Raw genomic sequence first — 60,948 nt, 5'->3', positions numbered from 1 at the left:
ACTCAACTGTAAAAAGACAAACTAATGTCATTTGCAGCAACATGGATGGAACTGGAGACTCTCATACTAAGTAAGCCAGAAAGAAAAAGACAAGTACCATAAGAAATCACTTATTTGTGGAATCTAAACTATGGTACAGGTGATCCTATCTACAAAACAGAAATGGATCACAGCCAAGGAGAACAGACTTGTGGTTGCCAGGGTGAAGGGGAGAGGGAGTGGGATGGACGGGGAGTTTGGGGTTTTCGGATACAAACTTTTACATTTGGAATGGATGGGTGATGGGGCCCTACTGTACAGCACAGGGAACTGTGTGTGATTGGGTCACTTTGCTGTACAACAGAAATTGAAGAAACATTGTAAATTAGCAATACTTTAATTACAAAAAAAAAGAATTTAACATACAAATCAATTTGAAGAGAACTAAAACTTCATAATATTGAGTCATAATTCATGAACATGTTAAACATTAATCCATTTATTTATGTCTTCTTAATATATCTTAGTTCATCTTAATAATATTTTTCAATTTTCAGTGTAAGGAAGTGTTTTTTTTTAGCTCAATAACATTTCTTATACATTTTGTCAGATTTACTTCTAGGTATTTTATATTTTTATGCTATCATAAGTGGTATTATTTCAATTTCAATTTCTACTTGTTTGTTGTTTGTATATAGAAATTTCACTGAGTTTTTAATCCAATATATGTTAACCTTTATCCAATAGCTTTCCTGGCTCCAACGGCTTGTCTGTAAATTCCCTTTTTTTTTGCTTTTTAGGGCTGCACTTGTGGCATATAGACGTTCCCAGGCTAGGGCTAGGGCTATAGCTTCTGGCCTACACCACAGCCACAGCAATGTAGGATTCAAGCCATGTCTGTGACTTACACCATGGCTCACTACAACCCCAGAGCTTTAACCCACTGAGCAAGGCCAGGGATTGAACCCACAATCTCATGGTTCTTAGTCGGATTCATGTCCACCATGTCACAATGGGAACTCCTGTAAATTTTTTTGTATTTTCTCTGTATGTAATCATGTTATACAATTTCTTTCTTTCCAATTCTTATGTCCTTTATTCCTTTTTCTTTCCTTATTACATCAGCTGGTATTTCCAGTATGATATTAAATAGAGAGCACTCTTGTTTCATGCCCAATTTTAGCAGAAAAGTTTTCAATAATTCATCTTTAAATGTGATGTTTGTAATAGATTTTTGTAGGTACTCTATCAGATTTAGAAAAATTTCTTCTATTTGTAGTTTGCTTCTGCTTGTTTTATTCCAGGTCAATCACTTCAAGTCATCATTCTATGAGGTAAGAGAGAATTAACATCTAGAGCTCAGCTCTGTACTTCTGGAGAGCACCAGATCCATCTGTGCATTTGCCTTTTGACGATAGGGATATTTTCCTTTTGCTACACCTGAATCAGCTGTCCCTCCCCAGTTCCCCAGATTTCTGAGTTTCTGACCACTATTGGCTCTGTAGGTTTGCAGATTTCCTGCTGTTAAAACTCAAAACAGATTACACTTTTGCCATTCTATCCTCAGTAGGCATTTATCCTGAAAAGTGGTATCCTGCCTTCTCATGTGAAGTAATAATCTTTGATGTGATATTTCAGTTATTCTGAAACCTGATTTGGAATAGAGAAAAGATTAGAAATGTTTAATATTTCCAGCAAATTTTTGTCATATCTGCTGTAATCAAAAAATGAAGTGCCTAAATATTATTGTCAACATAAACAAAAACCCACAGAAGGGGAGAAAATATTTGCAAACTAAGAAACCAACAAGGGATTAATCTCCAAAATATGCAAATATCTCATGCAGCTTTATATTAAAAAAAAAAACCTAATCAAAAAATGGTCAGAAGATCTAAATAGACATTTCCCCAAAGAAGATATACAGATGGCCAAAAAGCACATGAAAAGATATTCAAAAGCACTAACACTAACAGAAAAATGAAAATCAAAACTACAATGAGTTATCACCTCACATCAATCAGAACAGCCATCATCAAAAAGTCTACAAAAAATAAATGCTGGAGAAGGTATGGAGAAAAGGGAAACCACTGTTGGTGAGAATGTAAATTAGTACAGCCACTATGGAAAACAGTGTAGAGATTCATTAAAAGACTAAAAGTAGAATTACCATATGATCCAGCAATCCCACTCCTGGGCAGGTATCTGGAGAAAACCATAATTTGAAAAGATACACACACTCGAGTTCATTGCAGCAGTATTTATAATAGTTAAGACTTGGAAACAACTTAAATGTCCATCAGCAGAGGAATGGATAAATAAGATGTGGTACATATGTAATGGAATATTACTCAGGCATAAAAAGAATGAAATAATGCCATTTGCAGCAACATGGATGGACCTAAAGATTATCATACTAAGTGAAGGCAGACAAAGACTAATATCATATAACATCTCTTATATATGGAATCTAAAAAAATGATACAAATGAACCTATGTACAAAACAGAAACAGACTCACAGACTCACTTGGAAAATGAACTTATGGTTACCAAAGGGGAAAGGTGGGGGGAGGGATAAATTAAGAGTTTGGGATTAACATATACACACTACTATACATAAAATAGATAACCAACAAGGACCTACTGCATAGCACAGGGAACTCTACTCAATGTTCTATGTATACATATTCATTTCTTTTCTGATTCTTTCTCCTTATAGGTTATTATAGAATATATATGTTTATAACTGAATCACTCTGCTGTACATTGGAAACTAACACAACATTGTAAATCAAGTATACTCCAATATAAAATAAAAATTAAATTATAAAAAAATTTAAGGAGTTTCCGTCGTGGCGCAGTGGTTAATGAATCCGACTAGGAACCATGGGGTTGTGGGTTCAGTCCCTGCTCTTGCTCAGTGGGTTAACGATCTGGCGTTGCTGTGAGCTGTGGTGTAGGTTGCAGACGAGGCTCGGATCCCCGCGTTGCTGTGGCTCTGGTGTAGACCAGTGGCTAGAGCTCTGATTCGACCCCTAGCCTGGGAACCTCCATATGCCGTGGGTGCAGCCCAAAGAAATAGAAAAACAAACAAACAAACAAACAAAAAATACTATTAAATGTGATTAAGACTATTAAAAAAAAGAATAAAAATATTATGGTTGGTGGGCTATTCAACCAGATGGAAGGAAAAGACATGTATCACAAGTTTCAGGCATTTATGACACCAGCACATTAGGAAAACACTGTTAAAATAAGGCAGCTCTCTATGCAATGATATGGAAAATTTCATCAACACATGTTATGAAGTGGCAAAAAATAAGGTACAGAATGGTGGATATAGTGTCTGCCTTTTGGGTAAAAACAGAGGGGGGAGGGAGGAATGAAAATAAAAAACTATATTTGTATTTATTATATATGCATAAAGAAATTTTGGAAGGCTATCTATAGAGGAGGGGTGGAGTGGGAGGAGAAACTGGGCAGAGGCAAGGTTAAGAGGGAGACCTTGAATGCTTTTTATTTTATAACTTTTGATTTTTGAACTTTCTGAATATAATGCAAAATTAAATTTAAAAAGAGACAGAGTAGAAAATGAAGATGCTCTTGAAGACCCTGAAGTATAAAAGCTGGTGAACCCTCACATAGGACTTCATATCCCCCCTTCTGTCTCCGTCATTCAAATACAGTTCATCTCCTCTGTGCTGATTGGGAAGGAGAACAGCAGTCAAGAGATCTTTTAAATATATCAGTAAGTAAAGGGACATTTTGGAAGTAGAATTAATAGTACTTGGTGGCTGAATATACATGTGGATTGATTATGACTGAATTTCTGTTTGGGTCAGTTGTGACTTAAGATCAGTAAGGGGTGCAGCCCTGAAGGGATGGAGAGTAAAATTTCATTTGGGACATGGTGATGTTGAGGTGTCCATGAGACTTGAGCCTAGAATGAGAATCAAGGCTGGAGCAAAAAAAAATAAGGTCACAATTGGAGCCAAGGAAATACATGTAATCTCCTGAGGGAGTGTATATAATGAACAAGGAGCAATGAAGGAATTTAGGGAGCCCCAACATTGAAGAGTTAGGTAGAAGAGGAGAGGCCAGAAGCCAACAATAACCAGGAAAAAGCCAAATCTCAGGTGCTAAGGGAAGAGAGAAGTTTAAGAAGGTGGGAGGTAGGGGATTGGTGGCTGATGATGATGAATGATGCAGAGATAAAGTGGAATAAAGGCTCAAAGAGGCTGTTTGGCTTAGCGGTTGGCAGAAGTTGTACTTATTTAAATAGCTTACTATTGGAAACCATACAAAATATGAAAAGGCAATTTATAGAATGGGAGAAAATATCTGCAAACAATGCAATGGATATGGGCTTAACCTCCAAAATATACAAACAGTTCATACAATTCAACAAAAAGCACACAAACAACCCAAGTTAAAAATGGGCAGAAGAAATGGACATTTCTCCAAAGAAGACATACAAATGGCTAGTAGGCAAATGAAAAGATGCTTGACATCTCTAGTTATTAAAGAAATGCAAATCAAAACTACATTGAAGTACCATCTCACACTGGTCAGAATGGCCATCATTAATAAGCCTACAAATAACAAATGCTGGAGAGGGTGTGGAGAAAAAGGAACCCTCCTACAGTGTTGATAGGAATGTAAGTTGGTACAACCACTATGGAAAACAGTATGGAGGCTCCTCAGAAAACTAAAAATAGAACTACCATATGATCCAGCAATCTCACTCCTGGGCATATATCTGGAGAAAACTATAATTCAAAATATATGTGCACCCCTAGGTTCATTGCAGCACTATTCACAACAGCCAAGACATGGAAACAACCTAAATGTCCATCAACAGATAATGGACTAAGATGTGGTACATATACGCAATGGAATACTAATCATCCATAAAAAATGAACAAAATACTGCCATTTGCAGCAAAATGGATGCAACTAGAGATTATTATACTAAGTGAAGTAAGTCAGAACGAGAAAGACAAATACCATATGATATCACTCATATGTAGAATCTAAAATATGGCATAAATGAACCAATGTACAAAACAGAAACAGACTCACAGACATAGAGAACAGACTTGTGGTTGCCAAGGGGGAGAAGGAAGGGAGTGGGATGGACAGGGAATTTGAGGTTAATAGACATAAATTATTACATTTAGAATGGGTAGACAAAAAGGATCTACTGTATATCACAAGGAACTATATCCAATCTCCTGGCATATGCCATGATGGAAAAGAATATATAAAAAGAATGTGTATATAGATGACTGAGTCATTTTGCTGTACAGTAGAAATTGGCACAACATTTTAAATCAACTATAATTTTTAAAAATTAAAAAAATACCTTATTATTTTGGGAACTCTTACTAAAAAGCTGAGAGATAAGGGTAAATAGTTCTCCCTTACCCCTGGGTGAGCCAGAGTGATGCTCTTACCCTTGATCCTTGAAAGGGTGATGCAAAGTGTTGGGGCAACTGATTAGTGGAGCTGATGTGTGATAGGAGGATTCAATGACAGTGGAGACTTGAATGGCCTGTTCTGGTGGCTGGGCTCTAAGCTGCCTGATTTCTCAGTTCCTTCCTGTTTTCTAAGCATACTTCTACAGTTTTCTCTTCAATCTTGGGAGACACTCAGCATTCTTCTCCATAAATCCACTTTCCCTTCCTCTAGCCAGAGTTTGTTCAGTTCTTTATAACCAAGAACTCTGAGACATACAGAATCTCAGCAGTAGTAATGTCAGAATGTTGGGTACAGAAACCAGCTGACAGTGGAGAATGAGAATTCTTAAAAAGTATGAGGAGTAAAGGGAAGGATAAATATACTTGAGACAAAAACAAAATGGACGAGTTAGTTGTTGCAAAAGGGAGGTCTGAGCACATTTGTAGGCTGAAGAGCAGAAGCCAGTGGAAGAAGTTCCTTCTTTATCTTGACATCTAAGATCGCCTGCAATATAATTCCCACCTGGCTTTCTAGGCTCAATTTCCAATACTCTGTATGACTGAGACAATTGAGACACTATTCTCTACAAAGTGCTCCATGGCCTATCTTTGTTTTGTTTTGTGTGTTTGTTTGTTTATCTTTACTCAGCATACCTCCTTGGCCTGGAATCTTTCCATAGATCATCCTATTGATTCTATTGGGCCTCTAAGGATCACAAATCATCCCAAGGCCTTTTTTTGATTCCTTGAATGAGTGTGATTTCCTGACTTTAAAACTCTCAAAGCACCTTGTATCTCTCTTATCACCTGCAATCAGGTTGTGCCCCTGAACAATAGTTATTTTGGACTGGTCCCATTGCTCCTTTTTGGGCTTGCTGCCCTTGCAGCACTCATATGGTATTTAGCAGGGGCTCAGCAAAATGCCTCAGCTGAATGGACAGGAAGTGAACAGAAAAATTCTTAATAGAGGTTGAGGTTTAATGGCCACAGAATTCTCAGGAAATTACTCTTACAGCCAGGAATCAACTCTCCGTGGATAATGTTGGCCCTGTTCATCTAGTGTTAGACTGGGGAGAGGACAAAATGGCAAAACATGTGGAGTCCAAGTCTGAGGGAGACCTCCACTCATCTGTGTGGTTCTCTCTCCCATCCAGGATATGATGAATCTTCTGTGCAAAAAAAGTGAAGGAACTGCTGCTACAACCAGTGTGGATCCCTCAGTGCTGACAAGTCCAATGTAAAAGAGTACACAAGTTGGAATCCCATCTATATGAAGTTAAAACAGGCAGAAGTGAGCATGGTGGAGAAGCAAAGAGTCAGGTGGCTGGGTGGGGCACCAGGGACTTCTGGATGTGGTGTTATACTTCTTGGACTGATGTCACATTGGTGTGTCCACTTTGTGATAATTCACTGAACCACATACTTATGATTTGCATACTTCAGGAACATCACCCTCTATTTCAAAATTTTATTTAAAAATATCTGCTGTGTATTTCTTAACCATCCAGTTAAGCTGTTCTAGCAGCAGAACATTGAAAGGCAACAGGAAGTTGGGCATACACAGCATTAAAGCAAACTCTCTTCTCTAAATTCAGTTCTTGGCTGCCTTGATCTGTAAGGGAGGTGTTTTTTTTTTTTTTTTTTATGCTTATGCACAATGGAAATTTATTTCTCACAGTTACAGGGCCTAGAAGTCTGAGATTAGACTGCTGGCATGGTCACGTTCTAGTGAAGTCTCTTTTTCTGGCTGCGGACTGTTGTCCTCTTGCTGTGTCTTCGTACAGTGGAAAGACGGCTAGACACATCTCTGCGGTCTCTATTTTTTTTTTTTTTTGCCTTTTTACCATTTCCTGGGCTGCTCCCGTGGCATATGGAGGTTCCCAGCCTAGGGGTCGAATCAGAGCTGTAGCCACCAGCCTACGCCAGAGCCACAGCAACTCGGGATCCGAGCCACGTCTGCAACCTACACCATAGCTCACGGCAACGCCGGATCGTTAACCCACTGAGCAAGGTCAGGGACCGGACCCGCAACCTCATGGTTCCTAGTCGGATTCGTTAACCACTGTGCCACGAAGGGAACTCCCTCTGGGGTCTCTTTTTTAAGAGGACTTATCATGCAGGGGGATGTTCCTGGAGGAGAGATTGAATTTTATAATACAAAACTGTTTGAAAAAAATTCCCATAGTTACATGCTGTATTAGGAAAAATAAAGCCAGCTAACAGGAAGGAAATGAAACTGTTCTCAGCAGCACAGAACAATGTCTTAGGTTGCTTCCTTTTTGTAATGTAGGGTAGGGTAAATAAAATGAGCATCCTGATGGATTTTATTTTAAGCAGGTTTAACTTTAACTATGATAATCATGAGATACTTAAGAAATTAATGGAATGCTTATTTGATCTTTCTCCAGATGTTAAGGCTCTGAGCTGGAGGCCTCCATCACAGAGGCCCAAGGAGTTATTCTTTTGTTCTTTGCCTTTCTACTTCAACAGTTAGTGATTATTTCTTCTTTGGATTTGCAAACTCCTAGGGGGTACTATCGCCAATTTTGGAAATTACCTACTGATGGTAAAAAGGAAGCACAGGGAGTGAATGATTCTAACACAAAAACCCTCACTTGTTGGATAAGTACTACCCTATCCATCTTCCTTTTTCATCTCCCCAGTCTCTTCATGATCTAAACCATACAGCACCCATGTTTGTCTCTAAGGCACATGGGATTTGACTTTGTAGTTGCCTTTTCTCCCCCAAAAGGCTATACACTTTCAAGTGGCAGAGATTCTGCTCTTAGGATAGAAGATAGATTTCCTTCTGCAGTATGTTTGTTCTTGAATAGGCAGAGGCTGGTTGCTTGCTCCATCCTTGGACTGTGAGCTGCTTTGGGGAGGGGCTCCAGGTTCCTCATGTTGTGTTTGGTATATAGTAGGGGCCCAGTAAATGTTGGCTGAATGAAGTAAAGAAGGGACGGTGGATCAGGTCTTCCAGTTTCAAGATTCTTCAGATGACCTACCTCTTGAGTTCTGTAGAAAACTGTAATTGCTGCCTGAAAAAGCAGTCTACAGTCTATATTTGGAGTTTAAATGACATTCCTTCTGTTCTCCCTGGTCACCACACTCCTCTCAATTGGTGTAGGGCAAAATAAAGAATGCGAGTTGGCAATTGAGCTTATTTCCCAGGAGCTGGTCTCCCTGCTACAGGGAAACTCTCTATTTATAATTGTGCCTTGGCATTGATGGTACCTCTAAAACAAACAGTCCATGCTCCCCTCCAAAACTGTTATTCAATAAGTCTCTAGAGCTGGAGCCTGAGGGAATCACTAGACAACTTCATCATCCATGCCTATATGGTTTTTAAGAAATAAAAATTGCAATCTGTCCTTTGGAAAGAGACTAAATTGTGGGCAGGATGGAAGATGAGACAGAAGCAAACAGGAGTTTGAGAAGTGGAGAACTCTGAGGGTTGTTTCATTAAAGAGTGAGGAAAAAATGTTATTAAGAATAAGAGTTTCCATCTTGTAACCTTGTAGAGTATATGCCACTAGAGAGTAGGGATGGAGGTACAATCTGTCTTACTCATGCAGCACCTAATAGCTCCTTCCAGTAGTGAAGGCTGACAGATATTGTATATAAGTGCAGACCAGTTTCTTTATACTCACTGCTCTTTTCCTCAGTTGTAGAATAACTTGTTAGTAATCTTTACTTTTTCCTTGCAGTGCAAAGTGCTATAACTATAAGAGGTGAAGCAATGGGTAAGCTAATCATTACATCTTTTCTAATCCCCTCTTATGTGGATCATCAAACACAGTGTAATGTGAAAAAACAACAAAATTCACAACTAAAGGCCGAGAAATCTTCAATCAAATGGACCTGAAACCTTAAAAAAGATATCCTACTCCAGAAGACAAAGAGAAGCCCACATCAAGAGGTAGGAGAGGTGATTACATGATATAAACAACCCCATACCTCCCAGGTGGGAAGCCCCACAGACTGAAAACTAAGTGGTTCACAGAGACTCACCTACAGGAGTGAGAGAGCCCCACATCAAACTCCCACATGTGGGGATCTGGCACGGGGAGAAAGAGCCCCTGGAGCATCTGGCATTGAAGGCCAGTGGGGCTTGTATGCAGAAGCTCCACGGGACTGGGGGAAATGGAGACCACATTCTTAAAAGGCACACACAGACTTTCATGTGCACTGGGCCCCAGGGCAAAGCAAAGGCTCCATAGGAATCTGGGTCAAACCTGACTGCAGTTCTTGGAAGACATCCTGGGAAAACAGGGGTGAATGTGGCTTGTTGTGAGGGAAGGACATTGAAAGCAAAGCTCTCCGGAATATTCAGCAGCAGTGCCTTTCTCTGGAGGTGGCCATTTTGGGAAAATCTGGCCCCAACCATCAGTGCTGAGAAGCCCCAGGACAAACAACAATCCAGGTGGGATCACAGCCCCACCCCTCAGTAAACAGGCTACCTAAAGACCCCTCAGGCACACAGCTGCCTCTAATCCCATCCAGAGACAAAGCCCCACCCACTAGAGGGATTAGAATCAGCTCCACCTACCAGTGGAGAGGCATCAGCCCCTCCCACAAGGAAGTCTACAGCAAGCCCCCCCCCCCCCCCCGCCCCGTACCAAACTCAGCCACAAGGGGGGCAGCCACCAAAAGTAGGCTACAACTCTATTATCTGTAAAAAGGTCACCACACCAAAAACCTATAAAAATGAAAACTGAGAACTATAACTCAGATGAGGGAGAACCCCCCCCCCCAGAAAATCAGCTAAGTGATCAGGAGATTCTCAGCCTCCAGGAAAAAGACTTTAGACTGTTGATGCTGAAGATGATGCAAGACATTGGAAATAAACTGGAGGCAAAGATGGATACCTTACAGGAAACACTGAGCAAAGAGATAGAAGATATCAAACTTAAGCAAGAAGAGATGCAAAATACAATAGCTGAAATAAAAAAATTCACTAGAAGCAGCTAACAGCTGAATACAGGAGGCAGAAGAATGAATAAGTGAGGTAGAGAATAGATTGGTAGAAATTACGAATGCAGAACAGAAAAGAGAAAAAAGATTGAAAACAAATGAAAAGAGTCTCAGAGAACTCTGGGACAATGTTAAGTGCAGCAACATCCATATTATAGGGGTGCCAGAAGGAGAAGAGAGAGAGAAGGGGACAGAAAAAGTATTTGAAGAGATAATAGCTGAAAACTTCCCTAACATGGGAAAGGAACCACTCACTCAAATCCAGGAAGTGCAACAAGTACCATATAAAATAAACCTGAGGAGGAACACACTGAGACACATATTAATCAAACTGACCAACATTAAAGACAAAGAGAAAATACTGAAAGCAGCTAGGGAAAAGAAACAAATAACATAAAAGGGAAACCCAATAAGGTTATCAGCAGATTTTTCAGCAGAAACTCTGCAGGCCAGAAGGGAGTGGCATGATATACTTATCATGATGAAAGAAAAAACCCTCCAGCCAAGATTACTTTAGCCAGCAAGGTTCTCATTTGGATTTGAAGGAGAAATCAAAAGCTTCACAGAGAAGCAAAAGCAGAGAATTCAGCAACACTAAAACAGCCTTACAACAAATACTAAAGGAACTTCCCTAGGCAGAAAAGAAAAGGCCACAACTAGAAACATAACTATCACAAATGACAAGGCTCACCAGTATAGGTATATATACAGTAAAGATACGAAATCATCCATGCACGATTATGCCACCAAAATCAGAAATCATGAGAAGAGGTGGGTACAAATGCAGGACATTAGAGATGCATTTGCAATTAAGAAACAAACAATTTAAAACAATCTCGTATATATATATATATATATATAGACTCTTATGCCAAAACTTCAGAATAACTGCAAACCAAAAATCTACACTTGATACACACACAAATAAGAAAAATCAACTCAAATACAACACTAAAGAGTCATCAAACCACAAGAGGAGAGAACAAGAGAAGGGAAGGAAAGAGCAACAAAACCAAATCCAAAGCAATGAATAAAATGGCAATAAGAACATACATATCAATAATTATCTTAAATGTGAATGGACTATATGCCCCAACCAAAAGACATAGACTGGCTGAATGGATACAAAAATAAGACCCACATATATGCTGTCTTCAAGAGACCACTTCAATTCTAGGGACACATACAAATTGAAAGTGAGAGGATGGAAGAAAATAGTCCATGCAAACGGGGATCAAAAGAAAGCTGGAGTAGCAATACTCATTTCAGACAAAATAGACTTTTAAATGAAGAATATTTTAAGGGACAAAGAAGGTCATTACATAATGATCAAATGATCAATCCAAGAAGAAGATACAACAATTTTAAATATCTATGCACCCAACATAGGTTCACCACAATATATAAGGCAACTGCTAACAACCTTAAAAGGACAAATGAACAATAACACAATAGTAGTGGGGGATGTTAACACCCCACTTACAGCAATGGACAGAACCTCCAGACAGAAAATCAATAAGGAAACACAGGCCCTGAATGAAGCATTAGATCAGATGGACTTAATAGATATTTATAGGACATTCCATGTAAAAGCAAAGCAATACACATTCTTCTCAAGTGCACATGGAACATCCTCTAAGATTGATCACATCCTGGGCTACAAATCCAACCTTGGTAACTTTGAGAAAATTGAAATCATATCAAGCATCTTTTCTGACCACAACACTACACGACTGAAATTCCACAACAAGAAAAAAACTGCCAAAAACACAAACACGTGGAGACTCAACAACATGCTACTAAACGACCAATGGATCACTGAAGAAATCAAAGAAGAAATTAAAAAATACCTAGAAGCAAATGACAACAAAAATATGACACTCCAAAACCTATGGGATGCAGCCAAAGCTGTTCTAAGAGGGAAGTTTATAGCAATACAAGCCCACCTCAGAAAACAAGAAAAAGCTCAACTAAACAAGCTAACTTTACATCTAAAGCAGCTCAAGAGAGAACAGACAAGACCTAAAGTTAGTAGAAGGAAAGAAAACATAAAGATCAAAGCAGAAATCAATGAAACAGAAACAAAGAAAACCATAAAAAAGACCGATGAAACGAAAAGTGGATTCTTTGAAAAGATCAACAATATTGATAAACCCCTAGCCAGACTTATCAAGAAAAAAAGAGAGAGGATTCAAATCAATAAAATTAGAAATGAAAAAGGAGAAGTAACAATGGACATCACAGAAATACAAAGGATCATAAGAGACTACTATATGCAACTATATGCCAATAAAATGGAAAACCTAGAAGAAATGGACAAATTCTTAGAAAAGTACAATCTTCCAAGGCTAAACCAAGATGAAATAGAAAAGATGAATGGACCAGTCACAAGAACTGATATTGAAACTGTGATTAAAAAAAAAAAAAACACAAACTTCCAACAAACAAGAGTCCAAGACCAGATGGCTTCACAGGCGAATTCTATCAAACATTTAGAGAAGAGCTAACACTTCTTCTTCTGAAACTACTTCAAAAAACTGCAGAGGAAGGGATACTCCCAAACTCATTCTATGAGGCTACCATCACCCTGGTGCCAAAACCAGACAAAGATACCACAAAAAAAGAAAACTACAGGCCAACTTCACTGATGAACATCGATGCAAAAATCCTCAACAAAATCCTAGCAAACCACATCCAACAATACATTAAAAGGATTGTACATCATGATCAAGTGGGATTTATCCCAGGGATGCAAGGGTTCTTCAATATCTGCAAATCCATCAGTGTGATACACCACATTAACAAACTGAAGAATAAAAACCATATGATCCTCTCAATAGACACAGAAAAAGCCTTTGACAAAATCCAACACCCATTTCTGATAAAAACCCTTCAGAAAGTGGGCATAACGGGAACCTGCCTCAACATGATAAAGGGCATATATGACAAACCCACAGCAAACATCATTCTCAATGGTGAAAAGCTGAAAGAATTCCCACTGAGATCAGAAAAAGACAAGGATGTCTGCTCTCACCACTACTCTTCAACATAGTTTTGGAAGTCCTAGACACAGCAATCAGAGAAGTAAAAGAAATAAAAGGAATCCAAACTGGAAAGGAAGAAGTAAAACTATCCCTATTTGCAGATGACATGATACTATACCTAGAGAATCCTAAAGACTCCACCAGAAAACTGCTGGAGCTCATCCACGAATTTGGCAAAGTCACAGAATACAAAATTAATACAGAGAAATTGATGGCATTTCTATATGTGAACAATAAAAGATCAGAAAGAAATATTAGGGAAGCAATCCCATGTGCCATTGCTTACCATCCAAAAGAATAAAATACCTAGGAGTAAACCTACCTAAAGAGACAAAAGACCTGTACTCTGAAAACTACAAGCCACTGATGAAAGAAATCAAACATGACACAAATAGATGGAAAGACATACATGCTCTTGGATTGGAAGAGTCAATATTATCAAAATGACTATACCACCTAAGGCAATCTACAGAGTCAGTGCAATCCCTATCAAATTACCAAGGACATTTTTCACAGAACTCGAACAAAATATTTTAAAGTTTGTTAGGAAGCACAAAAGGCCCAGAATAGCCAAAGACATCCTGGAAAAGAAAAATGGAGCTGGAGGAATCAGGCTCCCAGACTTCAGACTATACTACAAAGCAACACTCATCAAAACTGTATGGTACTGGCACAAAGACAGAACTATAGATCAGTGGAACAGGACAGAAAGCCCAGAATTAAACCTATGCACCTACAGCCAACTCATCTACGACAAAGGAGGCAAGAATATACAATGGAGAAAGGACAGCTTGTTCAATAAGTGGTGCTGGGAAAACTGGACAGCCACATGCAAAAGAATGAAATTAGAACATTCCCTAACACCATACACAAAAATAAACTCCAAATGGATTAAAGACCTAGATACAAGACCAGACACTATCAAACTCTTAAAGGAAAACATAGCCCAAACACTCTCTGACATAAACAACAGCAACACCTTCTCAGATCCACCTCTTAGAGTACTGACAGTAAAAACAAAAATAAACAAATGGGACCTAATCAAACTTCAAAGTTTCTGCACAGCAAAGGAAACCCTAAACAAAACAAAAAGGCAACCCACAGAATGGGAGAAAATCTTTGCAAATGAATCGACTGACAAGGGATTAATCTCCAAAATTTATACACACCTTCTGTAGCTCCATACCAAAAAAAACAAATAACCCCATCCAAAAATGGGCTTAAGATCTAAATAGACAGTTCTCCAAAGAAGACATACAGATGGCCAAAAAACACAAAAGATGTTCAACATCACTCATTATTAGAGAAATGCAAATCAAAGCCACGATGAGGTACTTACCTTACACAAGCCAGAATGGCCAGCATCAAAAAGTCTACAAATAGTAAGTGCTGGAGAGGATGTGGAGGAAAAGGAACCCTAGTATACTGTTGGTGGGATTGTAAGTTGGTGCAACCACTGTGGAAAACAGTATGGAGATTCCTCAGAAAACTAAACATAGAACTATTGTTTGATCCAGCAGTCCCAATCCTGGGCATCTATCCAGAGAAAACCATGACTTGCAAAGACACATGGACTCCGATGTTCACTACAGCACTATTTTCAATAGCCAGGACATGGAAACAACCTAAATGTCCATCAACAGAGGAGTGCATCAAGAAGAGGTGGTACATATACACAATGGAATATTACTCAGCCTTTAAAAGGAACGAAATACCAGCATTGTTAGCAACATGGATGGACCTAGAAATTATCATGCTAAGTGAAGTCATCTATACAACGAGACACCAACATCAAATGCTTTCACTTACATGTGGAATCTGAAAAAAGGCCAGACTGAACTGCTTTGCAGAACAGATGCTGACTCGCAGACATTGAAAAACTTTTGGTCTCCAGAGGAGACAGTTTGGGGGGTTGGGGATGTGCTTGGGTTGTGGGATGGAAATCCTATGAAATTGGATTGTGATAAATTCATTGAATAATAAAAAAATTAAAAAACAAAAACCAAAAAAACCAAAGAACAGTGTAATGTGACATCTTTGTAACATGCATTTGGCATGTACTTAGTTAGTCTCAGGTTAACATGAAGTTCACATTTCGAAGCCTGAAGTTGATGAGAAGAAATACGATTCAAAATCATAAGCTGCTCAATGATTTGTGGTTCTGGGAAAAATGTTAAGTCTGTAGTTTCATACAACATGTTCTTTTTTCCAGATCAGCAATTTTTGTATACTCCAGGTGCATGGTATAGCTGGTATTACCTCATTTATTTAATACATTTTCTCACCTAAGTGAACACGCAGATAGATAGTCACACACATGAGTTTAGAAGTATAAACATAAGTTTCAACAGTGGTTCTTTCTGGAGGGTAGATTTGGGGATTTTCTGTTGCCTTATTTTTGCTTTTAAGTATTTTCTGAATTTGCTGTAATAAGAAAATAATTTGATTATTTAAAAACAAGAGGGAAGTTGTGCTTAGAACATATACATTTAAGAACTTAGAAATATTCAGAGAATTTGATGGTCATTCCAACAGCCACATCTCCTTTGTGCTAGACTTGCCCCCTCCTCAGCCCATTTCCATGTGGTTAGTGTAGTCTAAGATGCAACTTAGGGCACTTCCTCGCTTTGAGTTAATTTTCTCCAAAGGTATTACCATGTCACTGTTCAGACTTATTAGCCTATGTAAGTCATCTCTCAGTTCCAAGTGACAGAAGCCTCACAAAATAGCTTAAGGAAAAATGAGGAATTTGTTTGTTCGTGTAACTGATAAAATTCAGGGTTGGCTCTAGGCAGAGCTAGATCTAGGAATTGCAAATGGCATTATGTCTTATCTTTCCTGGTTCTGCTTTTTTCACATAGGTTTTATTTGCAGGCAGGCTTGGTCCACCTGTAAGGAAACATAGCTTTTGGCATTTACAGGCCCACCTGATCCTTAGAACTCTTGATCTTGAAGAGAGAGGACTTGAATTGTTCTGGGTTGGGTCATGTGCTCTTCCATGCCACCCTAGAATGGAATGAGGAGACTACAGAAAGAGAAGGAGTGTTCTTCAAAGGAGGAGGTTTTAAGCAAACCATGATTGGGCTCCAGCACCATCATTTCTTTAGGGGTGCATAACTGAGCAGCTTCTTTGTCAGGTCTATGTGGGCCAGCAGCATGCAGCCCTGTAGTGCTTCAGGCCCAGTACATGCAGGGCATCCTCCTGGGTGTATTTGGCCTGCAGCAGCCTCAGGTAAGCTTCCCATTTGTTGCCAATGAACTTGTTACAGGTGAATCAGTGCACAGGTAAGATCATGGCAGCCTGGCAGCTGGCTTGTCCTGAAGGCTGTACCACCACCAGCCAATCCTCCACAATTCTCCAAACTTTCTTTCCCAGCTGTGCCTGAACCACTTTCAGACTCAGTCTGTTGTTCTTATTTTGTACATGTCACAGCACTGGCCGCAAAGAGCTTTCCATTATTCTTTACTTATGCCAACTCATCCTTTAAGATCTAGTTCACAATACTTCTATGGGAAGTCTTTCCTGATCTACCCTATCTGGGCTGAGTACTAATTTATAGGATCCCGTAAGTGTGTCATAGATACTCCTGACATTACACTACACTGCTTGCCTAAGTATTTGTCTCTCTTTCACTAAACTAGCTCCTTGAGTTCAGTGATTGCACAATGCATGGCAAATAGTAATTGCCCCACAAATGCTTATTGAATGAATGAAAGATAATCTCAGTATGGATAAGATCTTGCCTAGCTTCCTTCCTCCATTTAAAAAGTTTCTACACAAATACCTGGAAGCTAAATAATATGCTACTAAACAAACAATGGATCACTGAAGAAATTAAAGAGGAAATCAATAGATACTACAGACAAAAACAACAAAGATACAATGATCCAAAACCTATGGGACTAGCAAAAGCAGTTCTGAGATGGAAGTTTATAGCAATAGAATCTTATCCTAGGAAACGAGAAAAATCTCAAACAACCTAACTTTACACCTAAAGAAACTAGAGAAGGAAGAACAAAGCCAAAAGTTAAAAGAAGGAAAGAAACCATAAAGATCAGAGAAGAAATAAATGAAATAGAGACAAAGAAAACAGCAGAGAAGATCAATGACACCAAAAGTTGGTTCTTCGAAAGGTCAACTAAGTTGACAAAACTTTAGCCAGCCACATCAGGGGGAAAAAAAAAAAAAAGGAGAGAACTCAAATCAATAAATTTAAACACGAAAAGGAAGTTAGAGCTGATACCACAGAAATACAAAGAATTATAAGAGACTACAACCAGCAACTATATGCCAATAAAATAGACAATCTAGAAGAAATGGACAAATTCGTACAAGGGTACAACCTTCCAAGACTAAACCAGGAAGAAATAGAAAATATGAATAGACGAATCACAAGTACTGAAATTGAAACTGTGATTTTAAAATTTCCAGAAAAAACAGGGAGTTCCCGTCGTGGCGCAGTGGTTAACGAATCTGACTAGGAACCATGAGGTTGCGGGTTTGGTCTCTGCCCTTGCTCAGTGGGTTAACAATCCGGCGTTGCCATGAGCTGTGGTGTAGGTTGCAGACGCAGCTCGGATCCTGCGTTGCTGTGGCTCTAGCGTAGGCCGGTGGCTACAGCTCTGATTAGACCCCTAGCCTGGGAACCTCCATATGCCGTGGAAGCGGCCCAAAGAAATAACAAAAATAAATAAATAAATAAATAAAATAAAATTTCCAGAAAAACAAAAGTCCAGGACCAGATGGGTTCGCAGGCAAATTCAATCAAACATTCAGAGAAGAGTTAACACCTATCCTTCTGAAACTCTTCCAAAAAATTTGCAGAGGAAGGAACACTCCCAGGCTCATTCTATGAGGCCACAATTACCCTGATACCAAAACCAGACAAAGATAACACAAAAAAAGAAATTACAAGCCAATATCACTGAAGAGGATAGATGCAAAAATCCACAACAAATATTAGCAAACCAAATCCAGCAATAAATTAAAAGGATCATATACCATGATCAAGTGAGATTTATCACAAGGATGCAAGGATCCCTCAATATCCTTGAAGCAATCAGTGTGATATACCACATCGACAAACTAAAGAATAACAACCACATGATAATCTCAACAGATGCAGAAAAGCTTTTGACAAAATTCAACATCCATTTCTTTTTTTTTTTTTCTCTTTTTTTTTACGGCTGCACCTAAGGAAGTTCCTAGGCTAGGGGTTGAATCAGAGCTGAAGCTGTCAGCCTACAGCACAGCCACATGGGATCTGAGCTACAACTGCAACCTACACCACAGCTCATGGCAACACTGTATCCTTAACCCACCGAGCGAGGCCAGGGATCAAACCTGCGTTCTCATGGATACTAGTTGGGCTTGTAACCTGCTGAGCCACAACGGGAACTACAAAAGATCCATTTTTGTTAAAAACTCTCTAGAAAGTAGCAGAGAGGGAACCTACCTCAACATAATAAAAGCCATGTATGACAAACCCACAGCTAACATCATTCTCAACTGTGAAAAGCTGAAAGCATTTCCACTAAGATCAGGAACAAGACAAGGATATCCACTCTCCCGCTGTTATTCAACATAGTTTTGGAAGTCCTAGCCACAGCAATCAGAGGAGAAAAAAAAAAAGTAAAAGGAATCAAAATTGGAAAAGAAGTAAAACTATCATTGTTTGCAGATGACATGGAAAATCCCAAAGACACTACCAGAAAACCGTTAGAGCTCACCAGTGAATTCAGATAAGTTGCAAAATACAAAAGTAATACACAGAAATCTGTTGCATTTCTAGATACTAACAATGAAAGATCTGAAAGAGAAATTAGGGAAACAACCCCATCTACCACCTCATCAAAAAGTAAAAAATATCTAGGAATAAATCAGTCTAAAGAGACGAAAGACCTGTACACTGAAAACGATAAGATGCTGATGAAAGAAATCAAAGATGACACAAACAGATGGAAAGGTATACCATGCTCTTGGATTAGAAGAATTGATATTGTCAAAATCTACAATACTGCCCAAAGCAATCTACAGATTCAGCACAAACCCTATTAAGTTACTAATGACAATCTTCACAAAACTAGAACAAAATATTTTAAAATTTCTATGGACACACAAAAGACCCCAAATAGCCAAAGCAATATTGAAAAAGAAAAATGGAACTCGAGGAATCAGGCTCCCTGATCTCAGTCTATACCACAAAGCTACAGTAATCAAAATAGTATGATACTGGCACAAAAACAGAAATATAGCTCGGTGGAACAGGATAGAAAGCCCAGAAATAAAATCACATATCTATGGTCAACTAATCTATGACAAAGGAGGCAAGACTATACAATGGAAAAAAGTGTCTATTAAATGAGTGGTGCTGGGAAAACTGGACAGCTAATTGAAAAAGAATGAAATTAGAAAACTCTCTAACACCATATACAAAAATAAGCTTAAAATGGATTAAGAACCTAAATGTAAGGCCAGATATTATAAAACCCCTAGAGGAAAATATAGGCAGAACACTCTTTGACCTAAATCACAGCAATATCTTGTTTGATCCACCTCCTAGAATAATGAAAATAAAAATAAAAATAAAAAATCCTCTATCAAAAAAAAGTTCCTACAAAAAAATCTTAGATTTTTGTATAGGAATAAGATACAAGCTATTTCAAATAAAACCTCACACAACACATGGAACTTGCCAAATATGTTTTAAGGAAGCAGACAGGAGATGTGAAAAACATTAAAAACTAAATTATGCTAAGTAAGTATCATTGGCCTTTGAACATAATGTTACATTCCCACTTGGTATCAGTGTATCTGATTAGCTTGGTAAAGGGTTTTTAAACTGGAGACCACAGACCTCTAAGGAACTTGAAAGAACTGAGGATATGAACTTGGATGGGAAAAAAAAATAATTTTTTTTATTAGATTATAACTGAAACTTAGTATTTCCTTTGATTATAAAAAATGCATAAAATAATCCAGAGTTGTTTTAGGCAGTACAGTGACTTTGTGAATGACAGAGATCAGGTCTTTTCGTATCAGTTACAGCTGTTGCAAAGATCTCAATATACTGTCCATCTATTTCAATGTCAAAACTGTTACTAAACTCTCTGCTAGATCCAGTTATTAAATGAATGCATATATTACTTTATCACACACTTATATATTTTGAAAACTTATACTTCAACGGAATTGGTTTCTTTGTAATCTTATGCATTTTTTTCTGCACTTAAAGACATTATTCTGAGAAAGGATCCATGGCACAAATAATCTAGGCATTCACTTAAAACAAGATGAGATGTGATAATCTGACTTTAGAGAAATTTAGCCAATCCTGCTCTTTCTAGCACCACACTGAGATAGAGATTATGGGCCTTTCAGACAATCCTAAACTTCAGAAAAGATGCCCTGATGGAAAATTTTATCTGAATGGAAAAGCTATGCAAATTACTTTAGTGTCAAAGGGTCTCTGGTCTAGGTTGGAAAAGTGCAGTAAACACGTTTGGACCTACTCAAAACTTTTAACTAAATGCTGCAGACATTGGCTTAAGAGCTTGCTAAAGAAGACAAATTCATTTCTTTGTGTGATTATCTGCATGGATTATCAACTAGGATTTTGGTTACCAAAACCCTTAGGATGTGAGGTCCTTTCTAAAACTGTTTGGTGACAAGGATCTGTCAAAGAAGTAAACTCTTCTTCAGAACTGTTCTCCAGGAAATTCTCCTTGTTTACTGGTCTTGGTTTCCACAGGAAACAGACGATTCTGATTCTTAAATCAAGATACTTTTGAGGGGATACTATACAATGAGCCACAAGAGGAAGCACAGTAACTTCAAAAACTCCAGGCTAGGAGCAGCAGGGCTGACATTACATCCCTTGGCCAGATGAGAAGAGAACAAGGAGTGGCAACTTGAAGGAGAGGTGTGAAGTTTGGAGAAAGTGGTGAACTTTATTCAAACAACTCACTGGGGGAGAGCCGAGGTACTCTGACCATGCTCCGATTTCCGGCCAGAGTGCCCTGACCATTTTCTGATCTCCAACCAGGACATTCCTTAGCCAAATCCACCCAGAAGCCAGGAAGCAAAGGAGTGCACTGCTGTGGTCCATTCATCAGTCTCTTGGGGGCAGACAGTAGAGCAGAACTGGAGGGGTAGACATAACTAGCTCATTTGGCAAATCCCTACTATTGCACTTTTTAACATTATTTAATGGCCCAAGAGGACAAACCTTTAAAAAATTCACGGCTATGTCTAGAATTCTGGCCACTGTAAGTGCTTGGTATTACTGCTGAATGAATAGACAAAAAACAAAACAAAACAAAAACAAAAACAAAAAAAACAAAAAAACCTGAAATACTGCTGAAACAAAGAGTGAAAAGTAACTGCTATATATAATTAGGAACTTAGAATTTACTTTTACACAGAGTGGATATTTAAAGTGTTACAGAAATGCTTCAGTATGATCCAGGAATAAATTCTACTCTTTGGATCAGGCAGACGTATGTCACAATTTTATAATATAGTTAACTACCTTCAATCCTCCTTACCTGTATATTCCTTATTTGCAAATTTGCCTATTTCTTATTAAAACTTTCATGGTCATGCTTAGAGTGGTGAAAAACTGAGGGTGACAAGGTGACATGCTGCGTTCTTGGTTCAGGTGTCATATTTTAAATAAGTATCCTTTGCTCCAATGTATTGTTTTTTGCACTTTTGCATTTTATTGGTGATTTTGTTGATCAAAATGGCCCCTAAATGCAATGCTGACATGATGCCCAGTGTTCCTAAGTATTAGAAAGCTGTGGTTGACCTTATGGAGAAAGCAAGTGTTAGATAAGATTTGGTTGGGGATGAAGTTATGGTGCTGATGACCATGAGTCCAATGTTAGTAAATCAACAAGACAGAAAGACAACTAAAACAATTTTATGTATTGATTAGTTGATAAAAACGTGACCAGAGGTCCACAGAATGGCCCCAAGTACTTCCCCTAGGAGAAATGTTCAGTATATGGTGGCTTTAGAGAACATAACCACCATGAATAATGACAATCAGCTGTACTTGCTGCCTTCCAGTTCCTCATAACGATTCAAAAAAGAAAATTTGATTTACAAAAGACACAATGATTTTTCTATAGTTAGCAGCTAACTGGTACTTGTAATGTAAAATCAATAGGAGGAGAAAACCTATCACCACTGCCGAATTTCAATGCGATATTTTAAAATGTATTACTTTTTGAAAATATTTGGCTAAATTCAAATTATTTCAATTAAAGTCATCTAGAAGGCCATCATAGTTTGAAAATTAAAGAAATCAGTGGGAGGGAAAAGGAGAAACAATCTATTTAATACATTGACTTTACATTTACAAATGCATTTTTATTATAATCTGGACTCGGTTAATTCAATCCTACGTATTAGTTAGGCTATTTTATACCCACTCCACAATAAATCCTAGAAGCTTCATGCTTCTATTTATAGTAGCATAGCAAACCTGAAGTTCTTTTCTTTTTTTCTTTCTTTTTTTTTTAAATCACAATTCCACTGACTAAGGTAAACAGCTTTCCATGTTCTGGCAAAAGAATATCTAATGTTAGTCAACAAAGACAGCCATCTATTATTCTGAGAAATATAATAGTGGCAGCCTTTAGATTTTTTTGGTCTGTTTGTTTAAAGTAAACAACTTTGAATGGTAAAAGCTGAAATTTCTGACTGGCTTTCTAACCACAGTAAGAATGACACTTTCCCCAGGGACCACCAAAAATTTATAAAAATTTGTATTAACATTCTTTAAGAATCCACACATATCAATAAGAATCTGACTTTCCTGCCATGCTCCAAATGTCTTAAAGGGTAGATGTAGTATATATATATATGTTATAAAGAACCTTAAGGATAAATATTGAGTGCCTAAGCATTATCACAGTAGTAAAGTTTAAATCATTTTTATTTTTGAAAAACACTTTTGGTGCCATTATCATATTCCCAAATAGGTTTAATGCTACTGGTGATTAAGAAGCTCAGAAGCTATAATTATGCATCCCTTACTGTGGAAACAAAGCAGCAGAGCTCTGAAAATCTGAGGGGGAAACACCCAGGCACTTAAATCAATGAACACTTGTTAGGAGGAAACAAACTGGTTGACTGCAACCTTGATAGAGCTGCACTAACATCAAACAGCCACATTTCTGTCCACTTACAAGGAATACTATAAAGAAGCAAACAAGCCATGTTTAACAAAATGTGTCATTATACAGAAAGTGTATTTTTCACAATTAAAAAATTTAACATCTTCTTTAGTCTAACACTTAAATGGGAAATAGCCTAAGGAAAAATAAAGACCTACACACACCATCTATTTCAACTACAAAGCAAAATGCTCTGTGACTGAAGGAAAATAATTTAATATTATCATTTTATAAGAGTATAACTCCAAGGAATGACTATGTTTATAAGTAAACACAAGATTTTTTTCCTAAAGATTTGCGACCAAGGTTTGCAAGACAAAATCAAACTGCAAAACTAGTTTAAAAGAGTCCAATGGTTCTCTTATGTTTTCCTTTATGTTCTTTATTTTAAATTGATATTTTAGAACAGTAAATTATCTTTCATAGCAGTTCTCCTGGTATGATAATTCAGTACCCAGTTTCTGAATGTAGAGGTTTAAGATAAATCAAAATGAACATTAAGGCGTACAAACAGCTACTTTAAGTTTGCTCTTATTTAATAAGGATTGATTTAACTCATATTCAAATACATGGAATGTTGGCACAAAACTGAAGCTGCTGTAGAAAGATCACAGAAGTTCTGTAGGTTACTGAAACTTCCACTTCTCTAAAAAACATACCCTTAAATGGTCTTAATTTTACAAATTTTAAGTGTTGAGAAAATGTCTAAATAATAAGTAACAATTAAAATAAAATGTTTATTTGTAAATTATGTACAGAATACATTTTACTTTACGACAGGGAAATGGGAAGAAGAGCTATCACCTTCCAGCCAATGCTGCTTTCTTCCTCTGTTGAAGATGACCATCTTACTCTGAATCAGACGCACAAATCAGTTTGGATTTCCTAAGTTGGAAAAGGAGAATTTGCAGCTAAACTAAAAGTGATGTTGCATTATGACTAGTTGGCTTGTTTCCACAAAAGGCTTGTGAACCCTGCTAACTCCGGATCTTAGAAATTTTCTGGTATAATTTTATAATCAACAAAAACTTAACTATTAAGAAAAATGAGTTTAAGCACTTCATCTCAAAGAAACTGTGAAAGGGCTACATAAATATGCATAATCTGAAATGTTGGTATTTGTTTTTATCCCTTTTAGTTACTTTTGATTAGTCTAACAGTAAAAAGCCAAATAGCTATCAAAAATGCCATTAATCTAAATGTCATTGTGGAAAGTGCATCTCTGATAACTATCAAAATGAATGACAACTATTTATTGTAAAATTATCAAATAGATAAAACTTATAAATGGCTTTAGACTGTACCAATAATAGTATTATATGAAATGAAGGACTGAATATAATTGCTTAGATGTCAAATCCATTTCGGTAATGGATTTAAAGAATGCTACAAATGTCATGTGTACATTATGATGATAAGCCAACATGGAAAATCCAACCTCTTGCACTTGTTTAGTCCCCAAATTAGTCAGATTATGATTTTTCACGTGAGGATTTACTTGTTTCTCCATCATTGTCTTCTTCCTCCTCTTCACAATCCCCATCTGTTTGCTGTTCCAGTTCTTCTTTTGTGATCATTTCAAAATCATTCCCATTTCCGCTACTGTGCTGGGATCGGTCATCTTCCCTCCTGTCACTGTCTGTGTCTGAATGCCGTTCTCCACCTGAGCCTTCTGTTCCATGATTTCCTGGTCCTACTTTTCCCTCCTCATCTTCCTTTTTCTCACTGTCTGACTTTTCTTCACTGTCAGACTTCTGCTGCTTTTTGGTTTCAGACTTCTCATCTTTCTTTAAGTCTGCTTTTGGTCCTTTATATTCATGTGTGTAAAGAGGCCTGAAGGAGTCAATGAAGCCCACATCAGCAGTCAGATTTGGCAAGAACCAAAAATGGTGCCTTCCTCCAGTTATGAGCCAAATGATGAGAAATAAAATGCAACGAGCTGTGGGAGAAAAATTTCTCTAAATGAGTAATTCAAGCATTGACACAGACAGTAGGGAATAATTGTTAATGAAAAAAAAAGAGAAAATATTCAGCATTTTATTATTTGCATAGTACTTGCACCTTAAATATAAACAAGTGAATCCTAGTTTAGCAGCTATCAACATAATTCTAGGCACAAAGCATTCTGCTCTGAACTTGAGGGCATAATGCTACAATGCCCTTCAAAAAATTACTTTTATGTTTTTTCATCTGGGTGCCGCGTCATGGATATACTTATGATTTATACACTTTGCTATGTTACAGTTCAATAAACACAGCTACCGGTTGGACCATGAAGTCTGCATGAGACCACGGTAGAAGAAAAAGGAAATAAATGCAAGTAAGGGATGAAGAATATCTTTAAGAAGTCTTTAAAGAGAAGAAAGCAGGGCTGTACTATGATTTCCCTAAACCCTAGGCACTTCTGCCTTTGTGAGGCAATTCCTCCATTAAAATAATATTACAAATTATTCTTTTTATGACCATATTGGTATAAATACTAATATAATCCTGCACAGGTTCACTGTGTATGTGCACATATTATTCCTTTTGATTTTAAACTAAATGAAAGCATTTCTGGGGGCCCCTAATTGTAATCGTGAATCTAAAGGATAAGCTTTCTAAGGAAAAAGATTATTGAACAATACGAGAACATTTCCCTAAAAGTTACAATTTTCTTAAATAAGTATATAATTTCTGCTTATTTCAACCTTCTCCCAATATTAAGAAACAATATAACGCTAATGAAAGCCAGACTGCATCAACAAACAGGTTTGAGGTTACTCTTTTAGAGCAATATATGATAAAACTGAGGTTAGATAATGGAAAAAATTGAGAATTTTAAATAAAGTTTATAGTAATAAGCTATCACAAACCCCGATATTTCAGTTTTCTCTCAATGTACCCTAATATATAGAGCTTTATTTTTTTTAAAGATGATTATATTATCAACTAATCAATTATAACAGGTTTTTGGTTTTATTTAATTAATTAATTTGGGCCACATCTGTAGCATATGGAAGTTCCTAGGCTAAGGTCGAATTGGAGCTGTAGGTACAGCCTATGCCACAGGGCAGAAAAGCCAGATATAAGCCCCATCTGTGACCCAATGCCAAAGCTCAAGGCAACACCAGATCCCTAATCCAGCGAAGCCTGGGATTGAAGTACATCCTCATGGATATTAGTTGGGTTCTTAACCCATTCACCCACAAGGGGAGCTCCCTCCCTTTTTTTTTTTTTTTTTGGTCTTTTTGCTATTTCTTGGGCTGCTCCCTCAACACATGGAGGTTCCCAGGCTAGGGGACCAATCCGAGCTGTAGCCACCGGCCTACACCAGAGCCACAGCAACACGGGATCAGAGCCGTGTCTGCAACCTACACCACAGCTCACGGCAACACCGGATCGTTAACCCACTGAGCAAGGGCAGGGAACCTCATGGTTCCTAGTCGGATTCGTTAACCACTGCGCCACGTCGCCACGTCGGGAACTCTGAGCTCCCCTTTTTTAAAGCTTTTTGGTTTTATTTTAGTTTTTGTTTTCTTTACAGATAATCACATCACTGTTTTCAAACAAAGCCTGAGAAAAACTCATCTATGCTCCTTCCATTATTTTGCTTTGGATAGATAAAAGGAATGGTTACAGCTGCCTAGACTTTAATAAAGCCATAATTTCTATTTTCACAAAAGAACATAAATATTCTAAAAACTGTATATACATCATTATTTTTTATGGTACAAATAGAAAAGGCAAATAACTTTGAGATTATGGAATAAATCAGTGAATAAACTCCACTAATAAAAGGAAATCGTAAACATCTAAGGAGGCTGCATATTTTTTCCTCCAAAGGGAATTATGATATTATGACAGGCTTTAAGCAGTTATAAGACAAACAGTCCATAATATGAAATCCTCCCTTGAATCCAAGAAAAAGCCATATTGAAATGGCAAATAAGATGTAAATTCTCACCTTATATATAAACTAAATGTAGCAGAATGCCAACTTTTTTTTTTTTAAACAGTTTTTTTCTATGTGACAGAAGGGGAAGAGTCAAGGGAAAACTACTGTGATATCTATTGTCATACTGTTTCTACACTAGAAGTGACACATTTAGAAAAGTGCCAAAGGTCTTATTTTAAATGGCAGTATTATTAACACAGTTTTGAAGTAGCACCAAATATAATTTTGACTAATATATAATACTTAGTGGGATAATATAAGAGAAATCCCCAATTTATATTTGGAGTACAGATCAAAACCATCTGAAAGTATATTTGGAATTTTCTAAGAAAAACAACAATACTGTTGGTTTATTTTCTGATTTGATTCACAGGACCATTTAATGCACAATGCTACGTAAAGCCACAGTATATTTAAAATGAAAAATTATAGAAAACGCTATTGAAGAAATAATACTTTAAAGAGCAAAACAAGATAATATAAATTACTATGAATAAGCGATTAAATAAAAGATAATCAAGTGGGTTAATTCTATTCAGTGGAGTCAAACCTCTGCTGAAGAGAGCTTTAACATTTTCAGGGATTTGGGAACCAGAAGATACTAAAAGGCAGATAAAAGTTTATGGCTCCTTATTCTTGATGCAGGTAGTATACTACCTCTAGTTACCTGTTTCACAGTCTTAGATATTATTCCTTGGCCTACAAAGTGCTGTGCTACATGCAGAAGTTTCAGCGGTCATTCTCAGGGTGACTAAGCGAGAGGAAGGAAAAACTGGAAGGTAGGTAAAAAAGGCTTCACTAAGAGTCAGAGATCCCAGGAAAAAAAAAAAAAAAGGAGGCTCATAAACATGATGAGTTGAATAAAAATACTGGATGAGTTCCTGGGTCCATGGATGATGGCACCAACTCAGGACACTTTGCTGTCCAGGGTGAAGGGATATGCAGAGGGAGATTGCTTATGACTATAGTAGTAATGCTTATAAACATAAGAATCTATTACATTATGAGGTACAGAATCTCAAAATAACATGCACCCAGCTCAGCTAAGCTTGGTCAACTTGGGTGTCCTCTAACAACAGATATTAGGTCAATAACATGGGTGGTTTTTTGGTTTTTTTTTTTTGTCTTCTTAGGGCTGCACACGGAATACAGAAGTTCCCAGGCTAGGGGTTTAATTGGAGCTGCAGCTTCAGGGCCTATACCACAGCCACAGCAAAGTGGGATCCATCCAAGCTGCACCTGCAACCTACATCACAGCTCATGGGAATTTGGGATCCTTAACCCACTGAGTGAGGCCAGGGATTGAACCCGCATGGATACTAGTTGGGTTTGTTTCTGCTGAGCCACAACAGGAACTCCTAACGTGGGTGTTTTTAGAAACTTTTATAAAGAGATACTATGTCTTGCTGGAAAAACTGATGTGTCATTTGAGGAAAATAATAAGAACTTAGTACTACATACCAACATAAACTCTAGATTGATCAAGCAATTTTATGTAAAGTTAAAAAATCATCACTGAACAGCTTTAGATAAGCTGAGAAAAATTCCTATTTCTTTCCCAAACTGGAAAATTAAATTAGACCACTTTACCCTATATGGGAGAATATTTATTTCTTTATTTACTTGTCTTTTTTCTAGGGCTGCACCTGCAGCATATGGAGGTTCCCAGGCTAGGGGTTTAATTGGAGCTGTAGCCACCGGCCTACGCCACAGCCACAGCAACTCAGGATCCGAGCCACATCTGTAACCTACACCACAGCTCACGGCAATGCTGGATCCTTAATCCACTGAGCAAGGCCAGGGATCGAATCCGCAACCTCATGATTCCTAGTTGGATTCATTAACCACTGAGCCATGACAGGAACTCCTGGGAGAATCTTTAGACTAGAATTTTAAGCAAAATAATATTTATTTTTTTTTCTTATAGTAAGTAATATGTTCATTGTAAAAAATACAGATAAGTGTAAAAAAGAGCATTAAAATCATTCATAACTACCTCCATCATTTATACTTAGGTGCATTTCCTTATAGTCACACCCTCCTTAGCACTGAGTATTTCCATTTCAAAAATATCTTCCTGATTATATAAGCCAAAAAATACCTAATTATTTTAATTTTATGGTTTGAAATACTAGTGGTGAGCATTTTTCATGTATTTATTAATCATTTGTTTTTAATTTTTTTGATTGGGTTATTTTAATAGTACTTTTAGCTAGGAAAGACCTCAATTATCTAGAAATGTAAAATAACATTATTTACATTTTCTTTGTGCTCTTTATAAACATTTTAAAACTTTCTGATGCATCACAAATTTATCTTGGTACATGGTACAAATTGATTTTTCCAAAAAATGGCAAATCAATTGTTTAGAATCATTTATTGTATAAAACGTAAATGCTTAATGTTTCATTTGTCTTAACTCAAAATATAAAAATGTTTACTGAAAGTATTATGTTTAATAAACGATTAACCACTGTAAAAAAATTAGTGTCGGGTGTGGGATGGAAATATTGTAAAACTGGATTGTGATGATCATTGTACAACTATAAATGTAATAAATTCATTGAGTTAAAAAAACAAAAAAATTAAAGTCCTTGTGGTAGCTAAATTTTACAGCATTATCTAATTGCAGATTAAGACATATTAAATCCTTCATCAGAACAGATCAAATCTAATCAAGCACATACACTACTTCAAGCCTGAGTCGGTTTGGGGATATGACTCAAAAAGTAGGCCCATATACTTGATTCACTTACATTAATTTTGCTGTTAAGCTTTACTGAAATTCCAGATTACAGTCCAGACTGCTCAATATCTACCTCTTACTGAGGTCAGTCTTACAAATCTACTACTTACCAACAGCAAGGAGAAGAATGCTGGCTACAAAACAACCTGCACCCACACTGAGGTAATAAACACCTACTCTCATTTCTGCTGGCCAGAGAGGGAAGAGGGTGGCTGCTATCACTGCAATCACTGGAAACAAGAAATGACAAAGTTATATGCATAACATTTAGATTATAATTTTAAATGGCTTAGTTGCTGTAATAGTTAATAAATCCCTGTGGAAGAACTAAAATATAAACATATTGAAACACATAAAATTGCCATTTTTACAGGTAAAAAATGGGGAATTATCAGCCATTTCATAGTTCAACCTAACATTTTAACTACTCTTTTTAAATTATTTTATTTTTTTAGTAAAAATAGCATATAATTATAAAAAAGTGCTGTCTAAAAAAGTGAAATTGTTAGCTCCTTAAATGATCAACTGCTGCTGTTTTCAACCTTATTTTTGACTGCAAGGTATCTGTCTACTGAATAGCAGAGCTTAAGGAAACAACAACCAAATGACAAAATTAACCACAAAAGATTCCAAAGGTCTCTCCCTGGAGATGGATTCTGGGGTGGAGCTCTGACATCTACCGATTGAAAAGCTCACCAGGTGATTCTGATATAGATGGATTTTGGTAGTTAGGGGAACTATATTCAAGCATCTCCAGTTTTTTTCTCAGTGGAACCACATGGAAAAATCAAAAGAAAGCCTTGGTTATTTGGTGTTTAGAGCAAGAGAGATCAGGATTCAAATTCTAGCTATTTCATGTATAAGCTTTGGGCTGGATCTGTCACTATAAATGGAATCCTATATATCATGTTGATCAAATTTGTTTATTTAACTATTTTTTTTCCTACTTGTTAAATCATTCTCTCTCCCCACCCTTATGTGCACCCCCCCAATTTATGGCAATAACACACACCTATGGTAAATAAATAAATGAATAAATAAATAACCCAAAAGGTATAATGTGAAGCCTTTACCCAATTCTTAGTCCACTCACCATAGATTAATTACTTCTGGTTTTTTATTTGTACTCACTGAGACTGCCTATATACAATTCAAACTAGCTACACAAATTTTTTTTTACATAAATGAGTTTATAATAGTCTTACTCTTTTAAAATTTTCATTTAATCTATTCTAGATATCTTTCCATGAGTACACTCTATCTAATTCTTTAAAAGCTGCATGGCATCATAGCATGCAGTTTTACTGTAATTTATTTCACCATCCTCCTAGCGAGAGACTTAAATTGGTTCTAGTTTTATCCTATATAGACAACAGTGCAACAAATATCAATGTACATGTACATTTGTGCAACTGTGCTTACAGCATAGGATATATTCCCTAAAGTGTCTAAGGTAAAAGCATTTAAAAATTGAAAGGTATCTGCTAATAACCCTCCTAAATACAGTCTGAGGGATTTGGATTAGGATAGACAACATATCAACGCATATTTCTACACAGATACTTTGTGCAACTGTATTAGGAACAGTCATGGGATAAATTTCTATAAGTAGAACAGCGGGGTCAGTGCATACACAATTAAAATTTGAATGGTATTGCCAAACCACCCTTCACAAAAATTGAAACAATGGACATTGTAATCTTGATAACTGCTGTTGTTTTAACTTGTATTTAATATGATTGTGATTAAGTATCATTCACAATTTTGGGTCACTCTATTCCTTTATCTGTGAGCTACCGCTACCATTTTTCTAGCAGGTTTTTAATCTTTTAAGGATCTTTGCTGTAATGTAGAGCATTTCCCTCAGTTTATCATTTATCTTTGGGCTTTATTTAAAATGTACTTAGAAAAAAATAACTATTTTATGTTAAACATTTTTCCTCTGGCTTCTGCACTGTTTATTTTCCTTTCCACATTTTACAGATTGTACTTACCAAGAATTAATCCCATGACAAATGTTTTAAAGTGAACTGGGTCATAGATCCACACAAATACCTAGAAAAATCAAGAAATCCCAGTGCTTAAAGTTTGAAAGTCACATTAGAAAGTTAAGCTTAATTCTATATTTTATTTTTAAACTTTTATTTATTTTTGCCTCTTAGGGCCGTACCTGCAGCATATGGAAGTTCCAGGCTAGGGGTTGGATCGGAGCTATAGCTGCCAGCCTAAGCCATGGCTCACGGCAATGCTGGATCCTTAACCCACTGAGTGAGGACAGGGATCGAACCCACATCCTTCCTCATGGATACTAGTTGGATTTGTTTCCACTGTGCCACAACGGGAACCCCTAATTCTATATTTTAGATCCTCTACAATAATTACTTCCAACCTCTTAATATATAATAACTACTTTTTAAAGTAAACAAATCCCTAAGAACTTTCTTTTGGTAGCATTGCTTCTTTTGGTATCCATTTAGACAGAAAATTATTTTAAAAACTGTAAGTATATAATGCAGTTAAGTACATTTCTATATACTTGCAGCATATGGAGGTTCCCAGGCTAGGGGTCCAATTGGAGCTACAGCTGCCGGCCTATGCCACAGCCACAGCCATACCAGATTGGAGCCATGCCTGAGATCTACACCACAGCTCACGGCAATGCCAGAAACTTAACCCATTGAGCGAGGCCAGGGATTGAATCCACAACTTCCTGGTTCCTGGTTGGATTCGTTTCCACTGTGCCAGGACGGGAACTCTTGGAAACCACTGTTTTAAAGCTTACTTTAATTTAAACAACAGAAATTTACTTTGTTTAGAAGAATCAGTACTCTGCTCATCATCCATAAAACTCTTTTTTTATCTCTTCGTTTCTATAAATAACAGTACTCTTCTATTTCCTAGTTCCATTTTGACTAGAGCTCTTTGTTATTATCTTTCTGATTTGGTTCTAACATTCCACTTTTTAAACTTTGCATATTTATCCTGGAAATCTGATCCACAGACATCACTTCTGCCACTTAGCATTCTAAAGAAACAAGTTTTTTAAAAAATATTTCCCATCTTTAAAAGTTTGAAAGCATGCTTCTTTCTACAGAATAAAATCTCAGCCTTTTTGGAAATGCAAGCACCCATGCTTTTTGCTCAGGCTTCTTCATTGGCCTAATAAGACTTAAAACTTCTTTGCAAGGCACCTGGCAATCTGCCAGTCATCCTTCAAGGCTGAGCTCCAGTGTGCAGGATTTCCAGACCCTCCTTCTCTCTTGATTAAATTAATCATCCCTAATTGGTGTTCTCCCATCATAACACTCACCATGTCTATTACTACAGGCACACTTCAGAGACACTGTGTGTTCAGTTCCGATCACCACAATAATGCATTTTTTTGGGGGAGGTGGCAGTTTCCCAGTGCATATAAAAGTTATGTTTACTCGACACTGTAGTCTGTTAACTATGCAATAGTATTATGTCCAAGAAAACAATGCATATATCCAAAGTAAAAAATATTTTATTGCTAACCATCATCTGAACCTTCAGTGAGTCATAACCTTTTTGTTAGAGGAGGATTTGAAATATTGTGAAAAATACCAAAATATGACAGACACAAAGTCAGCAAATGCTGTTGGCAAAATGGAGCCGACAGACATGCTCAACACAGGGTTGCTATAAACCTTCAATTTGTAAAAAAAAAAAAAAAAATACACATTACCTCTGAGGCACAGTAAAGAAAAGTACAATAAAATGAGGTATGCCTGTACCATGTGAAAAAGCTTGTATGTTTGCTAGACTAGCAACTTCTAGCTTCCAAGAAGAGAATTTTATCTTATTTATCATGCTATTTTCAGTACCTATAAAAATGTCTTGGCATGTAGCCAATGCCTTATGTTTAACTGAAGGTATTTGAGCTTTCACATTAAGAAAGACCTGTGGTCTTTTATTACCTTGGTTCGTAAGCAGGGGTTCACATCAAAATCACCCAGGGACACATACAATAAAATAAGCATACACGCCCCCACCCCTGCCTCGAATTCCACCTTAGATATCCTTATGCAAATATGTCTGGCATGAGCCTAGTGCACATGTTTTCTGAAAAGCCCTCCCAGAATTTCAAACTCATAGCTTTAGGAACCACTACTTTATACACATACTACTTTAGTATTACGTGTAGCCAGAAGATCTGTGTCTTGAAATTCACAACAATGTAATGGTCAGTATATAACTGTTTTTGTATTGGTTAAACAACTAAATTAAGTGGTCTTCATGGAAGGCTACCGCCACACAAATATCCTATTAGATAAAAAAAAAAAAAAAAGATTTCCCTTGAGTAAAGCATCAAGTAATTTTTAGGCCCCTACAGCAGCGTGTCTGACTCTAAGAGGCAGAAACCAGTAGGTGTCCCTCATTAATCACTCTGTTTTTTTCCTTTGATTGTAATGGAAATCCTGCATTTTACTGGGCAAATGACCACATAGTACAAAAAGCATATTTCTAAAAGTTTATTGCAAGTAGGCAAGGGCATATGACTAGGTCTGGCCAATGTAGTCAATGCAGAAATAAAAGTGCCAGCTTCCTGAAAAGTACCTTTAAAAAGGAAGCATGTCAGAGTTCCTGATGTGGCGCAGCGGAAACGAATCCAAATAGGAACCATGAGGTTGTGGGTTCGGTCCCTGGCCTTGCTCAGTGGGTTAAGGATCCGGCATTGCCGTGAGCAGTGGTGTTGGTAGCAGATGTGGCTCAGATCTGGTGTTGCTGTGGCTCTGGCATAGGCCGGCAGCTGTAGCTCTGATTAGACCCCTAGCCTGGGAACCTACATATGCCGCTAGAAAAAGTAAAAAAAAAAACCCAATAAATAAATAAATAGGAAGCATGTTCCCCATTCCCCTTTCTTCCTTTGGATGAAGTTATAAGGCTGGCAATCATTTTGGACCATGATCTTTACTAAGTGCCTCACACAGGCAGAAAAGTTTGGATCTACCATGGAGTTGCCACGTCGTACTGCTTACCCTTAGATTTCACTGATGAGAGAAATAAGGATCTATTTTGTTTTAAGCCACTGTTATTTCAGGCTTTCTATCAATCACAGATAACTGAACCTAATTTCAACTAATTTTTTTTGGCTGTGCCAGCAGCATGCAAAAGTTCCTGGACCAGGGAATCAAACCTGAGCCATAACAGTGACAATGCCAGATCCTTAACCCTCCAAGCCACAAGGGAACTCCTTTTCTTTTTCTCCTCTACAGTGTGCAGTGGCTTGATGTAGGATATCAGTTCCCAGATGAAGGACTGAACCTGGGCTGCAGTGGTGAAAGTGCCAAATCCTAACCACTAGACCACTAGGGAACTCCCAAATTCTGACTTTTAAATAAATTTTTTACAAATCTAAATTCAGAGGTATTGATTTTAAAAAAGAGTAATTTTGTATCTACATGTTTAAATTTATCTGAGTTACTTTTTCGCCTAGAGAAGGCATCAAAGATAATTCTAAAAACTCCTATGGAAAATTGGATTTCAACTTATACGCTAGATTTCTCACCTCATTTCCATCCAGAAAAACTTGATCATCATGTGGCTCAAGCTTGAATTTTTTCTTAGTTTCCTTCTTTTTGGGAGTTCCAGGTGTTTCTTCCTAATAAAAAACAAGTTGAATAGAAGAAAAAACATTTACAAAAAATCAAAAAGATTATGACACGCATATAGTCAAAAAGACTTCGCTGAGACACAGAATTCTCAACCATGACATTTATTAAGAACCCTAAATGGGAGTTCCTGTTGTGGCACAGCGGAAATGAATCTGACTAAGAACCATGAGGTTGCAGGTTTGATCCCTGGCCTCTCTCAGTGGGTTAGGATTCCACTCAGTGGGTTAAGGATCCGGGGTTGCCATAAGCTGTGGTGTAGACTGCAGACACGGGTTGGCTCTGATGTTGCTATGGCTGTGGTGAGGGCCTGCAGTGGGTGAAGCCCTAAAAAGCAGACAAACAAACCCCAAAAACCCTTTAAAAAAAAAAAAGAACCACAATATGGTTTCTTATGTGGTTGTTGCATATTTTTAAAGTGCTGATATGCCAGTAGTGATATGGTACACATAATATATATATTTAGCTTTTTACAGCCACATCCGAAGCATATGGAAGTTCCCTGGCTAGGGTTGAATCAGAGCTGCAGCTGCTGGCCACAGCCACAGCCACAGCAACGAGGGATCCCAGCCACGTCTGGCACCTACACCACAGCTCATGGCAATGCCACATCCTTAACCCACTGAGAAAAGCCAGGGACCAAACCCGCAACCTCATGGTTCCTAGTTGGATTCGTTAACTACTGAGCCATGAAGGGAACTCCAAGTTTTACTTAATTTTAGCTAAAATCACCTTTTTGGATTCTTCCTTTTCACCATCTTTTTTTTTTTCTTTTTCCTTTTTTGTTTTTTCATCCTTCAGATTTTCTTTCTTGCTCTTTTTATCTTCTTCTTTTCCACTTTCAGCTTTTCCTTTTTCTTTTTCTTTTTTTATGTCTTTCTCATACTTCATTTTCATTACTTTCAGTGCCCGATGAAAAAACTGCTTCTTTAAAAGCCTTCAGGAAAAAAGGTATGACATTAGATTTCCTATCAATTAACAGGTTAGAAAGCAAAAGTATTAAGACCTGAATAAAATGAGCAAAGGAAGACATACATTTGCAATTTACAATAGAAATTACAATTAGTAAATCCATGGAAAAACAATCAGCTACCTCTAAGTGGAAAACTGTGCAACCAATTTGATTATATGAAAGTTGTCAACCTAATTTTCAGTTGTTAACTATATAATTTAGATGAGATATTAGGTTTGGAAATACCCTTAAGTTTTTCTCTAAATTCAATAGGAGGAATCAAGACTGCTTTATTTAATGTTAAGTCTCAATTCAGGAGCAGATATAAGTGCCATATAAATATATGAGGAAAATAAATATAGCAGTTTAATAAGATGTTAACAGATAAAAATGTGCCCATGAGTCTATTGATCCCATCAGTCATGTCCACAGTTGTTTTGATGTTATTTTTTTTCTCTCCATGTACTTCACTATTCAGCCTGCCACTATAATGAAATATTTCCAATTGACTAATGAATAATTAAATATGCTAACATGAGATTTTTGGACTCTGAAAACACCTCTTCACAATATCAAGTTGAAAACTGTACAATATATTTGGCAAAACAACACTATGTGTTCCTTGTTTCATTAATTTCTCTCAATATACTTGATCTCTTCTCTATTTAACCATTTTTTTTTGTTTGTTTGTTTTTAATTTCTATTTCAGGGCTTTTTCACTGGCTGTCCCCTTCACCTAGACCCTCTTTCCCCAAATAATCATGTCCTTTCAGTTTACTCCCTCACTTCCTTCAAGTCTTCCCTCAAATGTTACTCTCTCTACTAGGCCTACCCTCTTTAAAACTGTGAACTCATCTCTCAGCTTTCCTCCTGTTTTGTTATCCTATCCACAGTATTTATCTCCTAAATCAATATACAACTTGCTATGTTTGTTTGCCTTTCCTTCCCTAGGCTTGCAAACTTGAGAGTGAGATCCCTGCTTTATTCATTTCTTTATCTGATGAGTTTAGAAGCTCAGCTGACCTCAAATTAATTCAAACTTGGTTGACTCAATCTTTCCTAATACTACTCAAGAAACTGGGTTATTCTTACCTTTGTCATCTAAAAGCCATCTTCTCAAATCTTATGTCCCAGTTTCAGAACTCTTGATTTGTTTCTTCATTCTTGGCCTTGATAGAGTACCACTACTAAAACACAACCTAGAAGCTAGGTCTCACTGCCACCAAGTACATGTGTTAATGGTAACTCTCTACCTTCCTCCCTCCACTGGTGCCTGCTCCACCAAATCATACCACTTTTTAACTAGATACCTTCTTCTTGCCCAATGACCACTTATTTCTGATCATCATGTCGTGCCTTTTGGAGCACCTGTGTTTTGACTTCCTGCCTGACTGGACTTTTGTGTCCACCCCATGAACATCTCCACAAAGCTTACTTCTAGGTCTCCTCATCTGGACTTTTACTTGTTCAGAAGATCTATACAAAATTGTGCAACTGTTTGAAATGCCCCTAAAGAATCTACCATTAATATTTGCCCCCCCCATACATATATATAAATGAGCAAAATCTGAAATGAGACCCTTAATAATTAATTACTTATGAGTAGAAAGTGAGATTTAAGAGTAGTGGCAGGTATTTGAATATGAAGAGGGCATCTTTAATTTTTACTCTTTAGAATGTCTTACAAAAATTTATAATGAAAATATTCTAATTTATTTTTGTACTTATATGATTTCCAGATTTTTTATCAGGATCATTCATTACCACTTAATATGAAAACAAAAACATCTTATTCATTGTGTGTTAACTGAAAACCAGCAGTTCACCTTATAGTTCATAGAATAGCTCTTCAAGTATTAAGAGAACATATGTACACAGATACTTGAATATGTATTCTCAAGTGGTAATGTAGTTATTCCTGAGCCAATAGTACTAGTAATTTCAGGTTTTTTTCTGTATCATTTTTCAACATTTCCTCAGATTTACTTCAGTGGCAAAAAAAATATTCTTACTAAATTTTTTTTTTCTTAAATAAACCATAGAACTTTAGGAGAAAAAAAAAAAAATTCTTCCCTTGATGAGCAGATATAAAAGAGCACAGAATCAGCAGGAATAGCTGCTTCTGTCACCCCTCCTGCACAGCTTCCCCACTCCCGTGAAAGAAAAGTAAGACTATTACCCAATCGAATTGGTGTCGAAGTTCAATTCAAATGGATGGGTTCAAATACCACCTCTACCACATAACTAGTAGAGGTGGTATTGTGTAAAATTGGGTAAGTTACTCTGTGTGGTATATTTCTAAAATAGGGTATCTATCTCATAGGGTCTTCTAGGACTAAATGAGAAGGATGTAGATTATTGAGCATGAGGCCTGGCATGTACGTTCTCAATGTTAGTCAGTACCACTGCTGTAGAAAATTTTGAATTTCATTTAATAGTTATAGAAAACATGCACACAAACACATTTGGTTTTATAAATCATTAAATCATACCATCATTCCACTCAGTAATAAATAGAATCATTTACTTATTCCTTGATAGGTCTCTAGAGATTGTCTCCCTCAATTTACTCATCAATACCTCAAAGAATGAGATGACATTATTTTAATAAAATTAGTGCCTCCATTTATTTAGCTTTAAACACACTGTTAGTACAAATTATATACACAGACTCTGACATTTTCACAGACCACTCATACTTCCCTATCTCAGTATGTTCTGTGCCCTCTACTAGGATCAAGTGTCCATTCTCCTACTGTTTGCTGGGCAATCACTTATTTATACTTCAAAATTTGACTGAAACATTTTCCTTGTGAAACCATTCTTGAAGTTTCCTCATTTCTGTCTCTCTTAACAGAACACACTGCATTATAATTAGTCAAGAATCTTCTCTAATACACAATATGTGCTTTGGAGGCAGGAACCAAGTCACAATCATCTCTATTCTGAGGCCTGGCATATAATAGATATTTGATAAATACCTATGGAATAAATGAATAGATTAAAAGTAGCTTGTAAAAAGTCATTAAATTGCTCATTACTTTCCCTCTCCTCTTAATTTCTCCTCCCCCTCAGGTTTAACATTTATTTAATGATGGACATATGTTCAGGACTTTCACCTATCTGACAATGGTGAGGTTTTATTAAACGTGTACATTGTGTAATTACTTTGGAGTTACAATATAGTAAAAATAGTCCTCCAAATGCCTTCAGATTTAGCTGGCAAGAAATAAAAAAAACCAAAAAAAAAAACCAAAAAAACAAACTAACCCATAGGTAACAATTCTATTTAAATAGTTAAGGACTAAACTGTACAATATTAACTTTATATATTCTATAGAACATTAGCCACAAATAATGTGGGCTGAAGGACCTGGGGAATACTAAATGGTAGAGATGGAACTTGAGAGAGATTTATATTGAGAAGCAGGCAGGACAGAGGAAGAACAATTTGGGGAAAGTGGCAGGTTATCATTCAAGAAAGATCAGAAAAAATACTGAGTGTGAGATATGAATGAGAGTGGGAAGAACATTACTGGATGGGGGTGAGGGGGTGGGAGTTGGAGATACAAAGGTACATGGAGGGTTAGGATAATGCTAGGAAAAAAGGTTGAGGAGTCAGTACTTGGAACAGATCACAAAGAGACATAGTGCATATTAGAAAAGATGGTTTTGTGTACTACCCTACAGTTTCCTGTTTTATTTTGTTTTTCCTCAGACTCCCTCAAGCCCACTTCAGAAAATGAGACCATTATCCCTTTGTGGTTTTGCCTGCAATCAGGCAGGAACCCATGAGGGCTGGTCATCATTAGATCTCCATGGCTGTCATCAAAAGCGGCTCTGAAAAATTTAGGTAGTTATGCATCTCAATTTCAGTACAAAAAAAGGACATAAACATGAATGGAAATAACATATAGAGCAAAAAGTGAGTGTACTGCTGGGACAATCTCTGCACTCAGGTTTTTTTCTGCTTTTCATATAACAAGGTATCAGGTCTCCTAAAAGGCCAAGTGATGTGGATTAATACTGGCTGCCCTTCTCAGAGATTTGGGCTCACAGATTTAATATTCAAAATAGTATTGACAGGTGAATCCTTCATCTTAATTTTTGCTTCATTAAATATATCATCATTCTGTTGGAGAAGACAACATAGCGCAGTGCAGCAGTTAGGAATATGGACTATGGAGCCAGATGGTTGGATTTAGAATTCTGGTTCGGTCTCTTACTAGCTGTGTAACCTTGGGTAAGTTACTTAACTTGTCTGTTTCTGTATTTATAACACCTTTTAATTTTTACCATATAGAAAAAATAAGTCTATTTTGAGGCAGGAAGGAAAACATGCACTTTGGAGTTCTAATACACAAAAGGCTGTAAACGAAAATATCAACTGCATTGCTGTTAGCTAATCCCTGGCCCAATAATGAAAATGTTCACTGTTTCTGAAAGATCTTTTAGTGACTGTAGTTTCTGGTAGCTAAACTTTAGGAACTGTTTAAAAATTCTTTAACTTTACAGCTTTAGAAATCAGGTTGTGAAATAGTGTCTTTTAAGAGATGTCTTACGTGGCTGATACTTTAAATGCCGTTAAACAATATATTTGTAAATGCTATTTGCATCTCCCTACCAAACGTATAAAATAATCTAAAATGACAGATTCCCACCAATCATAAAATTTAGTGTTTCTCACATACAAAAATTTGATTTACTAACATCTTAATAAATATGCTCAAGAAGTAAATAAACCAAAGGAAAAACTGAAAACAAACAAACAAACAAAAAAACAACCTCAGGATACTTCTTTCCAAGAGAAAAGTAATTTTTGTACACCATTCACCATGTAAAGTTTTTCATAAAGAAGAGATACTTATTATAAAAAACATGGATATGTTAGCAAGCTACCTATGTTATTGAACTATCTATACTGCATCTTGGAATCAAGAAGAGACAGATGGTGCAGCTGCCTTGATATCACAAGGAATACATTAGCAGTCACAAACAGAATAGGGATAGGTACCTGGCTCAGTGTGCAGACAGTTAAAAAATAAAACAGGGACAACAGGTCTATTAGAAATCCTAACAAAGTTTTGGAATAAGATTTCCCAACTCTTTTCTCTAGAAAAAAAAGGACTTTTTTGTTCACGATAGGCACTGGTATATGATTTTTACTGCTGACTTTTTCCCAGTTCAGTCAGCCTGGCAAATGTACAAATGTAACAGAACATAAATAAAAATTATAAAAAGGATAGTCTAATAGCAAATAAATGCATTTCCACAGGTACTGAAGGCCAGGTTACATACTAAAGTTATGCTTGAACTATGTTGTAATAGCACTACACTTAATGATGAAATATGGAAGGAGCTTCAAGACCATGAAGAATATTTTTAAATTACTATTTACATTATCCTTCAGTAAGAAATAAAAACTACCTGTTGCAGTAGTCAACCACAGACTCCCTCGTTGTAAATAACGCTTCCTCGCCTTTCTTGGCCTTTGCCCACTTTGAATCCAAAAGGCAATCCACTGCTTTTGAAGCTAAAGAAGAAATTCATTACTTTAAATTTAGTATGCAGGGGAATTTGTATCTATCTAAATAATAATTTATAAGGCAATTTCAACATTCTGGCATCAGAAAATAAAACCAGGAGTTCCCATCATGGCGCAGAGGAAACAAATCCGACTAGGAACCATGAAGTTGTGGGTTCAGTCCCTGGCCTTGCTCAGCGGGTCAAGGATCTGGCATTGCCACGTGGTGTAGGTTGCAGACGTGGCTCAGATCTGGATCTGGTGTTGCTGTGGCTGTGGTGTAGGCCGGTGGCTCCAGCTCCGATTAGACCCCTAGCCTGGGAACCTCCATATGCTGCAGATGCAGTCCTAAAAAGACAAAATAAGAAAAAAAAAAGGAAAATAAAATCAAATTTAACAGAGTCTGGTGCAATCATGATAAAGAGTTCCTCAAAACTTCAATATGTGAAACATTGATAAGCATCTTTCTAAAGTAATGTTGGGAAATAAATGACATTCAAAAATATTATCTAAAGTAAGATAAATTAATAGGGCAATGTTCTAAACAAAGAAAATTCAAAATAAATGTAAATATCATTCTTATCAAATAATTATAAAACAGGATAAACAAATGAAAAATCATCCTCTACTACAGTAATAGAAATTCTGTCATCAAGACTTATCTTAACTCACAGAGGAATAAGCTCTGTGAACAATCTACTACTATCACTAGAAGAAGTTAAATATATGAGATATGAAAAGAACAGCGAGTCTATTTTTCTAAATTTTTAACATAAAAATTATTAATCTTAACACTAAAGAGAAAATAATTTCTTTTCTATATATAATGGCAATTCTATCTTAACTGATCTGACAGGCAAACTCAACATTTATTTATAAGCTGTAGGAGAATATTAAAGATGACATTAGTGTAGAATGAGGTTGTTTGGGTTATGTGAAGTACAAAAGCTCCTAAGCTGGTTCCAATAGACTGGTTTCACACTGAATTCTATGCCAGAGTTTTACAAAAAGGTCACCTTTAAGAATCTGAATAAGCATTGAGAACTTTGTCTAGATACTCATGTTGCAACAGAAGAAAGGCTGGGGGAAAAATGTAATTGTAATGTATACATGTAAGGATAACCTGACCCCCCTTGCTGTACAGTGGGAAAAAAATAATAATAAACAATTTAAAAAAAAGAATCTGAATAAAAGTTAGTATTAATACTGAAAATAAGTCCTATTTTAAAAATTTCCAACAAACGTTATCAAAAAACCTTTATTTTTTATTATTGACATTTTTAATCATGAAAAGAAAGAAGAGGATAATCAATTGCCAGCCTCACTAATCATGCTTGGCAAACACTTTTAAAACATCTACATATACCCTACAACATTGTAAGTCAACTATACTCCAACAAAATTTTTTTAAAAATTAAACACACCAAAAAAAGTCATTTATATATCCCCAAATTAGGTATCTTCATAAGATATGTACAGTAATATACTTTTATTGATGTAACCCTACCAATAAAATAATCCACCCGGTGACCCATCATATTGGTGGACTTTGTTGGACAGTTGAATCGAAGAAACTTGGCTACAGCCTTCTCTTCTTTAGATGGTTCACCAACTTCCTGCAAAGTAAGAATATTAATATAATCATTTACCTCTGAAATTCACACACTGAAGAATAATTTACAGAACTGTTTTGAAAATCTTTTTTTTTTTTTTTTTTGGCTGCACCTGCAGCATGTGGAAGTACCAGGACTAGGGATCGAGGGCTATTGCAATGACTACACCAGATCCTTAACCTTAACCACTGCACAATAAGAGAACTCCTGAAAAATCTTTGAAGTGTAGTATATATAGCCCTTTCTTTCAAGCTTTTTTGGAAGCAAATCTGGTAATGCATACAGAAGACAGAATGGAGATTTTGGAGGGTTTTTTTTTTTTAATGGCCATTCTAGTAGCATATGGAGGTTCCTGGGCCAGGGACTCAATTTGATTGAGCCTCAGCTGCGTCCCATGCAGCAGCTGTGGCAGCAATGCCAGATCCTTTAACCCACTGCATGGGGGCCGAGGACTGAACTCACACACCTCCCCAGTGACCTGGGATGCTGAAGTCAGATTCTTAACCCACTGCACCACAGCGTGTATTTTACACGTTTTTAAAATACAAGTTATGGGGCCAAAATCTGTCTGCTTCTTGGCCTCAGGTATAAGGCATTTATTTTGAGTTGTTTTTCCTGTACAGTAACCACTCTGTACCAGTTCACCTTCACTCTTGCCTGGTCTCTTTTTACAAGCCATAAAGCAATAATTCAAAAGATTAAGAGGTTGCCAACAGTGAGTGCTCAAATGTCAAAGTAAGTAGAAACAGGTGCCATGAATAAATGTTAAATAATAGCCAAAGCAATGCTCCTTGGACAATGGACAACAACAGATCATAGGCAGAGTACTCAAATTAACCAAAGATAGCTGTGCTGTTCTAGTATGGTTCCAGGTACTAATTACTATCTGAGATGCTTAAGATTTGTCTTCCCTTCCCTCTTCCCTTGTGGTTGCAGATTCTAGATACTGTCTGGGACTCCTTTCTCACCCTGCTTTTCTTCTCTTCTTCCCGAACAGGGGTAAAACAAAAATAAAAATACAACAAATAAATTACAATCTCATTTAAGAACTGATTAATTGAAGTGCATAAAGCGTTTTGGAAAGGCTGCTTTAATCCTTCCCTGTTTTATTTTTTCCATTCCTTTCTCCAAATTTTCTACCAGCTTTATCGTTTATCACTCCCCAACTTGCTTTTATTTTCTTACATTCTGAACTACTTTGACAATTCCTTTTGTGTACTTATTCATCCCATTCATATACTGAAGAAAATGAAGGCAGTCTATGTTTGCATATTTCTTAGATATGTACACTTTTAGAAGATGTCTTATTGCTGTAACCTATTGAAATAAAAGTACTGTTTTTAATGACATGTTTAAACACAATACATAGAACACTCAAATAATATTTCTAGCAGTATACAATTTAAATGTGAATGTCTTCAGGAAGGTCTATTTCTTAAGACGAATAACATGTCAAACAATACTAAAGAATTAACTGCCAAGAACAATTAATGCTAAATGCAGTTATATTTCAGGCAAGACATTCTTATAACACAAAACAGGAAAAACAAAGTATCTAAATGATCCGTCTTTACATCAGTTTTCCCATAAATTTCAAGTAAGTCTGAATTCAGTTATGTTTATTAAAAATAAGAAACAATTAACAAACCAAGGTTTCAATTTTAATTTTATCCTTAAGAAGAGTAAACTTGTGAAATGAAGTGAAATTCTGTGCTTTGGTTGTTGGGTCACCTGGCAGTTACTTCTTATATTTCCTTCTTTGCAATTCTCAACTTCTCAACTTCTCTACTTCCAGTGGCCCAATTATACTCTAGCACTACTCCATGTGTGGTTACTATTTGTGACAATAAAAATTAAAAGCCCAAACCATTCAATCCAAATGGAGACTATAATAAAAACAAATTATTTATGTGAAAAAAGATCTTTAGTTTTATATATAAAATGACACAGCACAGAAATACAGAATCTTAAAAAAATTACAAATTCAAAACTGAATACTAACATCTACAATGTTCAGAATTATTTAATCTGGGGCCTAGTTACAAAATACAGTTCCTGACAAACAAAAAAATAAAAATTTTATATTTCAGTTTTTGAAATCACACTAAAATATATTAAAATATGTTAGTATATGTTAAATGGCAGCATTTAATTATGCTTGTGTAACACACTGCATTTCTAGGAGCCTCATCTATTGCTAAATACTATCCTATATATTCATGTTAGAGGCAAAAAAAAAATATATATATAGTTGGAAATGAGATACTATAGTTGGCTTTATAGAAACCAATTCTATTTTATTATCGTACCAATATATGTTCAACTTTTCCCTCAGCTGATACATCTGCTGACAATTTAAAGATTTATCTTATTAACTGATTACTTGTTACTTGGATATGCTTGATTAAAAATGATTGTGGGGAAGATTTCTCAATAAACATAAATTGTTCAAATACATACTTACAGAGTGTTTACGCCATAATATCTTGGGTGCTACAGTCAATATCAAAAATTTATTAAGGCATACACCTATGCTTTGTTACACTATACAAAACAGTTATTTTCCAAAATTAGTAGAAAAAATATTTTAGGATTACAAAAGAAGTGGGATTATCAATGTGGATGAGAACAGCTATGAAATACCTCTTGGAAGAGGGGCCTGGATTTTAAAAGATGAATAAATTTGAGATAAGCTGAAAAGACAGCATAAAAACACTGTGGCTGAAAATGAGCACAAAATTTGGCATTGTGAGGTTAAGTATGTATCAGTAGAATAGGGCTAAGCATTATTCAAGGCAGCCTGAGAAATTTTAAATTTATCCTATAAGTCACAGAAAGATCATCGGTAGTTTTCGAATAGAAGCAGAACATAATGAGAAAAAAAGAAAAAGTATATTATTTTGATGCCTGCATGGAGAATGAATTGGGAAGAAAATGCACAAGGCAGGGAAACTAGTTAGTATTCAAGTAAGATGTGACGTGATGCAAGACTAGGAATGGAAAGGATTGTGATATGTGCAATATTTCAAATGTAGAACAGATAGGATTCAATGACAAAGGATGAATGAAATGGCTGAGAAAAAGATGTCAGACTGCTAATTTGACTAAAGGAAAGGATAGTTTTTTAATAACAGAAATTGGGGAGGAAGGTGATTCTGGGAGAAAAAAATCACATCCATTTTAGGCATGACAAATCTAAGCTCTTAAACCATTTAGTTTGATTTTTCTTAATGTATTTTTTTTCCTTTTTATGGCCGCACCTGTAGAATATAGAAGTTCTCCAGCTAAGAGTCGAATTGGAGCTGCAGCTGAGGCCTATCCCACAGCCAAGACAACAGGGGATCCGACCTGCAACTGTGACCTACACTGCAGCTTGCAGCAATGCCAGGTCCTTAATCCACTGGGTGAGGCCAAGGATTAAACCTGCATCCTCACAGAGACAATGTCAGGTCCTTGACCAACTGGACCGCAAGAGGAACTCCCTCCAACTGTTTATTGAACACAGGCATACAGGTACTTAATCACCTCATTGTTGACAAAAAGGCATCACACATAAAATCTGACATTAGGATACACAAGAAATTGAAAAGTTCATTCTATTATAGGGAATCTGATACTACACAAATCCACAATATTTTAAAACCTTATTTTAACTTTTAACAATTAACTTCAAATTCACCAAACTCCTTTCCACAACTGCAAAAACAGACTCAGGTATTCTATATTCATTCCCTCCTCCTTGGTAAAAGTATTACCAAGCAACAATGAACCGATTAGACGGGAAAACATGGACTTGGATATTCTCTCCCAACTAGACACAGTTACTTATTCAGTGATACTTTCTTAAAGTATCAGCAACTTCTCTTAAATGGTGACTAGAAAAGCAGTGAATTCTATCAAGATATTGGTATAACAACACTGATACTTTCCTTGCTCCTTCATCAAGTTCAAATCCTTAAAAAGTTTCTATTATCCTCTGTGAAATTATTATGAAATGTCCATTGTACCACATTTAAATTATACATATTGTAGACTGCCTTCACAGTATAGGATTTGTGCCATCTGCTGGGGCTTTAAAGCCAGAAAGAAAGATTGCCACAGAGGAGTACCAAGAGAACATGAACTTGGAAAACTAGTAATACAGAAGATCCTGACATGGAGTCTTCATTCTCATTGCAGGCTAAAAAATATAAAACAGTCTTATCCTCTTCCTGTTTATATATTAGACTAGAGTACTTCCCCTCTTTGTTCCCTTTTGATGTGAACAAATCTTCAGAATATTTTCATAACTTTTCAAGAAACTTCTGACAAAAAGTGAAGGTCTTCTGGGAATAGCATTATGCACTAATAAAAAAAAAAAAAAATCAGCTCACCTACTGTCAAGTGAAGAGAACTCTGTAGCTCAATGAATGAGGAAAATTTTGAGGCTGGACTGCCAACCCAAATACCAAGATGCTGGCTACTGCAACTTACAATCCAAAACTAAAAAAAACTAAAAGTTCAGTTATAACATTCTTTCTAAATTACTTAACAAATACTATTTTGGAGTTCCCGTCGTGGTACAGTGGTTAACGAATCCGACTAGGAACCATGAGGTTGCGGGTTCAATCTCTGGCCTTGCTCAGTGGGTTAAGGATCTGGCATTACCATGCGCTGTGGTGTAGGTCGAAGATGTGGCTTGGATCCTGCGCTGCTGTGGCTCTGCCATAGGCCAGCGGCTACAGCTCTGACTAGACCCCTAGCCTGGGAACCTCCATATGCCAAGGGAAGCGGCCCTAGAAAAGGCAAAAAGACAAAAAAAAATTACTATTTTTGTTTTAGAATACATCAACACTCAAACACTACAATAAAACTGGGGTTACCATCTCTTAACTATATATTATTTTAGCTGGTAATTAAGATAACCATTTTGAGAAAAATGAAAGCTCAAGAGTTAGTAAGCCATGGGCTTCAATCCTACAGAATTTTTTTATTTAGAATTTTTCCCCTTCTTCTTGCCCCTGAAATTACTAAACTTTTAAAAATTGCTATATCCAGGAGTTCCCGTTGTGGCACAGTGGAAATGAATCCGACTAGTACACATGAGGATGCACAAGGATATGGGTTCGATCCCTGACCTTTCTGAGTGGGTTAAGGATCTGGCATTGCCATGAGCTCCGGTGTAGGTTGCAGATGCAGCTCAGATTCCATGTTTGTTGCTGTGGTATAGGCTGGCAGCTGTAGTTCTTATTCAACCCTTAGCCTGGGAACTTCCATATGCTGTAGGGGCAGCCCTAAAAAGAAAAAGAAAGAAAGAAAAAAAAAAAGCTATATTCAATAGAAGTGAGCTTAGTTAATCAATAAGCTCCTTGAGTGAATTGAACAAAAGAAAAAGATTAGTTGACCAATTGCTGATTTGTATCTCTATACAAGAAGTGTAAAATATTTGTGAAAATGCAAACAGGTTAATAGATTAAAATCTGAAAGTTGGAGACCTTAGATAAATCACACAGCATGTTATTAATAAAGCTTTATAAGAGTCTCTGTATCTTGACTCTTATATAGGTAGTGCTCTTCTAAAATTTCTCCCCTCTCCCCCCACTTGAATAGTAAGCCCCCATTAGGCCTCTGGGGGTAGTTTTCACTTAGGACTGGCTTCCTGGTCTCCATCTCTTTAGGAATTCTTCGGAGTCAGACTGTATAGTCCTAAACTTTCTCCTGTCTTCCCTTTTCTCAAATTAGGCAAATATGCTCATGCTATGTCAGGGATTTATTGACAGGGAGACAAATGGGTGCAACAAAAGTTAACTGAGGTACAAGTATTATAATATCTTTAAGAATGAGTAAGCCATTTAAATGTCTCAAAACTCAACTAGATACTTTACACATAAGCAGAATACTAAGTGGCATAATTGTCTCTTTAGCAGGGACAGGTCAAGTTAGGTCTTTGTTATACAATTTAATATGAAGATTTCAAGATTAAAAGATTTCAGAACAATTTATTATTATTTTATCAATGATGTGCTGGAAGGAACATTCAATTGGAATTAGAATATTTGGTTCAAGTCTAGATGAGTGACCCTGGGTTAAGCCATATAACCTCAATGAACATCAGTTTACCTGTAAAACTAGGGCAATGGTTAAGATCAGTAAGTTTTATACCTAGTAATACTTTTAGATCTAGGTCCTAAAATTACCTTAAAGGATGAGAGATAATGGTAGTGGGGTACTGAGATGACAGGACTTTGGGCCCACCACTCTGTTTTATCTCAGAACTGCATTTGTGCAAAAGGATTCCAAAAAACCCTACTTGAAAATCCATTTCAACTTTAAAATTTCATGGTACTACGGTTCTAAATTAATCTTTCTAGTAAGCAGCATTTTGCTAACCTATAAGCGCTAATTTTAAGATCTTAAAAAACTTATATAATTGCATTTCTTAGAAAAGTAAAAATTACTTATTTCAAAGGTTTTATTAGTTTGAAGTCACTCTGACTTGAGACTCTGAATCATGAAAACTTCCCAATATAATGTCAATGAACATGTGGCACATGTCTGGATTTCAGTGACCAGTAAAGTAAGTCCAAGAAGGAAATGTGACAACAGTCCTCTTGTTTCCAACTTTGATGGGATACCAGAATCTAAAATTAGGCTACACTGGAAAATGCATACAAAGTAACTACTTTTTAAAACCTTGAACTTGTATCAATCATTTCCCCCAACATACTAATTACAAATTCAAGGTCCTTAAATCTATTAAAAATATTTTCTAAACATGAAACATCAAGTAACAAACAACAGGAAACTGAGTTGATGCTACAAACTTGAATGCCCTGAAGTCTTAAAATAGAATCTTTTCTGTAACTTCAACTCTGAACTTGGTCATTACCTTTGATCTTTTTGTCTAAAGTAATGCCAATATTCTAGTTTCTGTTTCTCTGGAGGGGAAAAAACCAAGGAGTTTTATAAGTTATTGTACATTTTTATTAACCTGTTAAGACTGCAGAGTAGTATTCCAAATAGCACTTCAAAGATCTCCACAACACTCTACACAGCACAGCTAAGTAGAAAACTTTGAGAATGGGAAAATATTATTTTCATTTAATAGTATACCAATCTGATTTTTAACAATCAGATCCTCACATATTTATCTGATCCCCAACTAAACAGTGGTAATTAAAGAGCTATTCTTCATGGAACTCACAACTCAAAGGTTTATTTACTTTATAGATAACTGTTAATCTTTCTGCAGCAAACCAAAGTGCTTAACAAAAACCAAAACAAATCATCTTAAAGCGTTCATCCTTGGGGGTAGTGTGGGGGGAAGGAATTATTTGCCAAGTACTCTTTTTTTCTATAACAACCCAATGACAGTCTTTTTTCAGGTATTTCTTCTTAGAGATTTGGAAATTGAGGGGAAAAGTTAAGTAACTTGCCCAGTTACACAGCTAATAATTACTGAAACTGGAGTACAAACAGGCAGAGTCTGGCTTAAATTTTTGCTGCTAGTCACCACCACTATTATATAGGTTATCTTTCTGCTTAATATGAGGTCACACTAGAAATAAAGCAGCTCTTCAAAGTGAATTAGGATCACGTTTACAACAATTTTAAGAACAGCTGATACTGTAAAAATGACATTTATTTAAGGCCACAAAATGTACCATTCATGCAAAGATAAGTCTAGTAGATACTAATTTCACAACTTCAATACAAATTCCAATAAAAGGTTTATGTATCCATGTCTGACCAATAATACTAAATTTTGAAAGACTAGGAACAGTATAATTAGAAACTTCTTCCTTAATACTCTTAAGCTTTGCTTTTATGACCTGTCTGAAATTGGGGGAATCTGTCTCTTTCTGATCCCCTTCTTTGCTCTTTTTGAAACTACTTATTTCTGCCCAACTCCAAATTTACTGATCACTGGCATCTTTTTCTTTTTTTCTAGTACTTAAAAGTTTTTAGGAGAATTTTAACTTGCATAGCTCAAATCACCTGTGGTGTAAGCCAGTCAAGAGATTAACTTTTAAAAAATGGGGAAATAAAAATTTGACAGAGCGCCATTCTAAACAATAACATAGTAAGGAACAGAGAGACAATGATGAGTGTAACGATTTATGATTAATGTATTCACAATTTACAATGTGATATCAACTTATGATGACCCATGAAGGTTTCTAGGCACACAAGCTAATAATGAGACAATACAGAGCCTAAGATGTTCCACGTATTTAATCCTGTTGGCAAAGAGCAACAACAACAGGGGGGAAATTGCAAAGAAGAAATACACAGATGACAGGCATGTGGAATGAGGGAGGGATGCTATGTAGGTTATGAGGATGACACACTGGCATGCGAAAGGTTTCTGGGCGCAACCCGCTCGCTGCAGTACGGAAGTTGTGTTTATTTACACTCTGTCGCCTGAAAGAAAGCTGGAAAGCTTCAACTGGACTCAAGTTAATAACAGTGAGAAGAAAGGAGGGTTCACGCAAACGAACATCTGGATAGCCGCCTGGGCCCCCGGGGCAGCTGACCAAACCCAGATCACTCCTCCCCACGTACGGTCCTCGTATTTGCGCACAAAGAACTGGCAGCTTTAGGTCGGTCCTCCGCTTCCTTCTACCCTATTTACAGTGGCCTTAATTTCGGGACAGTCAAGACGAAAGGATGGGGTGGAGAAGGGAGGGGAGGAGCCCGGGGAGGGTCGGTGTCGGCGCTCGGCGGACGTGGACCTCCTAGGGCAGGCCCCTGCCGGCGCCACCACCGGAACCTTGGGCTGGCGGCCGCGCCTTCGCGTCCGATTCCGAGAGCGGCGCCTCGGGTCTTCCTCCGCTGCCCCAGTATCTCCGCCTCAGACACCACCGTCGCCAGCACCGCCCTCCCTCAGGCCCCTCACTTCGACGCAGCCCGTAACCAGCGGGCTCGCGGCGGAACCCCACCCCACTTCGCCCTCGACTTTGCTTGCCCTTCCCGGGAGCTTGCCCTGCTTCTTCCACTTTCAAGCGCCCTAAAGTCTCCTATCCCAGGGCTCGACTTTGCTACCTGAATCCGCTTCTTGTGCCGCCTGCGCTCCGCCATGTTGGCCGCTCCTCCCGGGTCCCTCTGACGTGGAGCGAGGCGGGGGCGCTGGAAACCTCGCGAGAGCGCGCCGCTGAGCCCGTTATGTAACCTGGCGGCTGGCGGCGGGGGAGGGAAGCTGGCGAGAGGCGGATACCCAGGCGAGCCACGGGGGTGTTGGCAGCGCCTTCTCTCCCGTTTTTCTTCGGTTACTTTTGTTGCAGGAACTGGAAATCGCTGGGACCAGAAGGAAGTTGAAAAGTAGATCAAAGAACGTAAGGACTGGAAAAAGTCTTCCGTTCTCAAACCCGACTGAGCATCTGACACCTGGGAAGCTACTGAAATACAGATTCCCGGGCCCCACCCCCTAGGAGTTGGTTCGTTTTGGGTGGAGCCTTTCACAGAGGATTTATAGACGTCTCTAACTATGGCACTCTCTTGCCAATGAGCCCTGTCCTATCCATTCCCCACGTGTAAATTCTAAGCCCACTTTAAAGATGGGAAAGCTGAGACCACTGAGGTGCAGCGATATGAACTAAGTTATCGAAGGCTCCACAGTTGGTAGACGATGGCACAGCCGAAATCTAAGCCAATTATCTTTCCTTGTGCAATGTCGGGGGTAGGTAGTCAGGTTCATCTGAAACAAACTTTCGATTCCCTATTCCGTTTTTGATGTTGCTTCTGAAAACGCACCTTTAGAATCCAAGATTCAAAGAGAACCCAGGGAAATAGAAGCAACTAATGAATAGGAGAAAGATTCTTAAGAATTGGGAATGAAGAAGATTGCAGGTTACTTTGAATCTGGTGAATTTACTATTGTAACTATTATTTTAGAGGTACCTAGATCAAAGAGAATGGGCTTAAATTGCTAGTGTTTTTAGATAGAAATTCCCATGATTTTATGGAAATTTTAAAGCATTTTAAATGGTAAAAAATTGGGAAAATAAAAAAAAGGCAAAAATAAAAACCCCTAACGCTACCGCCCAGAGATCTGTTATTATTTTCTTCCAGTATTTTTTCCTACTGTGTGTGTGTATATTTGTATTTATATGTTTCTCAGTTCCTCCTCAACTGAAAATATACTGCATATGTTATGCAGTAGCCTTTTTTTTTCACTTAATGCTATGTCGAGCATTTATTATATCATTTAAAAGTTCATTTCCCATATTATATATGTAACCTTGTAGCAATTAAATATTAAGACAAATAGTGTCATATTGATGTCTGTTGTTTTATAAAATAAGATGGCTGAAGTTCTTTTCTGGACTAGGCAATTATGCACTCTCAGGGCAGGGTCAGCCCTGAGAGTGCATAATTCCCCCCTATAATTAATAATTAGGGTATATGTAGTCAGAGATGGGGTGAAAAAAAGATGATTCCTATCAGTCAACCCAAAACATAACACTGGGTATGAAATGTCTTTATTTCCTTCAGTCCTTCTCTCCATCCAAAAGGAGGATAGAACTGTTTGGTATTGTTTCATTTAAAGAACATGGATTCTTTTCATAGGAAAGTTTGTTTATAAATGAAAGTATTATTGCACTTAATAGATGCTAAATGCCTACCAGATTCAAAATGCTAGGCTAGGACTATGATGGGGAGGAAAATCATTTGTGGACAATGATGCTGCTGCCCCACCTCCTTTTTCTGTAGAATTTTTTTTTTTTTTTTAACGGTTGCACCTGCGACGGTGTATCAGAAGAGGTTTAAATTACTGTCCCTATATTCTTACTGACATTTACTCCTTACACTACAATGATTTGGTTTCTACATCAACCATCCATTAATAATTCATGTCAAATTCAATAGCTTCTTTTGTAACATCTCATTATGTATTTGACAATATTGACCATTCACTTAATTTATTCTCCTTTTTTTGGCCTTAAGGATATTGGGTTCTTCCTTCTGATTTCTTTTTGGCTCCTCTCTCTTTACCTAGCTCTTAAATGTTCCTGTCCACCACGTTTTCACACTCATCCCTTTTCTCTATGCATTCTGGAGATCTTTATTCATGCTTACAACTTAATTCCAAAATACTGCATACATATTTATTTCTAGCTGTCTTCTGGGTATCTCTGCTGGATGTTGAACTAGAAATCACCATTTCACCCATAAAACCTGCCCCTTTTACAGTATTTTCAAACTATGGTAACTGCATCACTATTCACTTAATCACTCATGCTACAAACCTTGGAGGTATCCCAACCATGCTAGTCCGTCAGCAATCCTTTTGATTCTACCACTGAGATAATTTGGAATTCCTTCCTTCCTCATTATTCTTCCTGCCATTGGTTTCTTTGGTCAAGTCTTTATCTTTTCCTATCTGGAATATTGTTGCAAAAGCCTCCCAATCATTCCCCCCAACCCTACCCTCTCTACACTCCAGACCAATCTCCACTCCCTTGTTAACCACTACTCCCCATTACTCCCCAGTTGTATACAGCAACATTAAGGACAGCTAATATTTGCCAGCTGGCACATTTCTGGGACCCCTTTTATTTGACATTTAGAAGGCACTCATTTCATCACTTCATTTATATCTTTTTTTTTTTTTGTCTTTGTGTCTTTTTTGTTGTTGTTGTTGTTGTTGCTATTTCTTGGGCCGCTCCCGCGGCACATGGAGGTTCCCAGGCTAGGGGTTGAATCGGAGCTGTAGCCACCGGCCTACGCCAGAGCCACAGCAACGCGGGATCCGAGCCGGTCTGCAACCTACACCACAGCTCATGGCAACGCTGGATCGTTAACCCACTGAGCAAGGGCAGGGACCAAACCCACAACCTCATGGTTCCTAGTCGGATTTGTTAACCACTGCGCCACGACGGGAACTCCCCATTTATATCTTTGACAGTAGTAACTGAGAGTTTCTCCTGGCCACTTCTTACTCTGATTTCCCTTTGAATTTGCAATCTCTTTCCTGTCACTTGACTTTTATTTCTTTCCCAAATGAGGAGAATTGCCCCTCTACCTCTATTTTGCCAAAGCAAAACTTTACCCCTGGACTCTGTCACTTCTCCCTAGGGCTGCCTCTGAAGCTCAGAACTTCTCTTGCTGTTCAGAGAAATTGAGGTCTTCACTCTATTGGATTCCTTTGGGTACATAAATATAAAAAAATCATTACCATGCTCTGCTACACAAAGGGCTCACTGATCCGGATCCTCTCTCTGGAGGTCTGATGAATAAGTGGGGCTTTGAAATTCAGTTTTATGGGGCCTACCATCCCAGTAAGTGAAGGGAATATTATATAGAAATGTATGCCCATTGATTAGATTTATGCAAACTGGAAACTGATACATTTAGCCTTTTGTAATAAATAACGTTTTCTCTGGGTCTATTTTATATATTAAGTATATATGTGTGACTAAATTGAAAAAAAATTTGTAGGGAAGTATAGCCAATAATGACCAGGCCTTTTTGAGGCATGGTTTTTGTAAAAGCTTTTATGTTAACATAAATATATGTTGATTAATAATGTCAGTGACTTAATGCTGTTATCACAAAGGAAGAAAAATTTAATAAAAGTATATTTAATATAAAATAAAATACAATAAGTCTATTTTATTTGAAAATTTATTTAATGTTTTTAAATCAGTTGAAGGGGAGTTTCTGTGGTGCTCAGCAGGTTATGAACCTGATTAGTATCCATGATGGTGTGGGTTCACTCCTGGCCTCACTTAGTGGGTTAAGGATCCAGCGTTGCTGTGAGCTGTGGTGTAGGTCAGAGACAAGGCTTGGATCCTATGTTGCTGTGGCTGTGGCTAAACTGGCAGCTGTAGCTCTGATTCAACCCCCAGCCTGGGAACTTCCATATGCCTCGGGTGCAGCCCTAAAAAACAAAAACAAAAAACAACAACAACAAAAAAAAAGGAGTCGATGCTTTAGACTCCCACTCAAGAAACAGCATAAACAAGACAATGAGTATGTATTATTAAAAATAAGCATAGAAGTTTCATTTTGAAAAAGTACAGTATATGAATTTATAGCCTGCTAATATTAGACTAAGAACATTTTTAAAAAGGCACTGTGACGTTTTAACTGAAATGGTCATTGTTTTGTCATTTCAAACAGCAACATTAGTAGTACCATTTTCATTCACCCACAGAGTACTCATCTTTGCTGTGTTGGTTAAGGTTTAGTGCAAAAATGAGTAACTAATCTGTGTTTTCTATTTTTTATTTTTAGGGCTGCATGTGTGGCATATGGAAATTCTCCGGCTAGCGGTCAAAATGTAGCTGTAGCTGCACCTAGACCACAGCCACAGCAACACAGGATCTGAGCCACATCTGTGACGTACACCACAGTATCCTTTAACCCACTGAGCAAGCCCAGGGATGGAGCCTGCATCTTCATGGATCCTAGCCGGGCTCATTACCGCTGAGCCGGAACAGGAACTCCTGTTCGGATCTTTTTCTTCCATGTGGCTCTAACTGTGCTCATCCAAGACCCAGATGATGAACTTTAAAAATGTACCAGTAACCCAGAGATAATTATGGCTACTTTGCAGCTGAATGCCCATCTACCAGAAAAATCTTACATGTTGGGAAACATGGACAGTCCTGACTAAAAATGAAGACCCACCAGCCTTTGTCTTCCAGGATCTTGGAAAATTCAAGAGGCAAAGTAAAGAATCTGAGGGAACAAGTTCCAAAGGAACATGGGCTTTGCCATTTTGTAGGTATGCTGGGTGTCTTCAGCTTACCCTTCCAGATCCCTCTTCCATCCTCCTCCATTACTTTGTAACCTAAAGGCTACATTAATGGTTTCCCTCTCCCCCTCTGGTCTCTGGTGAGATTAAGCACTCCTGGTGAGCCTTGGCAGGAGATTGGAGGGTGGGGGGAGAGGTCAAGCTTCTCAGGCTGCTGGCTCATCTCCCTGCTGGGAGGCAGTGGTCTGGTTGTGTCCTTGGTGGAAGGTCACAGCTCTTGCAAGATGGTCCTCTCCACTCAGCTCACTCAGCTGGGGTTCTGGAAACCGTCCTCCTGCTTGGCACTTCAGGCTTAGGCTCCAGCCACTACTAGCCTGAGGAGGGGACACAGGCAAAGAACTCTGTAGAAAGAATATCCAGAGAAGCTGGTTGGGGTGTATAGTTACAGGTAGCTACTCAGAGTTAGAGAGATGCCCAGCCAAATCCTGGGATGGAGGTGGGGGGATGGGGGTGGGAGGGGAGCTGTGTGCCCATTGGTTTAAGGGTTCCCTGCCCAGTGAGGGAAAGCACAGGAGCTGAGGCAATGCTGGACACACATGAGTGATGAGACTGGCTTGATGAAGGAAACACTTGGATCAGTTCTCTCCTCTCCCAGACGTAGAGAATGAACAGGTAAGTTAGCAGGCATTTTGTCACTCCCTATGTGAAAATTAAAACTATACTAAATTTTTTTTCCTGTCAGACTAGCAAAGATAAAAAGTTTTGTTAAAAAATGCTGTGGAGAGCTAGGACAACAGGCCCTCACTCATTGCTGGCAACAATGTAATATTTTGTTATATGGAAAAAAACCCTCTCAAATGTAGTGTGTTAACATTTGCAAAAAAGAGAGTGAGAAGAACAGATGTCCATATTGTCAAACAGATCTACAGAACAATATATACAAATTTATGAGTCCCCGTTTCCCTACACTTTAACCAACCTTTGTTAATTATCATTAAGTCTATTTTCTAGGAGTTCCAGTTGTGGTGCAGCGGAAATGAGTCTGACTAGGAATCATGAGGTTGCGGGTTTGATCCCTGGCCTCCCTCAGTGGGTTAAGGATCGGGCGTTGCCATGAGCTGTGGTGTAGGTCACAGACGTGTCTTGGATCCTGTGCTGTGGCTGTGGTGAAGACTGGCAGTAATAGCTCAGATTAGACCACTAGCCTGGTAACCTCCATATGCCTCATGTTTGGCCTTAAAAAGATAAACAACAACAACAACAGCAAAGGTCTATTTTCTGATTTAATGATTAAAACAAACAAACAAAAAGAATAGATGTCCATTTGTTCTGGTTATAGGAGGGTGATTACTGGCTAGAGGATAGGGTTGGAACAGAAGTGATCCTATGCACTAATTTTTTCTTAACTATAGAATTTAAATTTAAAAAGCAAAAGAAGAGAAGGAGCAACATATAGTAGTTAAATGGAAGCAGTAGTGACTCTGCACCTCTGCAGGGACAGGAGTGTTAGGCACACATCCCACTTGGGGGCCACAGCAGTGACAGCTGGGTCAGCAAGGCTGCCAGGAATCAAAGACAGTGCTTCTAGTCAGGTCTGGCACCATGGTGCTACAAGCAGAGGGACAAAGTGTCCCAAGCTAAAGGAAATGACTAAGAATTGGGTGCATTTCACCATATTGGTAATGAACAAGATTGTTTTGATTGATCATTTGGACAAAGCAGACACTGTGGAGGTGGTGAGTTCCAAAGCCTCAGTGCGCTTGAGTGGACAAACTTCCAGCAGCCCGGTTTCCTAAGTATGGTTCCCTCTGGTCCCCTCGACTATGCTTAACATACCCTGTGCTCAGGCAGGGAGAAGAGGCATGTGCAGCAAGGACCCCTCAGCATCACCTGGAACACATTGGAAATAGCTCATTTGTTAATGCTCCCAGGAACTGGCACATGCTTATAAAGTGTCTCCGAGCTTGACGTGAAGGAATGGGTAGGTGTTGATGGCTCATATATTGTTTCCACCCAGACACTTGAGTTGCTAATCATTTTCCTGTCTCAACCTGTTTTGATTTGAGGATTTCTTTTGCATCAGTTGTCAAGTTCTTTTGCCACACTGAACTAACTCTTCACAGATCGGTAAAGAGCTATCATCTACTTGAACCTTGGAAATGCGGGGTGGGAGGGTATTTTGAAAATGATACAACATAGGGTAAAGTTATGAAACAAGAAAGGAAGCCTCAGACAGAATACAACAATCATCTGAGAGTCTGATTGGGAATTGATAAAAGCCACAAGTAGAGAGATGCTTTCATTATTTTCTATTTTCCTTTTTGGTTTTCATGCTTTTGATTTTCCCAGCTTAGCCACAGACAGTGTTTGTAGGCATGAAAAACATGTTGGCTGGACTTCTGCACAACTTTCATTTTTTAGAAAACAAGCAAACAAAACAGATTTTGTCATACTAGCATCTCAAAGCCTAGCACCTGGCTCCTTTCTTCACCAAAAAAATTGAAAATTTGGATGGATAGATGGATAGACAGACAGACAGACAGATACACATAGATATCATAGAATATGAACTCCTAGGGATTCTATACATCATCGGTCAATGCCTTCATTTCACAGATTAGAAGATGGAGGCTTAATAAAGTAAAATGAGAGAACAACCCACTTGTAATCAAACCTAGATCTTCTAACTCTAAGTTAAGGGCTCCCTCACTCATGACACACTCCTTTTAAGGAAGGGTTTTCTGGTGGAGTTAGCAAAGACTGTGGTTTCTTGATGGTTTCAGATAAATCCCATGCTATTCCTTGGTGACACACAGGAACAGAGTGGCATAACAGTTACTATATTATCTCCAGCAGCATATGAAAAAAGAGCTGATTTGGACATTCAACCATTCATCTTTTTACTGAATACCTCCTCATGAAGGGCTATGTTAGGTTCTGTGAAGAATAAAAGATGAATAAAATTAGTGGTGCATAAAGATATTCAAAAGAATACTTACAGTAAAATCCCAGGGAGAGAGAGAGAGAGAGAGAGAGAGAGAGAGGAGTGAATGAGCTTTGAATCTACACCAAAATGTTAACCATGGTCATTTCTAAGTGGGGGGAATTAGGGGCTACTCTCTCCCTTTCCCTCCCTCTTCTTCCTTTTGTTAATCTTAAATTTCTACATTCTGTATAATAAGCATGCGTTGCTTTTGGAATAAGAAAAAAGTAATTTTTA

At 37.5% G+C, this 60,948-nt stretch overlaps 1 protein-coding gene and 1 pseudogene across 1 annotated transcript; both read right to left on the bottom strand.

Annotated features, from left to right (window-relative positions):
- Positions 1-15,757: 15,757 nt before the first annotated feature.
- Positions 15,758-16,752, bottom strand: LOC125112783 (DNA-directed RNA polymerases I, II, and III subunit RPABC5-like; annotated as a pseudogene).
- Positions 16,753-24,160: 7,408 nt separating this feature from the next.
- Positions 24,161-53,378, bottom strand: SEC62 (SEC62 homolog, preprotein translocation factor). The gene is made up of 8 exons (XM_047786206.1): positions 53,072-53,378; positions 43,942-44,050; positions 42,338-42,443; positions 36,691-36,895; positions 35,856-35,948; positions 32,320-32,380; positions 30,436-30,555; positions 24,161-25,581 (listed from the first exon to the last, which is right to left on the bottom strand). Exons 1-8 carry the CDS (start codon positions 53,105-53,107, stop codon positions 25,115-25,117), a joined length of 1,197 nt encoding a protein of 398 aa, XP_047642162.1. The 5' UTR covers positions 53,108-53,378; the 3' UTR covers positions 24,161-25,114.
- Positions 53,379-60,948: the final 7,570 nt, after the last annotated feature.

This window comes from Phacochoerus africanus, chromosome 1 (genome assembly GCF_016906955.1).
Source record: "Phacochoerus africanus isolate WHEZ1 chromosome 1, ROS_Pafr_v1, whole genome shotgun sequence".
Taxonomy (NCBI): domain Eukaryota; kingdom Metazoa; phylum Chordata; class Mammalia; order Artiodactyla; family Suidae; genus Phacochoerus; species Phacochoerus africanus.
The sequence above is the reverse complement of the archived record's forward strand: the minus strand, read 5'-3'. Positions and strand labels throughout refer to the sequence as shown.

What these genes read in the sequence shown, in the direction of transcription:
- SEC62 (XM_047786206.1), bottom strand. Translation starts at nt 53,107, where the DNA reads ATGGCGGAGCGCAGGCGGCACAAGAAGCGGATTCAG. An exon ending in GTGGTTGACTACTGCAACAG is followed by an intron (nt 36,896 to 42,337) that starts GTAGTTTTTATT and finishes TTTTTCCTGAAG; the next exon opens with GCTTTTAAAGAAGCAGTTTT. An exon ending in CATTCTTCTCCTTGCTGTTG is followed by an intron (nt 25,582 to 30,435) that starts GTAAGTAGTAGA and finishes TTTCTCCCACAG; the next exon opens with CTCGTTGCATTTTATTTCTC.